Here is a 72,089-nt window from a genome sequence, read left to right as displayed (position 1 = left end):
TGTGTCTTTAAAATCTTTAAAATCATTGGATTCACTCTAGCTTTTCTCATTGTAAAGGTACCTGTGATGCAGCGACGACAGTTCACCCTTAATTGGGACAGTGGTATCTTGCTAAACTCTGTAGCTTTCTTTTTCTTTTGGGCCTCCTTATCTCGAGAGACAATGGATATGCGCCTGGAGGTGGTCAGTGGTTTGTGAAGCAGCGCCTGGAGTGGCTATAAAGGCCAATTCTGGAGTGACAGGCTCTTCCACAGGTGCTGCAGAGAAATTTGTTTGTTGGGGCTGTTGCACAGTTGGCTCTCCCCTTGCGCCTCTGTCTTTTTTCCTGCCAACTACTAAGTCTCTTCGACTCGTGGATTTAAGATAGATATTACTTTAAATGTTGATGGCTACCTTAAACATTTTACTGTAACAATATTTAGACTTAATAATTGGATTTTCTACGAGGAACAAGATTACACCTTCTTTCTTTTCCTAGATATATTAACGTTGCAATCGACTTTCCCACCAAATGTGAATTGAATGTTCAGTTCTTTAATAAGCTTCTATGAAGCTGGCCGAGCGCGTCTACCCTGAGGCACAGTGTGGCTTTCGTGCAGAGAGATCGACTATTGACATGCTGTTCTCCCTTCGTCAGATACAGGAGAAATGCCGTGAACAACAGATGCCCCTCTACATTGCTTTCATTGATCGCACCAAAGCCTTTGACCTCGTCAGCAGACGTGGTCTCTTCAGACTACTAGAAAAGATCGGATGTCCACCAAAGCTACTAAGTATCATCACCTCATTCCATGACAATATGAAAGGCACAATTCAACATGGTGGCTCCTCATCAGAGCCCTTTCCTATCCTGAGTGGTGTGAAACAGGGCTGTGTTCTCGCACCCACACTTTTTGGGATTTTCTTCTCCCTGCTGCTTTCACATGCGTTCAAATCCTCTGAAGAAGGAATTTTCCTCCACACAAGATCAGGGGGCAGGTTGTTCAACCTTGCCCGTCTAAGAGCGAAGTCCAAAGTACGGAAAGTCCTCATCAGAGAACTCCTCTTTGCTGACAATGCTGCTTTAACATCTCACACTGAAGAATGCCTGCAGAGTCTCATCGACAGGTTTGCGTCTGCCTGCAATGAATTTGGCCTAACCATCAGCCTCAAGAAAACGAACATCATGGGGCAGGATGTCAGAAATGCTCCATCCATCAATATTGGCGACCACGCTCTGGAAGTGGTTCAAGAGTTCACCTACCTAGGCTCAACTATCACCAGTAACCTGTCTCTAGATGCAGAAATCAACAAGCGCATGGGTAAGGCTTCCACTGCTATGTTCAGACTGGCCAAGAGAGTGTGGGAAAATGGCGCACTGACACGGAACACAAAAGTCCGAGTGTATCAGGGCTGTGTCCTCAGTACCTTGCTCTACGGCAGCGAGGCCTGGACAACGTATGCCAGCCAAGAGCGACGTCTCAATTCATTCCATCTTCGCTGCCTTCGGAGAATACTTGGCATCAGGTGGCAGGACTATATCTCCAACACAGAAGTCCTTGAAGCGGCCAACATCCCCAGCTTATACACACTACTGAGTCAGCGGCGCTTGAGATGGCTTGGCCATGTGAGCCGCATGGAAGATGGCAGGATCCCCAAAGACACATTGTACAGCGAGCTCGCCACTGGTATCAGACCTACCGGCCGTCCATGTCTCCGTTATAAAGACGTCTGCAAACGCGACATGAAATCGTGTGACATTGATCACAAGTCGTGGGAGTCAGTTGCCAGCGTTCGCCAGAGCTGGCGGGCAGCCATAAAGACAGGGCTAAATTGTGGCGAGTCGAAGAGACTTAGTAGTTGGCAGGAAAAAAGACAGAGGCGCAGGGGGAGAGCCAACTGTGCAACAGCCCCAACAAACAAATTTCTCTGCAGCACCTGTGGAAGAGCCTGTCACTCCAGAATTGGCCTTTATAGCCACTCCAGGCGCTGCTTCACAAACCACTGACCACCTCCAGGCGCGTATCCATTGTCTCTCGAGATAAGGAGGCCCAAAAAGAAAAGATGTAATTTAGAAATGATGGGGGGAATTTTACACTCTGCACCCCCGACGAGTTTGGAGGTGGAGAGAGCATAAATTAAGTCCAGGGCAGGAAGGCCTGTGATCGGCCTACCCGTCCCGCTGCCAATTGAGGCCTTTAACTGGGCAATTAGTACCCAATTAAGGGCCTCTTCCCACCACAGCCACAATTAGCTATGCGGCGGGCGGCCCTGTTGCCTCATGGGAAACACAGCACAGAAAACCGTGCGGGCTGCTTCCCGGCTCCGAGGAGGGGTGGGTGGGTCCCTTATAAAAACCTGAGCGAAGGGTGGGTGGGTCCCTTATAAAAACCTGAGCGAAGGACCTGGCATCAGGAAGTGGGGGGCTGGCTGAGGGCCACCCACTGCCCCTCCCCTGTGACCTCCCAACCTGCGAGACACCGCCCCTCCCATCCTAACCTACCTGAGGCCTGGTTCCAGCAATGCTCCTGGGCCTCCGGCAGGTGCACTTGCAGCAGTAGTCACCAGCTCCGCGGTGGCACTGCAGCTACTGACCTCTGATTGGCAAGCAGCTCTTCTAAAGGTGAGGCTTCCTACATGGGGTCCTTGATCCCGTGGAAGGCCCACTGCTGTCCAGTTAAGTGCCTAATTGGCACTAAATTCAGCGGGGCTTCAGCAGAGGAGGCAATGTGGAAATCTCGGCGTCGGTTCCTCCAGAGGTCGAGATCCCCATTGCCAGGATAAAATTCCCCCTAAATTGTCTCATATAGTTTTCTGTATCCCAAACTCGAGAACCTATGTCTGTACACTCTTTAGTGGGGAGGTACATTATTGAGGAGTGATGCCCGAACCCTTATAATATCTGGGTTGTTAATATCTGGCTAAAACTCATTAAAAAGGCTATCTGGAGGATGGTAATATTCTCAGTTGGTTCCTTTCCTTTAGGGAGAGTTAGATCAGTTCTTCAAATTCATTCAAATGTCTGTGAGATCTGTCTTTCTCAACCTCAAGTGAGAGTGATCATCTGAGGAGTACACCTGATCCGGGATAGCCCCAAAAGGGGCTAGAATTATACCCCATTTCATACCTTCAGCAAATAACTCAATAAGGTTTGGGGCGGCACAGTGGCGCAGTGGTTAGCACCGCAGCCTCACAGCTCCAGCGACCCGGGTTCAATTCTGGGTACTGCCTGTATGGAGTTTGCAAGTTCTCCCTGTGTCTGCGTGGGTTTCCTCCGGGTGCTCCGGTTTCCTCCCACATGCCAAAAGACTTGCAGGTTGATAGGTAAATTGGCCATTATAAATTGCCCCTAGTATAGGTAGGTGGTAGGGAAATATAGGGACAGGTGGGGATGAGGTAGGAATATGGAATTAGTGTAGGATTAGTATAAATGGGTGGTTGATGGTCGGCACAGACTCGGTGGGCCGAAGGGCCTGTTTCAGTGCTGTATCTCTAAACTAAACTAAGGTTAAGTCAGACACAATTTCCCTTCAATTGTCTGTCCTTTATTAACCATACTGCTCAAAGTGCGAATTAATTTGTCCTTGATGATGGTTTTCCCATCACTGAAGATAGACTGTAGTTACCAGGTTTATCCTCTTCCCTTTTTTAAATAGGGGAGTAACATTTGCAATTCTCCAGTCCTCCGACACCACTCCCATGTCCAAGGAGGATTGAAAGATTGTAGTCAGAGCCTCTGCTATATCCACCCCAGCCTCCCTCAGCAATCTAGGGTGTGAACTGGGTGACTTGTTAACTTTGAGTGATGCCAAACCTATTTAGCACCTCCCTTTCTATCTATTTTTATCCTATTTAATATCTCCGCTCTTTCTCCTCTACTGTAACATTAATTTTATCCTCTTGTTTTGTAAAGGCAGACGCAAAGTATCATTCAGTATCTCAGTCATGTTCACTGCCTCCCCAAAAGCCCACTGGAACCAGTCCTGTTCTGGTGCAACTCATCCAGCTTGTAGAGGTCCCTTCTGCCCCAGAACTGGTCCCAATGTTTAGAGAAGTGTCCAATCCACCCTTTAACATCAATTGGAGAGACATTGTCCTTTGTACCTGGGAAAGCAGAGAGCAGGACTGCTACTTGTCATTTTTGATATGCCAGCATCACAAGCTTGTAATGATACGTCACAGCACAATGAAGGTCTTATTATAATTTGGAACCTTGCACGCAGTGTTTGGCAACACTGGTTGGAAGGTTTCCAAAATGCTTTTCCAGATTTAATGTTTTCAGTTAACTAAAAGAGCATACTCACCCAACAGTCACTCCTGCTGTTATCTGTCTGAATGGAAGTGGTGATTGTGAAAACATCAGAATGTTGTAATAAGATCATGCAAAATTACAAGTAACATTTGTGGTGTGGAACTCGTTATCACAAGGAATAGTTGAGTTGAATAGCATAGATGCTTTTAAGGGGGAGCTGGATAAACTCTGGCAGCTCTAAGAAAACTGGCAAGCTACTATTTCAATAGCGGGGCGGCACAGTGGCGCAGTGGTTAGCACCGCAGCCTCACAGCTCCAGCGACCCGGGTTCAATTCTGGGTACTGCCTGTGTGGAGTTTGCAAGTTCTCCCTGTGTCTGCGTGGGTTTCCTCCGGGTGCTCCGGTTTCCTCCCACATGCCAAAGACTTGCAGGTTGATAGGTAAATTGGCCATTGTAAATTGCCCCTAGTATAGGTAGGCGGTAGGGAAATATAGGGACAGGTGTGGATGTGGTAGGAATATGGAATTAGTGTAGGATTAGTATAAATGGGTGGTTGATGGTCGGCACAGACTCGGTGGGCCGAAGGGCCTGTTTCAGTGCTGCATCTCTAAAACTAAAACTAGCCAGCAAGTAACAAGAGCAAACAAGCTAGAGTGGGTTCACTTTTACATCAAAGGAAGGTTACTCACTGCCTGCCTGTGGTATTCATTTATAAAAACAGAAACTGCTGGAAAAACTCAGCAGGTCTGGCAGCATCTGTGGAGAGGGAAGCAGAGTTAACGCTTCAGGTCAGTGACCCTTCTTCAGAACTAGTAGATATAAGAAATGTAAAAGATTTTAAGCAAGCAAAATGGGGATGGGGCAAAAGATAACAAAAGAGGTGTTGATAGGACAAGGTCACAGAATAACCGACCAGAAGGTCATGGAACAAAGGCAAACGGTATGTTAATGGGGTGTTGAAAGACAAAGCATTAGAACAGATAAGGTGTTAATGGACTGTGGTTTTCAGTTCACTCCTTTGCTCTACCTATACTATGTGAGGTGGATAAAACTCTTCTTTACACAGTTAATCTCCCAGAAAATGTCGTAAAGATTCAGTCAAAAGCTACTGAAAACAACAATAAGGATTTTGGACTGTTTTTTCCGGCAGACAGGAGAGCATGGTGGGCATCACACCTGGTCTCAGTTGTGATGTACCATATTTAATGGGTAATTGTACCATATGCCACTTACAGCAAGCTTAAGGGCAAAAGTTGCAGTTAAAAGGAAACTTGGTTTGTTTAAGGAACCTGTCTTTTTGTTGTGAACACAAATTAAAAGTGTTGTGAGAAGGTCTGAACCGTAACAATGTGCATCAAGAACATTGACACATTCACACCAGTAAATCTGTGTTTTCATTGAAAATAACTCTTGCCCTAAGTGGCTTAGCGAGTAAAAACACAACACCTAGGAATTTACAGAGCCAGAGAGGGCTGGATTTTCAATTGGCCATGGGGCAAGGTCATGTGCGGGCAGACTCTGAAAATATTGCACTCAGGTGGAAGGTCAGTCTTCTGACGGCTCCATGACACACTGGAATTTTTTAAAGGGAGGGCCGGAGGGATGGGGGTAGACGGTAACTGGCTGTTGAGTTCATTGATGAGCTTGTTAAAAGGCCGGAGAGAGCCAGAATCAAATTTTCAAAGTTAATAACGGGAAGAGTGAAGAGTCTGGGACACATTAATGCACAGCCGTCAGGAGCACAGCAGGGACCCATTATTGATTCTGCTTGCTTATGAACAATCTTGTATAAAAAAACTGAGGTTCTCCTGCATTGACATAAAGGTGCCATCGTTCCAGCAGAGCAGCTTGAGGATTTGAGGAGTGAGCATTTGGATACTTGTGTGGAATATGAAGTTGCTGGTCCTCTGCTCTCCTGCCTGTTCTGTTCCTCCAGGGAAAGGCAAGTCGAGTAATGGCTGCCGTTTGCCTTTGCAAAGCGCTCTCCAGATCTAGTTCCCACTCCTCCCCGCATTAGGGGCGCCGAATTCGCCTCAGGGCCAATTAGGACCTTTCCCTTTAAAAATCGCAATGCCTCACTGATACTGATGCAGTACGGAGTCTGGACCCGGAAATGATCCAGCCTGAAAATCCAGCTCTGACAATTCAGGAAGTTCCCAGGTTCCTGCTCCAGGTCTGTGCTGCACTAGCTGATCCCAGTCAGGTTGAAAAGTTGGGCATTTAAATTGAATTCAGTTAGGGTGAGACAAACAAGAAAATAATCAGTTACATTCCTTCCCCTGGTTGCTATCCAGTGAGCACTGCTGCTAAGTACAAGTAGGAGCAGGACTGTGCTCTGCTTTGACGCTATCCTCTGCTCACACTCAGGCCCACATTTTAATTGTCCCCTACAGGTGAAAACCAAAAGCGAGTAACTACATAAAAAATAGGAGCAGGAGTAGGCCATTCGGCCCTTCGAGGCTGCTTCCCCATTCAATAAGATTATGGCTGATCCTCTACCTCAACTCCACCTTCCTGCACCATCACCATATCTGTTAATTCCCTCAGTATCCAAAAATCTATCAACCTCTGCTGCCGTCTTGAATATAGTCAACCACTGAGCATCCACAGCTCTCTGAGGTAAAGAATACCAAAGGTTCATAACTCTTTACGGAAATTTCTCCTTATCTCAGTCCTAAATGGCTGATCCCTTATTGTGAGACTGTAAACCCCCAATTCTGGATTCCCCAGCCAGGGGAGGCATTTTCTGTCAAGCCCCTTAAGAATTTTATATGGTTCAATTAGATCACTTCTCTTTCTTCTAAACTAGTCAATTACCCCCTCCAATTCCACTTTCTTCCTGCCTTCTCACAAAAAACCCTGCTTTTTTTTTTATGGCTGTCAGGCAGAACTCAGTAGTGGATTATTAAAAAAAGATCAGGGCTTCCATGCTCCCGGTCCGACTAGGCTTTCCCCATGTTCTGTGCACCCTCCAAAACCCCCCCGCCTCCCCCTGACTCTCCAATAATATCGGAGCCAACCTGTCTATGCTCACACATGGAGAATCACCACTTTGAGTGAGGTATTGTAGAGCTGGTGGGACATGTGGAATCAGACCTCTAAAGCACGAGTGAACACCTTCAGGAGATGGAGAGAAGATGATGTGACTGGCTGTGCCAGTACACAGATTTCACCATGTCTCTGCTCTATTACTGTAGAGAAACTAGCTGTGGTATGAAAATGTGACACATTTATTACTGGCCCCATGTTTTGCAAAAACAAATAGAGTAATTTACCACTTTAAACAAAGCAGCTGTTATGTGGCTTATATGGAATATAATATGGCAAGCTCATCGAGGTCTGCAACAACATAAACAGAAGCCTGAATTGTGCCAGAAACATGGAAGATGAGAGTAGCCATTGCCTTTAATTCTGCTGGCAAACCTCGATTCATCCCTGAATCTGTTTATAAATCAGCAGAAAACAAATCCCAAAGTGTTGGATTTGGCAACTGAAATCATTGGAGACGATGGCTGTTTGTCAGACTAGAAATATATAATTGGGGTCTACGCACCCTCACAGAAAGATGCCTCGTCTTCTGCATTTATGCCAGTGGTTTCTCAGCATGTCATCTGTCTCACAATAAAACTTCTGTCATTTTTCTCTAAGTTATATGTATCAATATTCTCATTTAAACAACGCTATCCTTAATGGACCACAGTGATGCTCTGTCTTCTGTATGCACTCCAATCCTGGTGCATGTTGACGAGTTTACAGTTCATCAATACCCTATCCTATTTTGACATGTTTTTATCTGTCAATAACTGTTTTTTGGCTGTGCTCATAATGTAACAATGCCAATCCTCCTTCTTTTCATTTTCATTTGTCAGAAGATGCAACCTTTGGAGTTGCTGTTCAGGCAAACCAATTCCAATTTATTTGTAAGTTGCTTATACATTCAAAATGGACAATGGGAGCCAGGAAGAAGAGGAGACAAGGTAAGAAACAAAGAAAGAACTTGCATTTAAATAGTGCCTTTCATGGCCCCAGGATCTCCCAAAGCTTTACAGCCAATTAAGTACTTTTGAAGTGTAGTCACTGTTGTAATGTAGTAAACACAGCAGCCAATTTGTGCACAGCAATCTCCCACAAACAGCAACGATAACTAGATAATCTATTTTAGTGATCAGTGTTTGGAATATTTATATTAGGCAGGGGTTAAATGAAAAGAACACATTAAAGTAATAAAAAAAATTGGGAAAGATAATGGAGAAGTGAAAATGTGAAAAAGACAGCCGAACAGATTTTGGGCTGGGTTTTATGCCGGGCAGACAGGAGCTGGCCACCAACGTAAATATCAGTGGTGGACCCGCTCCCGCCAGCCCAGGGATTCATTCCGCATTTTATGGGTCCCCAGGCTTTAATTGGTCCGAGGCGGGACTTCCACTTGCTTGAGGGAGGAAATCCCGCCTCATTGAGCTGCTGACCAATCATCAGGCCAGCCACTGCTGGGACTGAATCCCAGCCGAAGACATGGAGCCAGGAGTGCAGGTAAGTTTGGTTTGCCTCGCCAGGGAGATCAGTTGCATCCCGGAGGGGCAAGGGTGGTCGTTTAGGGGGAAGGGGCGGCGTCTCGGGTCCTGGGGGTGGTTGGGGAAGAGGGGGCAGCCCTCAATCAGGCACCCTGTACCCATTTGTCAGGGCCCATCCCGAAGGCGCTGAAAGAACGCCAGCTTTCACTGGCCGGCCTTTCACGTCTCCCGGATGCCCACTTGCCACGGGTAAACTCCCCGTGGAGGCAGGCAAAGACCATTAAGTGGCCGTTAAGTTGCCACTTAAGGGCCTTGATTGGCCAGGGGTGGGCAGTCCGTTTCTCCACCCCCCCCGCCCCCACCCCCACAATCCCATGTAAAGTGGGTCGGAGGCCGGAGCTTGTCGGGAAGGCCTCCCGCTCAATGTTATGCCACCTGAACCACCCCCCACCCCCCCCCCCCTCCCCACCACCACCATCCGGCTCACTGGGGTGACGTAAAATTCTGGCCCAAGTGTGGCAAAATTCCAAACGCATTCAGAGAACAGGCTTCCATTTTATATGCACAGGAAACTCTCAGCAGGTGTCCCTTTTTCAATTAAATTAGTTCATTGTGTTTAATTTAGAGGCATATAATTAATTTTACTGTAATGAAGCTATATCAAATATTGAAACATATTTGGCATTTGTCTTTGTGTCACGTTGCAGGAGTTGAAAACCGAGAAACAACTAGTTCAGAAAGATGTGACTTTCCCAGGATCTGCGCACAATCTGAGGGCTAAAATCTGAATTCCTTGCTGATTAATGTTGCTGTCAAAGTACAGTGGAATAATCCATTATCTTTTACAAAGAATCCTGTAACACATTTCACCCATGGAGCTGCTCCTCAAGGCATAAGTTGCTAAAGTGAAGAAGATTCCCTTCCTATTGACTTTGCCTTTCAGTTCCTCTTTAACTTGGCATTCTCCTGCCTGCAACTCATTGCAGTGCTTGGCTATTTTTGTGAGGAGTTGTTTTTCTCCCCCCAGCCTTCTTACAATTATCAAGCTTAATGGTCTGGCAACAGTGTATGGTTGCAGAAAGCAGTTAAAGACTATCCAGGCAGTATCTGGAGTTGTGCACCTCAATAATGAACATATCACATTACAAAATAAAGTAAAACACATCTCATGCATGAATGAACATGCCAAGCATATTTTAATTTCTATCTCCACGTCTCAGTAATGCCCGTGGTGCTAATAAATCCTGGGTCTTTCATACTCATGAATGAACTCACTGTTCTTTAGCTGTGACTTACTGAATTATTCCTGATGCAACATGTGCTTTGATGTTTCCTATGTGATAAAGATCTGTTAGATACCAAATTTGTCACAGACGTGTTAACATCAAGTACAGCACTATATTTTGCATACATAGACCTAACAGTAACTGATGCCTGTGTTCCTATTTGTCTATGTATCTGGGAGCCTTTGCATTTTAAAGTTCTTTCCATTTCAGATACTGGCTGTTAGCACTGTTGCGTGTCGATCCTTTATTCACCAGGTTGCCACTTCAACTCCCTAATTTGCCCCCATTCCTCAAGGCCACTGCTTTAATTCTTTAAGCTCTCCCTCTTTACCTAGGCCACCATCCCTCTCTGCCACTGTTCTAATCCCCAGGCTACAATTATAATTTTCTGATCTATCACTTGTCTTTTTCAAAGTCAATTCCATTATCTAGATCACTGATTCTGTTCATAAAGCCACTTCTCTTTCCCTAGGCCTTCACCTTCAGAGACCTTCACTGTAGATCCCCCAGGTTCAAAAGTATATGCAAAAAGCAAAATAGCACAGATGCTAGAACTCCGAAAATAAAAAGGAAGGGTTCTGAGGGTCTTAAAACCTGCAATGTCAGCTGACTGACTTCTGTTTTTCCACAGATGCTGCCTAAGTGTTTGCAGCAATCTCTGGTTTTGATTTCAAAAGGACATGTTTCCCTTCAAGGTTAATGGCAACCTCACCACCACACCAATATGGTAACCTCATTCAAACCACTTAACTATTTAGTCCTCTGAAAGTTCATGAGTAATTACTTGTGACAATAAAAATAGAATTAAGTAAGCAATGCAATGAAACCTAGCAATTCTTGCTCAGCACAGTCCCCCTGATTGTCCCACCTGTACTCCATTGGAGGCAAGAGATTGTTAGAATTAAGTTTGCTTAAGTTTCGTAAGTAGAAAAACGTCAGACTGTGTCTCAGTTGGTAGCACTCTTGCATCTGGACGAGAAGATTGTGGGTTCAAGTTGCACTCCAGAGAATAGAGCATAAGAATCCAGGTTGATACTCCAGTGCAGTATTGAGGGAGTGTTGGAGGTGCTGTCTTTCGGTTGAGGCATTAAACCAAGGCCTGTTTGCTCCCTCGGATAGATACAAAAGATCCCATGGCACTATTTTAAATAAGGGCAGGGGTGCTTGCCCCTCAATCAATATTTACCACTCAATCAACATCAGGGTAAAACAGATTATTTGGTCATTATCACATTATTGCTTATTTGAAGTTGCTGTGTGCAAATTGGCTGCTGCGCTTCCTACATTACAATAGTGACTATACTTCAAAAAGTACGTCATTGGCTGTAAAGCACTTTGGGATATCTTGAGCTTGTGACAGGTGCTATATAAATGCAAGAATGGTTCCAGCGATGCGGTTAACTAATTTACAACAACTTGCATTTATATGGCACCTTTCATGTAGTTAAATGCTTCACAGTTGTGTAATCAGACAGAAAAATCGACACCAAGTCAAAGAAAGACTATATTCTTTCTAGATATGGACTATGGGATCAATGTAGCAATCTGTGGGTCCCATTGTTCTGCTGGTTTTGGGCATCTACATCGCATTGACTGCGGAGTGATGAGACCTGAGGCCTACTCAGCTCCTGATGAGCACGGTACATGGCAAAACTCCCTTGAAGCATGTGCAGTACATGTATTGCATAAGATTCATTATGCACTATGCTGTGGAACTCTCTCCCTAAATCTCTTCACCCCTCCTTTAACGCTCTCCTTAGAATTTATCTCTTCAACTAAGCTTTTGGCCACCTAATGTCTCTTTCTTTGACTTGGTGTCAATTTTTCTGTCCGATTACACAACTATGACTCAACTATCACCAGTAACCTGTCTCTTGATGCAGAAATCAACAAGCGCATGGGAAAGGCGTCTGTTGCTATGTCCAGACTGGCCAAGAGGGTGTGGGAAAATGGCGCACTGACACGCAACACAAAAGTCCGAGTGTTTCAAGCCTGTGTCCTTAGTACCTTGCTCAATGGCAGCGAGGCCTGGACAACGTATGTCAGCCAAGAGCGATGTCTCAATTCATTCCATCTTTGCTGCGTCCTGAGAATCCATGGTATCAGGTGGCAGGACCGTATCTCCAACGCAGAAGTCCTCAAGGCAGCCAACATCCCCAGCATATACACCCTACTGAGCCAGTGGCGCTTGAGACGGCTTGGCCATGTGAGCCGCATGGAAGATGGCAGGATCTCCCAGCACGCATTGTACAGCAAGCTCGTCACTGGTATCAGACCCACCGGCCGTCCATGCCTCTGCTTTAAAGACGTCTGCAAACGTGACATGAAGTCCTGTGACATTGACCACAAGTCATGGGAATCAGTTGCCAGTGATCGCCAGAGCTGGCAGGCAGCCATGAAGGCAGGGCTAAAGTGTGCCGAGTCGAAGAGACTTAGCATTTGGCAGGAAAAAAGACAGAAGGGCAAGGAGAGAGCCAACTGTGTAACAGCCCCGACAACCAATTTTATCTGCAGCACCTGTGGAAGAGTCTGTCACTCTAGAATTAGCCTTTATAGCCACTCCAGGCACTGCTCCACAAACCACAGACCACCTCTAGGCGCTTTCCCATTGTCTCTCGAGACAAGGAGGCCAAAGAAAGAGAGAAGAGAGACACAACTGCGAAGCTCTTGGAACATTTAACTATCTTAAAGGTGCCATACAAATGCAAGTTGTTGTAAATTAGTTGATCTCATGTTATCTAGAAAAGTCATTACTGGATTACTGGAGCATTCAGTGTCTGAGTTTCAATGACCCCTGTATGTTAAGTGAGGAACACACTTATGTTATACTGCAGAGTAAATGCCCATATCAACCATTATTTTGGATTACAATATAGCTATCAAGATGAAACAGAAATAATTCCTTCTTCATAATGCTTTCAAATTGGGTGCAAATGCAGCAATGAAGTTATCCCTCCTAATACACAAGCCTTAGATCACTTGTGTTGGAACATGGAGAATAGGCCATGGCAATTGGAATCATGGCCATAGGAACTGGGGCAGGAAAGAATTGTGGCAATGCCTGGCAAAATTCAGCTAAGTATTTAATTTACTATATACACACTTGTTTTGAAACTTAACTATACATGAATAGTAAATAAATATTCAGAGCAATTAATAACTAATTTAAAAAGACGTAATTTAAAAAGAGCAGAAAAATCTGAGAAATTAATGTCAAGGGGAACATGGAGGAAGAGCTCTGAGGGTGAATAAATCGGGTGAGTAAACTGTAAGGAATTCACAGAACTTGAGAATTGTTGAAAAAAAGAGGCATGCTGTCGAAGCTTTTCATCTTGCACTCATCAGGACAGACGCAAGAATGCCAAATTTCAAAGGGAGCAACAATTTATACTTCATGAGAAAAGGGTGCTGATTAGTTGGCAAGTCTCCTTTGGTCGAGGCATTGACATGGAGAATGCAACAGGGAACTATTGTCCCCCATGCTTTTGTTTAATTCAAAAAAGGCATAATGCCTGGACATGTTCCTTTGGCCTGCAGAGGACAGTTCCCTGTGTATGAATATATGTAACTTCTAGCAAACATAAGTGGGCCATATTGCGAGCCCAACCGATAATCTTAAATAGCTTGCTAGTTTCATTCTTAGCACACTCAGGATTGTTCAGTAAATGCTGTCATTGGATGTAAGTCCTAGGTCGGGGGTCCCCACACAGAAATGCTTAAAAAACACTGGTTTCTAAAATCTTGAACTTGGATTAAGAAGCTGCTTGCACAGAGCAGACAGCTAAGCTGCATTTACCTTAGATAATTCTTTGACAGTGATCAGTTTACTCTGATTAATATCCTGTTGTACAGAGAGCTGCTTAGCTTTGACTGGTGAACAGTCACCTGAGGCGTTTCATTAGGTTTGCCTGTTTCTCCATATAATTCACATGAAGTGAAAAACCACACATTCTATAACTTATACTGGTAAACATAATTCTTGTTTAAACATCTGTGTAGTAGGGCATTTACAACATTAAAATATTGGCTTGGATTCAAAACATACGTGAACCTTTTTAACTGATCCTTCCGTGTAGATGAACAAACCCAATCAAGTCTGTGAGTTAAGAAATGCAAAGGTTGAGCTGAAGGCTAAATGCTGCATTATGCTACTGCTTTTTTTGTTCGTCACTTTGTTTGCATATTTATTTTCCATCGAAGGGCATGGATCCTCACCATTTGCCATTATGGTTCCAGATCTTGCCAGGTTCTATACCACTTGGCACTAAGGGGGTAGTTCCAAATCTCCACAATGCCCTCATTGGTTGGCTGATGGAAGATGTGTTATCGTAATCCAGTGATGGTACACCCAACCAATTGTCCCCCTGCACCTCCCTTCACTGGGAGATGTGCTACTCTTTAGTTATGACCCCAAATTGGGAATTCTATAGACCAGGGCATAAATCTCCATCCTCCCAGTCCACAGCTCTACCCATTTTAATTCCAATGCATGACTTGCCTTGCATATTTTTCCTAATACTTTTAAAATGGAATTATCTTGTAATTGAACCCCTCCTATTGGAATATCTGTCACTATTCTGTGATTCAGAGTCAGAGGCAGGTCCAATCTCAGGTCGAGATCTAAGTAGAATCTCAGCCAGCTTGAAGTCAAGGTAGATTTGTCAGATTTGGGTTCTTTTGTATTCCACAAGGATAATGGATTCAGTAAAATCAGCAACTGAATCTGACATCTATTTGTAATTCTAAACAGGGTATTGATGGTTTCTGCTTGTACAAGTCTGACCTGCTCTGTAATTTACATTCCCAAATCCAACATTCATCCAAAAGGTGTGTGTGTAATTTGAAATATCCATGAATTATGAGAACAGATATGTTAATTTAGTCCCAACAAATACTTAGTTACCTTCCTTATTTGTATTTTTTTTCTTTGAAGATATAATAGCCATCATTTGTGATTCAATTCTGGATTAATGGAATACAGTCCTGCTGCTCCCAGAACATTCAGATTCTGCCCCCAAACTCTCAAACTCTCCTGAAAATTTACAGGGTATATTGCTTATCTATTAACTCAACTTAAGAAATTGCAAAAACCTATGGGTAGAAAATAGAATTGATGGAGCTCTCGGATGTTTCGAGTAACTCACCTCCTGACTTCCCAAAGTCTGTCCACCATCAACAAGGCACAATTCAGGAGTGTGATGGAATACTCCCCACTTGCCTGGATGGATGCAGCTGCAAAAACACTCAAGAAGCTTGGCACCATCCAGGACAAAGCAGCCCGCTTGATTGGCACCCCATTCACCATCTGAAATGTTCACTCCCTCCACTGATGCACAGTGGCAGCAGTGCGTACCATCTACAAGATGCGCTGCTACAACTCGCCAAGGTTCCTTCAACAGCACATTCCAAACCCGCAACCTCCACCACCTAGAAGAACAAGGACAGCAGACGCATCAGGTTCCCCTCCAAGTCACACACCATCCTGACTTGGAAATATAATGTCAGTCCTTCATTGTTGATAAGTCAAAATCCCTTCTAACAGCACTGTGGGTGTACCTACACCACATGGACTGCAGGGGTTCAGGAAAGCGGTTCACCACCACCTTCTCAAGGGTAATTAGGGATGGGCGATAACTGGTGGCCTTGCCAGTGATGTCCACATCCCATGAATGTATAAAAAAAGAATTGTTCTGTGTAATGCAGTACACAGCCAAGAAGATCTCTCAATCAGTACCTGGTCTGGGTTAAACTAGCGGGGACAGAAATCGGGCTAATTAGGATCGAGAAGCCAGGGAAATAGAAAAATTGGCTTCCCATTGTGACTGGTATTCAGTGACTCCAATCGGAATGCACACATTTGTGGACTTTGGATGAGGTCAGAAACAGAGTTGGCTGCCATACCCGCTATGGTAAGAAGTCTAACTCTCAGACTGCAAGCATCCACTTGAATTATGTCTCCTTGGCTGAGGTATCAGACAATCATTGGCAACAGTGGAACTGTATCACAATGCAAATCACTACCTACTGGAGGGGAGACAAATAATTCGGGTCCCAGTAATAGTCATGCATGAAGCATTATCTGCCTGCAATAGTTATATGTCTCCTTTTAATTGGAAAATCTAAGCTGTAAACAATTGCTTTTTAATAAATAGAACATTCCTCTAGCTGCCAGGTTCCTAGCACCAATTCATTTCTATACTTGCATCTATAACAGAAAACATAGTTTAATAGAGTTGTATTTCCCCACTATCTGAGAGCAGCTATTTATGATGCTGAAGGGAGAAATCAGATCTTGGTTACCAACTGATGATATCAAACCTTTTTCCTATTAAACTATGCATCTCAACACAGAGGGACTTTAATAATTCAGCGATTTTATACAGTGATCTGATAAAAATTAAACAGAATAAGGGACTGTTCCCTCCATGACACCTTCAGTCATCCCCAACAGCCCTTCCCTTCCCTACAGTACCTTTCCATGCAAGCGCAGGAGATCCAACACCTGCCCTCTTACTGCCTCCCTTCTCACCATCGAAGGTCCCAAACATTCCTTCCATGTGAAGGAGCAATTTACTTGTACCTCTTTTAATTTAATATACTGTATTTGCTGCTCACAATGTGGTCTACTCTATATCTGGGAGACCAAGCGCAGACTGGATGACTGCTTTGTGGAACACCTCCATTCAGTCCGCAAGCATGATCCTGAGCTTCCAGTTGCCCGTTATTTTAATTCTCCACCTTGCTCCCACTCTGACCTTTCTCTCCTTGGCCTGAGGCAGTGTTCCAATGAAGCTCGACGCAAACTCGAGGAACAGCACCTCATCTTGCGTCTAGGCACCTTACAGCCTTCTGAACTCAACAATGAGTTCGACAATTTTAGATCATAACCTCTGCTCCCATTTTGTTTTGTTTTTCTTTGCTTTTTTTCCCTTTCTTGTTCTCTTTTTCTTGCTTTTAGATGGCAGCTATTCAGGATCCTGCCATTCACACCTCCTCTGGACATATCTTTGGTTGCTTTGCTTGTCCCATTACTACTCCCTTTGGCATTGCACCATGAAAGCTTTTGTCATTTAATCTCTTCTGCCCTTCACCCTATCACAGACCTTCCCTTTTATTCTGTTTCTCACCCTCCCCCCTTTCACTTGCTCAAAACCTATTACATTTCTAACTTTACCCAGTTCTGATGAAAGATCACAGACATGAAATGCCAATAGTTTCTCTTTCCACAGATGCTGACAGACCTGCTGAGTATTTCCAGCATTTTCTGTTTTCATTTATTATAAACAGAACCAGGGCGGCTTAATGCATTTTTAAATCCATCATGTTTAAACTTTCACTCATGTACATTAACAGGACACAGCAAATTCTTAGATTTATTTGTAATATCAGCTAACTGTGCAACATCTACGGGGAAGACTTCCTGTGCGTGCTCTGGGAGGACGCCCTCTTATGAGCATGAGTTTTGCTGGGCAGTGAGGGAGAGGAAAAAGTAACATGGTGCTAAAATGATGGGATGAGTTTGAACACAGATTTTCTTGGGGGTAGAGGAAGGGGAGCAGAATGGGTATAAACCTTTGTTATATAGTTTGTTATGACTAAGGTAGAAGTAATGCACTGTTAATTCAGTCCCACTACTCTACAGGTCATAGCATGTCAAATAAAGTTACCCACCTACCAAATAGCCAAATTAAACACTGTATTTTTCCCCAGAATAAAGCACACCAAACTAGGTTTCTTTAAACAACAACATTAACTATTTATTAGAAAATAAATAATAGGTCTTAACTACTAAAGAGATAAATCTATATATGAAAAAACCCTTATTTCCTTAATCCTCATGCACACACACATACATACAAAAAGAAACCGGTTAACCGGGCAAAATAATTTTTGGTTTACATCTGTTTCTTAGGAATAGAGGGAATAATTTAAAAAAAATTGAGTTAATCATATTCTGGTAGGATGTTTATGGTACAGTGAGGTGTCCCAGAGTCAAATAGTCAGATAACACTCAAAGTCTCTCCAGGCGATGTTGATGAACAGTCTGTGATGGGTAGGCATTCACAGCAATTTAACTGCAGCAGGCATCACATAGTTCTTCCATCAGGGGTGTAGCAAAAGGTCTGCTTGGGTTTTGAAGCAGCAGTCTAGCAGTAGAAGAATTCTTCAGATTTCAGGATTTCTTTGTACACAGGAGACAGCAGGAATCTCACGGGATACAGGAATTCTTCAGAGACTGAAGGCCACCTTTCAAATGCAGGATTCCTTTTCAAGAGATGCAAGTCTCTTTTATAGAGAGAGGTAACACTTTTCTGGGTCTTTTCTCTCTTGCTCCAGGCAGGTCAAAGCAAAGATTTCAAAATGCCTGTTCTTTGTCCAATTCAGAGGCTTTTTAAAGGGTCCAAGGTAAAAAAAAAAAGAACCTTCCTGAACATGGTCACATGTCCAGACACAGTGTCTCCCCCTGTCACTCAAAAGCTGCTCTGAAGACAGGTCAAACCCCTGTGGTATTCTTGCAATTGCTGTCTTTCCTGTATTTGCACAAGTTCAACTTCCTTTCAAAGCACCCATAAAGTTCAACTTTTGTTATACCTTCCTTTCAAAACATTGCAGGAATTCCAAATATTTGCAGGTTAGTGTCCACTGAGCAAATAAAAATCCTTTTCTCAGTTTTTTTAAACACACAGAATTCTAAGTTTTCTTTTTAAAAACAAAACACTTGTAACAAGTTATACAAATGCATGTAGCCTTATTAAGAGTATTAATACATTGTAATGATTGGTTGTGATACCTTACCATTTAAGGAAAAGACTATTAACAGAAGATGTGTTTCCAAAACAAGGTAAAATATCTATTTTCACTGAGGAATCACATTCAGTTTGGATCAACTTAATGTGAGTTGTGTGTGTGTGTCCTCATATAAATACCACAATACTGCATTCAGGTCAGATTAACCTATCCTAAATTGAAAGTATTTTGCCATCAGTTTTTCACTCATCTTAACTACTTTGCTGTAATAATTCAAATCTTCTCCTTATGTAGTACAGAATATATTAACACTGTCTAGTCTCCATGGATTAAATTAACAGCCTGATAGATTGACCCCATTTCCCTTTGTAGCAGAAAACAGCAAGGGATTTGCATTGGAGCAGTTACACTTGAAGGGCCTGTTTCAGTGCTGTATCTCTAAATAAATAAATAAAGTAACTTTAATCTTGATTTACCGTATTTGTGCTCACTATTCAGAGGTTCCACCTTTTGCTTGTGAAAACCTCCATTTTATGCTGTGGAAAATTTTGCAAAGAACCCTAAAAATTATCATAGCCATAGAGGTTAAATATATATGTCCCTAGCCTGACTGCTTCATATCACCCCACTGTTGTTCCGCCTTGCCTCTTTTTCTGTGTTAGCTGTGGTTGAGTTGGTAGTACTCTTGCCTTTATAATCAGAAGATTATGGGTTCAAGTCCCACTCCAGAACAGGAGCATTTTTAGAAAAACAGGCCAGTACCAAGGGAGTGCTACACTGCCAGAGGTGCCATCATTCATTTGAGACATTAAACTGAGGCACTGTCTGCCCTCTCAGGTGGATGTAAAAAATACCACGATGTGATTTTGGAGCAGAGGAGTTATCCCTGGTGCCCTGGCCAATATTTATCCCTCAATTCACACCACAAAAACATTATCTGGTTATTATCACATTGCTGTTTGTGGGAGCTTGCTGTGCATGAATTGCCTGCTACATTTCCTACATTACAACAGTAACTACACTTCAAAAGTACTTCATTGGCTGTAAAGCAGTTTGAGATGTCATGTGGTTGTGAATGGTGCTACATAAAGGCAAGTCTTTTTTTTCTTAAAATGGATACAGTGTCAGAATGAGCACTGCCCTATTGGTGAAGCTGGCATTCAAACGCTCGACTCCTTAGCACATTGTCCCCTCGTCTCAATCACTTGCAAACCTCAGCATGGCCCACCTTCTCTATAAGTGACCTTAGGAAGTATTTTGCATTGAACTGCCTTTCCTGTCATAATAAAATAAGATTAATAAATCATTTTTTCAGATCAAAACTGCAAGTGTGGATTTGTTTTTTTGTTAAAAAAAATCTTTTTTTGGCTGTGTCTGATTCTCTCCATCTTATCCTTCCTACTATAATCTACAGTATTTTAAGCTGTGACCTTAGTGTCACCTAACTATCACTTCTAAATTATTCAGACCTTCCTTCTGACTTCATTTTACTTCATTGGCACTCTTCACTGTGAATCCTGGTCCTTCCCTTGCGTTCTCAATTTGTAAACTGGGGGGCAGCGAAATATAATGACAGGTGTTTCACATGCAGACAATTCAGACTTTTTCATGAATAAGTGAGACTCGAAATAAAAGGATCATTTTTCTTATTCTGAAAATACAAAGAGATGGTTCCACAATCAGCACTCCTGACAAGGTCTTTCATTCACGGGAAATTTGCAGCAAGTCGGAAATTTATAGCCTACTGCCTCTGATTTTCCACCTATTGATTTTAATAGATGCAAATCACTGTCTACAGGTGATGATTTTCCAGTCTGCCGTTACTGGAAGCACTCAAATGTAGGAACATTGGAGCAGGAGTAGGCCATTCAGCCCATCGAGTCTGCTGTGCCATTCAATTAGATCATGGCTGATCATCTACCTCTATGCCACTGTCCCGTGCTATCCCCATATCCCTTGATGTCATTAGTATCCTGATATCTATCAATGTCTGTCTTAAACATGCTCAATGATTGAGCTTCCACAGCCCTTGAGGACAGAGAATTCCAAAGATTCACCACCCTCTGAGTGAAGAAATTCCTCCTCATCTCAGTCGTAAATGGCTTATCCCTTATTCTGAGACTAAGTCCCCTGGTCCTAGACTCACCAGCCAGGGAAAACATCCGATCCACATCCACCCTGTCACGCCCTGTAAGAATTTTGTAAGTCTCAATGAGATCACCTTTCATTCTTCAAAATACTAGAGGATGTCAAGGGATATAGAGGATTGGATCAGAAAATTAAAGGAGGCTTACGGCAGATTCGGAGCGCTGAAAACAGCGGAGGCACCAGAGGAGTGTAGAAAGTGTAGGGGGGTACTAAAAAAAAATAATTAGTAGAGCGAAGAGGGGACATAAAAAAACACTGGCAGGCAAGATAAAGGAAAATCCTAAGGCATTTTATAAGTATATTAAGGGCAAGAGGATAACCAAGGAAAGAATGGGGCCCATTAGGGACCAAAGTGGCAATCTGTGTGTGGAGCCAGAGGACATAGGTGAGGTTTTAAATGATTACTTTGCATCTGTGTTCACTATGGAGAAGGACGATGCAGGTGAAGAGATCAGGCAGAGGGTGATGGTCGAGGATTGTTTTTGCGAGTGGAAGCCTGTGACCAGTGGCATACCGCAGGGATTGCTGGGACCCTTGCTGCTTGTAGTGCTTTAGACATGAATATAGGAGGTATGATCAGTAAGTTCGCAGATGACACAAAAATTGGTGGTGTCATAAATAGTGAGGAGGAAAGGCTCAGATTACAGGATGATATAGATGGGCTGGTAAGATGGGCAGAGCTGTGGCAAATGGAATTTAATCGTGAGAAGTGTGAGGTGATGCATTTTGGGAGGACTAACAAGGCAAGGGAATATACAATGGATGGTAGGACCCTAGGGAGTACAGAGGGTCAGAGGGACCTTGCTGTACTTGTCCATAGATCACTGAAGGCAGCAGCACAGGTAGATAAGGTGGTTAGGAAAGCATATGGGATACTTGCCTTTATCAGCCGAGGCATAGAATATAAGAGCAGGGAGGTGATGATGGAGCTGTATAAAACGCTAGTTAGGCCACAGCTGGAGTACTGTGTACAGTTCTGGGCACCACACTATAGGAAGGATGTGACTGCACTGGAGACGGTGCAGAGGAGATTCAATGAACAAAGAACAAAGAAAATTACAGCACAGGAACAGGCCCTTCGGCCCTCCAAGCCTGCGCCAATCCAGATCCTCTACCTAAACATGTCGCCTATTTTCTAAGGGTCTGTATCTCTTTGCTTCCTGCCCATTCATGTATCTGTCTAGATACATCTTAAAAGACGCTATCGTGTTCGCATATACCACCTCCGCTGGCAACGCGTTCCAGGCACCCACCACCCTCTGCGTAAAGAACTTTCCACGCATATCCCCCCTAAACTTTTCCCCTCTCACTTTGAACTCGTGACCCCTAGTATTTGAATCTCCCACTCTGGGAAAAAGCTTCTTGCTATCCACCCTGTCTATACCTCTCATGATTTTGTACACCTCAATCAGGTCCCCCCTCAACCTCCGTCTTTCTAATGAAAATAATCCTAATCTACTCAACCTCTCTTCATAGCTAGCGCCCTCCATACCAGGCAACATCCTGGTGAACCTCCTCTGCACCCTCTCCAAAGCATCCACATCCTTTTGGTAATGTGGCGACCAGAACTGCACGCAGTATTCCAAATGTGGCCGAACCAAAGTCCTATACAACTGTAACATGACATGTCAACTCTTGTACTCAATACCCCGTCCGATGAAGGAAAGCATGCCGTATGCCTTCTTGACCACTCTATTTACCTGCGTTGCCACCTTCAGGGAACAATGGACCTGAACACCCAAATCTCTCTGTACATCAATTTTCCCCAGGACTTTTCCATTTACTGTATAGTTCACTCTTGAATTGTATCTTCCAAAATGCATCACCTCGCATTTACCCTGATTGAACTCCATCTACCATTTCTCTGCCCAATTCTCCAATCTATCTATATTCTGCTGTATTCTCTGACAATCCCCTTCACTATCTGCTACTCCACCAATCTTAGTGTCGTCTGCAAACTTGCTAATCAGACCACCTATACTTTCCTCCAAATCATTTATGTATATCACAAACAACAGTGGTCCCAGCACGGATCCCTGTGGAACACCACTGGTCACACGTCTCCATTTTGAGAAACTCCCTTCCACTGCTACTCTCTGTCTCCTGTTGCCCAGCCAGTTCTTTATCCATCTAGCTAGTACACCCTGGACCCCATGCGACTTCACTTTCTCCATCAGCCTACCATGGGGAACCTTATCAAACGCCTTACTGAAGTCCATGTATATGACATCGACAGACTTTCCCTCATCAATCAACTTTGTCACTTCCTCAAAGAATCTATTAAGTTGGTAAGACATGACCTTCCCTGCACAAAACCATGTTGCCTATCACTGATAAGCCCATTTTCTTCCAAATGGGAATAGATCCTATCCCTCAGTATCTTCTCCAGCAGCTTCCCTACCACTGACGTCAGGCTCACCGGTCTATAATTACCTGGATTATCCCTACTACCCTTCTTAAACAAGGGGACAACATTAGCAATTCTCCAGTCCTCCGGGACCTCACCCATGTTTAAGGATGCTGCAAAGATATCTGTTAAGGCCCCAGCTATTTCCTCGCTCGCTTCCCACAGTAACCTGGGATAGATCCCATCCGGACCTGGGGACTTGTCCACCTTAATGCCTTTTAGAATACCCAACACTTCCTCCCTCCTTATGCCGACTTGACCTAGAGTAATCAAACATCTGTCCCTAACCTCAACATCCGTCATGTCCCTCTCCTCGGTGAATACCGATGCAAAGTACTCGTTTAGAATTTCACCCATTTTCTCTGACTCCACGCATAACTTTCCTCCTTTGGCCTTGAGTGGGCCAATCCTTTCTCTAGTTACCCTCTTGCTCCTTATATATGAATAAAAGGCTTTGGGATTTTCCTTAACCCTGTTTGCTAAAGATATTTCATGACCCCTTTTAGCCCTCTTAATTCCTCGTTTCAGATTAGTCCTACATTCCCGATATTCTTCCAAAGCTTCGTCTTTCTTCAGCCGCCTAGACCTTATATATGCTTCCTTTTTCCTCTTAGCTAGTCTCACAATTTCACCTGTCATCCATGGTTCCCTAATCTTGCCATTTCTATCCCTCATTTTCACAGGAACATGTCTCTCCTGCACGCTAATCAACCTCTCTTTAAAAGCCTCCCACATATCAAATGTGGATTTACCTTCAAACAGCTGCTCCCAATCTACATTCCCCAGCTCCTGCCGGGATGTTGCCTGGGCTGGAGCATTTCAGCTATGAAGAGAGACTGAAAAGGCTCAGTTGTTTTCCTTATAGCAGAGAAGGCTGAGGGGAGACATGATTGAGGTATACAAAATTATGAGGGGTATTGATAGGTTAGATATGAAGAAACTTTTTCCCTTAGCGGGGGGGGGGTCAATAACCAGGGGGCATAGATTTAAGGTAAGGGGCAGGAGGTTTAGAGGCGATTTGAGGAAAAAAAATTTCACCCAGAGGGTGGTTGGAATCTGGAACACACTGCCTGAAGAGGTGGTAGAGGCAGGAACCCTCACAACATTTAAGAAGTATTTAGATGAGCACTTGAAATGCCATAGCATACAAGGCTACAGGCCTAGTGCTGGAAAATGGGATTAGAATAGTTAGGTGCTTGATGGCCAGCACGGACACGATGGGCCAATGGTCCTGTTTCTGAGCTGTATAACTCTATGACTCATACAGGCCCAGTTTTCTCAATCTATCATGTAGATTCAGCCCTCACACTTTCAAGGGTCATAGTCACAAACTGAAACTACATTTCAGCAAGAAAATGATTTGTCTCCTGCTTGCATCTATATACAGGGCACAACATAGAGTAGAATAGAATAGCATCATAGAAAGTTTACGGCACAGAAAGAGGCCACTTGGCCCATTGTGTCTGTGCCGGCCGAAAAGCTATCCACCCATTCTAATCCCGCCTTCCAGCATTTGGTCCGTAGCCCTGCAGATTACGGCATTTAAGGTGCATAATCAGACTCCTTTTGAGTGAGTTGAGGGTTTCTGCCTCAACTGCCCTTTCAGGTAGTGAGTTCCAGACCCCCACATTCAGAACAATTCAGTAGATACAAGATTAAGAGAGGAATATCCCTGCTCCAATCCCTTTAATTAATTATGCTAGTAAAGTGAGTGGCTTAATTCCCAACAAATACAACATTACAGTATGAATGGGGGAGAATGTCAAAAGCCCAGACCACTTCCAAGACAATTCATTTTTTAAATGTCCGTAAATGATAAACTAGCTGTTTTGTTTGCAACACTTATTTGGACACATTACAAGGAAGTACCTTCGGGGTAAAAAGAGATTAAAAAACCATGAAAAATAGTTGCTTTTGTTCTCAATGGATCTACTGAGCTATTAAAATTGATTGATTGTCCAACACTCCAGCGCGGGAGAAGGTTGAGATTCCTGATACTTGCTGTTTGCTATTGACAGATTGTATCCATCAATGTGAATTGTGCGGGGTTAATTCCAGGATATTGACACAGTGATGACAAAGGAATGGCAATTATGTCCAAGTCAGGTTGGTGTATGATTTGAATGGGGAACTTGGAGGTGACGTATTGAATTGATCAATCTATTTCACTCTTCTTCAGACAGATTGCATTTTTAGGACAATCATCCAAGACAGGCAGACCAGAATATTTTATTTTACATCTTTCATGGGATGTGGCTGTCGCTGGCAAGGCCAGCATTTGTTGTCCTTGACAACTGAGTGGCTTGCTAGGCTATTTCAGAGAGCAGTTAAGAGTCAACCACATTGCTGTGGGTCTAGAATCACATGTAGGCCAGACCAGGTAAGGACAGCAGATTTCCTTCCCAAAAGGACATCAGGATCTTTAAGAACGTAAGAACATAAGAAATAGGAGCAGGAATAGGCAATTCAGCCCCTCGAGCCTGCTCTGCCATTCAATACGATCATTGCTGATCTCATCTCGGCCTCGACTCCACTTTCCTGCCCGTTCTCCACAACCCTTCAACCAATTTCTAATTAAAAATCTGTCTATCTCCTCCTTAAATTTACTCAATGTCCCAGCATCCACCGCACTCTGGGGTAATGAATTCCACAGACTCACGACCCTTTGAGAGAAGTAATTTCTCCTCATCTCTGTTTTAAATCTGCTACCCCTTATCCTAAAACTATGACCTCTTGTTCTAGATTGCCCCACCAGAGGAAACATCCTCTCTTCGTCTACTTTGTCAATCCCCTTAATCATCTTATATACCTCAATTAGATCTCCTCTCATTCTTCTAAACTCTAGACAGTAAAGGCCTCAACTGCTCAATCTCTCTTCATAAGACAAACCCCTCATCTCTGGAACCAATCTAATGAAACTCCTCTGAACTGTCTCCAATGCAACTACATTCCTCCTCAAGTAAGGGGACCAAAACTGTACGCAATACTGCAGATGCGGTCTCACTAATGCCTTGTACAGTTGCAGCAACACTTCTCTACTTTTATACTCTATTCCTTTAGCAATAAATGCCAATCAGTGATGGTTTCAGGGCACCATTACTGAGAATAGCTTTCAATTCCAGAATTTAATTATAACTCACTAAAATAACTAATTGAATTTCAATTCCACCAGTTGTTGTGACAGGATTTGAACCCATGGCCGCAGGGCATTAGCATGGGCCTCTGGATTCCTAATTCAGTGACGTTGCCACAACACCACCATCTCCCCCATGCAAACTGAACTCAGTCCTTTGTTATATGGCATATTTTGGAAAGAATGTGAATGGAAACATAGGAAATAGGTGCAGGAGTAGGCCATTTGCCCATTCCACCATTCAACTAGATCATGGCTGATCATCTACCTCAACACCATCGTCCCGCGCAATCCCCCTATCCCTTAATATCTAGAAATCTATCGATCGCTGTCTTGAACATACTCAATGACGGAGCCTCCACAGCCCTCTGGGGTAGAGAATTCCAAAGATTCACCACCCTCTGAGTGAATAAATTCCTCCTCATCTCAGTTCTAAATGGCCTACCTCTTATTCCGAGACTGTGTCCCCTGGTTTTCGACCCCCCAGCCAAGGGAAACATCCTTCCAGCTTCTACCCTGTCAAACCCTGTAAGAATGTTGCAGACGTCGATGAGATCACCTCTCATTCTTCTAAACTCTGGAGAATATAGGCCCAGCCTCCTTAATCTCTCCTCATAGAACAATCCCACCATCCCAGGGATCAGTCTGGTGAATCACTGTTGCACTCTCTCTATGGCAAATATATCCTTCCTTAGGTAAGGAGACCAAAACTGTACACAATAGTCCAGGTGTGGTCTCACCAAGGTTCTATACAATTGCAGCAAGACTTCCTTACTCCTGTACTCATCCTCTTGCAATAAAAGCAACATACTATTTGCCTTCTTAATTGCTTGCTGTACCTGCATGTCAGCTTTCAGTGACTTATGAACAAGGACACCCAAGTCCCTTTGGACATCAACATTTCCCAGTCTCTCACCATTTAAGAAATACTCTGCATTTCTGTTTTTCCTACCAAAGTGGATAACTTGACATTTTTCCATATTATATTCAATCTGCCATGTTTTTGCCCACTCACTTAGTCTGTCTATATCCCCTTGAAGCTTCTTTGCATCCTCCTTATAACTCACATTCCAACCTAGTTTAATGTCATCAGCAAACTTGGAAATAATACATTTGGTCCCCACATCCAAAGCATTGATATAGATTGTGAAGAGCTGGGGCCCAAGCACTGATTGATCCTTGTGATACCCCATTAGTCACTGTAATTAGTTCTTTATGTTGTCTGATGCAACATAAATGAGATGCATGGAGTCCAGTTATGCTGACGATCTCTAACAGGTTTATTAACAGCAAACTATTATATACAGTACAGAGCAAACTATTTACAGAACCTTCACCTGGGTGTTACAATCCAGAGTGACTATGGCTTGTAATCACATGACTGCATCCTGGTATTTAGCTCGTTAGCATACTGAGATCTTAAGGGACATCACTCTTAAGGTGATCATACAGCAGTCACAGCCTGCCAACCTGAGAATGACCCATTTATTCCTATTCTTTCTTTGCTGTCTGTTAACCAATTCTCAATCCATGCTAGTATATTCCCCCAATCCCATGTGCTCTAATTTTGCTTACTAATCTCCTGTGTGGGACCTTATTGAAAGCCTCCCGAAAATCCAAATACGCCACATCCACTGGTTCCCTTTTATCTATTCTGCTAGTTACATGCTCAAACAACTCTAACAGTTTTGTCAAACATGATTTCCCTTTCAGAAATCCATGTTAACTCTGCCCAATCCTACCATTATATCTAAGTATCCAGTTATCAGATCCTTTATAATAGATTCTTGCATTTTCCCTACTACTGATCTCAGGCTAACAGAATAGGTAAAGAATAGGTTGAATTTCCACCAGTGTGAAAGTGACCATAAGTCTTCTGGTGGAAGCCGAAGTGTAAGGTCAGTTCGCTTTGCAATGCAAGTTTTTTCTGAAAGTGACTGGCAATCTTTTTGGTGTTCTTTTAGCCATGCAGCTTGATCATTTACCATCTATCATTTCTTTTGTTATGGGATGAAATCAAAACCATTCTCTCTCTCTCTCTCTGAGTCCTGAGCTCCCATCCAACCTGCACTGATGGGATAAAAGTCTCCTTTTTCTGGCAGCTTCTGATGGGTCTGCAGTGAAATGAGCTCTGGCAGCCTCAGCCTAGTTCCCAATGGCCGCGAGTTCACAGCACAGAACTGCTCACGCAATTCACAATTAAAAGAGGGGAAAAAAAGTAATAAAGTAAAACAGGCACTGGAGGATTGAAACCAAGATAAAGGCACACTTTTAAATCTATTATTGTCAATAGATTACAGCGGTTGTGTGCTTGCGATGGCTTTCCCATTTAGGTTTGAATTTTGCAGTCAATAAATCACAATATCCTGAAACTAAGCCAAGCAGTGCATTACTGTAGTGTGTTGTAACGCAGCTGAGCTAGATGTCGTGACTACTGGTAATCTATTATGCTTTTATTGTTGGAATACAAAGAATAGTGAGCCATAAATGGCCAAGAGCTGCTACTGATTCTTGTGAAGAGAAAACACCTTGAAAATGACACTTTTACTGAAAATGCATTTCTTGTGCAAAATGATAGTCTGATGGTGGACTGAGTTTATGAACATATTTTAGCTATAACCTTAAGCTTGACTGGTCACTTGCTCTGCTCAAGGGGCGATATATATATATATATATATATATAGATAATATATATGTATATATTTGCATGGGTCTAGAATTATGGGCATATTATTGTGGGGTTAAGGCAGGCTGTGCTGGAAGTGGAAATGCCACATGCAGGTTCTGTGCTGCTGATAGTTCTGGCAATGAAGGGTAAAACTGTCTCAAAGGAGCTCATTCATGCCAATCATTTTTTTAAAAATCCTGAACAGCTCTGAGCTCTTTGTGAAACCCAGATCTATCCAAAATTTTACTGCTCCTCTGATACCTTTGAAGTCTCTTTCAGCATATCCTTTGCAGTCCCAGCAGTCCAACTTTTCAGTCCAGTTTCGCATATAAAGCACATTGCAAAAACCTCTATAGGTATGTAAAAAGAAAGAGACTAGTGACAGTAAATATGGGTGCCTTAGAGGCAGAGACAGGAGAAATTATAATGGGGAATGAGGAAATGGCAGAGACATTAAACAAATATTTTGGGCTAGATTTTACCAGCCCTCTGGAGACAGGCTGGGAGGTGGGTGGCCTCATAACATGGCAGCAGAAGGTGTCAGGAGGAGCTACTGACAAGTAATGAGACCTCCAGAAAATCCCTGGTGGCCTCCAAACGGTTTCCTGGGTGGGGGCCCTCCTTTAAGGAGCACTTCATGGCCCAGGGAGCGGCACTCCAGTGGCAACCCCCATGGATACAGCCCGCCACTGGAGGGTGCATGCCCCCCAGTCGCCGGGGTCTGCCTGCCTGGCCCTAGCATGTTAAATAAAAGAAATGAATTGGCCTTCAAGGGCACCTCAACGTGGAGGCACCCTCTTCTTCTTCCTGCAGCCTCAGCAGCAGCCTCTTAGTTGCCTGCCGCTGATAAAATGCCACTCATTGTCCTGCCACCATCCCGCACCGGGTTAGGGTCCTGCTTTCGGGTCCTGGCAGCAGAACGACATAACTTGTGGAAAAATTCTGATACTTGTATCTATTTTCACAGTAGAAGACACAAAAAGATTTCTGGAAATTGTAGGGAACCAAGGGTCAAATGAGAATGAGGAACTTAATGAAAGTACAAAGAACAAAGAACAAAGAACAAAGAAAATTACAGCACAGGAACAGGCCCTTCGGCCCTCCAAGCCTGCGCCGATCCAGATCCTCTATCTAAACATGTCGCCTATTTTCTCAGGGTCTGTATCTCTTTACTTCCTGCCCATTCATGTATCTGTCTAGATAAATCTTATAAGACGCTATTGTGCCCGCGTCTACCACCTCTGCTGGCAACGCGTTCCAGGCACCCACCACCCTCTGCGTAAAGAACTTTCCACGCATATCCCCCCTAAACTTTTCCCCTTTCACTTTGAACTCGTGTCCCCTAGTAATTGAATCCCCCACTCTGGGAAAAAGTTTCTTGCTATCCACCCTGTCTATACCTCTCATGATTTTGTACACCTCAATCAGGTCCCCCCTCAACCTCCGTCTTTCTAATGAAAATAATCCTAATCTACTCAACCTCTCTTCATAGCTAGCGCCCTTCATACCAGGCAACATCCTGGTGAACCTCCTCTGCATCCTCTCCAAAGCATCTACATCCTTTTGGTAATGTGGCGACCAGAACTGCACGCAGTATTCCAAACGTGGCCGAACCAAAGTCCTATACAACTGTAACATGACCTGCCAACTCTTGTACTCAATACCCCGTCCGATGAAGGAAAGCATGCCGTATGCCTTCTTGACCACTCTATTTACCTGCGTTGCCACCTTCAGGGAACAATGGACCTAAACACCCAAATCTCTCTGTACATCAATTTTCCCCAGGACTTTTCCATTTACTGTATAGTTCACTCTTGAATTGGATCTTCCAAAATGCATCACCTCGCATTTACCCTGATTGAACTCCATCTGCCATTTCTCTGCCCAACTCTCCAATCTATCTATATTCTGCTGTATTCTCTGACAGTCCCCTTCACTATCTGCTACTCCACCAATCTTAGTGTCGTCTGCAAACTTGCTAATCAGACCACCTATACTTTCCTCCAAATCATTTATGTATACCACAAACAACAGTGGTCCCAGCACGGATCCCTGTGGAACACCACTGTTCACACGTCTCCATTTTGAGAAACTCCCTTCCACTGCTACTCTCTGTCTCCTGTTGCCCAGCCAGTTCTTTATCCATCTAGCTAGTACACCTTGGACCCCATGCGCCTTCACTTTCTCCAACAGCCTACCATGGGGAACCTTATCAAACGTCTTACTGAAGTCCATGTATATGACATCTACAGCTCTTCCCTCATCAATCAACTTTGTCACTTCCTCAAAGAATTCTATTAAGTTGGTAAGACATGACCTTCCCTGCACAAAACCATGTTGCCTATCACTGATAAGCCCATTTTCTTCCAAATGGGAATAGATCCTATCCCTCAGTATCTTCTCCAGCAGCTTCCCTACCACTGACGTCAGGCTCACCGGTCTATAATTACCTGGATTATCCCTGCTACCCTTCTTAAACAAGGGGACAACATTAGCAATTCTCCAGTCCTCCGGGACCTCACCCATATTTAAGGATGCTGCAAAGATATCTGTTAAGGCCCCAGCTATTTCCTCTCTCGCTTCCCTCAGTAACCTGGGATAGATCCCATCCGGACCTGGGGACTTGTCCACCTTAATGCCTTTTAGAATACCGAACACTTCCTCCCTCCTTATGCCGACTTGACCTAGAGTAATCAAACATCTGTTCCTAACCTCAACATCCGTCATGTCCCTCTCCTCGGTGAATACCGATGCAAAATACTCGTTTAGAATCTCACCCATTTTCTCTGACTCCACGCATAACTTTCCTCCTTTGTCCTTGAGTGGGCCAATCCTTTCTCCAGTTACCCTCTTGCTCCTTATATATGAATAAAAGGCTTTGGGATTTTCCGTAACCCTGTTTGCTAAAGATATTTCATGACCCCTTTTAGCCCTCTTAATTCCTCGTTTCAGATTGGTCCTGCATTCCCGATATTCTTTCAAAGCTTCGTCTTTCTTCAGCCGCCTAGACCTTATGTATGCTTCCTTTTTCCTCTTAGCTAGTCTCACAATTTCACCTGTCATCCATGGTTCCCTAATCTTGCCATTTCTATTCCTCATTTTCACAGGAACATGTCTCTCCTGCACGCTAATCAACCTCTCTTTAAAAGCCTCCCACATATCACATGTGGATTTACCTTCAAACAGCTGCTCCCAATCTACATTCCCCAGCTCCTGCCGAATTTTGGTATAGTTGGCCTTCCCCCAATTTAGCACTCTTCCTTTAGGACCACTCTCGTCTTTGTCCATGAGTATTTTAAAGCTTACGGAATTGTGATCACTATTCCCAAAGTAGTCCCCTACTGAAACTTCAACCACCTGGCCGGGCTTATTCCCTAACACCAGGTCCAGTATGGCCCCTTCCCGAGTTGGACTATTTACATACTGCTCTCGAAAACCCTCCTGGATGCTCCTTACAAATTCTGCTCCATCTGGACCTCTAACACTAAGTGAATCCCAGTCAATGTTGGGAAAATTAAAATCTCCTATCACCACCACCCTGTTGCTCCTACATCTTTCCATAATCTGTTTACATATTTGTACCTCTATCTCACATTGCTGTTGGGAGGCCTGTAGTACAGCCCCAACATTGTTACCGCACCCTTCCTATTTCTGAGTTCTGTATGGGAAAAATTAATGGGATTAAAAGTCGACAAATCCCCTACATGACCTACATCCTAGGATTTTAAGAGAGATAGTTACAAAGATAGTGGATGCCTCGGGTTTGATCTTCCAGAATTCCCTAGATTCTAGAATGATCCCCATGGATTGAGAGGTAGCAAGCATAGCCCTGCTATTCGCGAAAGGAGGGAGAAAGAAAATGGGGAACTATAGGCCAGTTAGCCTGACATCAGTCGTCAGGAAAATGCTAGTATCTATTATTAGGGACGTGATAACAGAACACTTAGAAAATCATATGATTAGGCACAGTCAACACGGATTTATGGAAAGGAAATCGCGTTTGATGAATCTGTTCGAGTTTTTTGAGGTTGTATCTAGCTAGGTAGATATGGGGGAACCAGTGGATGGAGTGTACTTGAATTTTCAAAAGGCAATCTATATAGTGTCACACAAGAAGTTATTGCACAAAATTATGGCTCATGTGATTGGGGGTAATATATTAGCTTGGATTAAGCATTGGTTAACAGACAGAAAACAGAGAGTAGGAATAGATAGTTCATCTTTGGGTTGGCAGGCTGTAATGAGCAGGGTGCCTCAAGTATCAGTGCTTGGTCCTCAACTATTTACAAACTATGGGCAGGATTTTCTCTTGGGGCTTCTGAACCCCACTGTCACGGTCTGAAGCCCGCACTGTGTGGGAAACAGTCACTCATTGTGATTTTCCCCGGACCTTACAATTTAGGAGGGTGGGCAGGCTCTTGAAGTTGGAGAGCCAATCAGAGACCTTCTAGGGTGAAAGAAGCAGCAGGATGCAATGGAAGGCAAGTGAGGGAAAGGGCACTTCAAAATGGAGGCACCCTCTCTCCAACCTTTTTAAACTTTAAATAAAAAATGACTTTTGCAGCCTGGCCACCAGTGTGCGGGGGTGGGGGGGATCCCCTTTACAGGGTGGCCTGTGGTGGCTGCTGCATTCAGGCAGGCATGGAGGGCCTCTAAGCCTACCTGGAACTCTGACTCCACAACCCCCCACCCCCAAGCCCCAACACAATCTTTCTCCCACAATCATCAGGATTGGAAAAAACAATCACTGTAAAGTCATGACTTGTTGCACACAAGGGCTGATTCTTTGAATGGGTCTCTTGCCTAGGATTGGTGCTTCTTGCTGGGAGTTAGGAAATTGCAGACCAGCAACCCTGAATTTCCATCCACTGAAATTAATGGATGTAAACTCAGGCCCTGTGGCCTAGCGATTTCCTGATCAGGCTCCCGGTGAGCACTGCTCCTTGCCAGGGACACCCAATGGAAGAACCAGCCCCAGTCCGCAACATTAATTCATTTTCTCCCTGGTCCTAAAATCATGTAAACCATGAGCTTCCTCTGTCTCCCATAATCTTCAAACTTAATCAATGTGTCCTGATTTACCTCCTGTTCTATTTATTTTTAACCTTCGTGGGCCTTCACCTTGAACTTAGAAAACATACAGGGGTGGGGGGGCGGTTTTATGTAGGCAACAGGGGTCTCGGCCACCAGCTGAAGAGCCAGTGAGAGCCCCACGTCATCTCTTTTTTGGGAAGGCTGCCGCATTACGTACCAATCAGGCAATTAAGTGGACAGTGGCGGGCCTTCCCGGGATTAAGGACCCCGTAGACGGAAGTCCCACGTGCTGAGAGCTGCCGGCCAATCACAGGCCAGCAGCACCGGGGAGGCAGTAGCTGCTGCCGGTAATGCACCCACCCGAGGCCGAGGATCATCGAGGGACCCAGGCCACAGGTAAGTCATGGAGGGAGAGGTTTCGTGGGGAGGTGGTTGTAGGGGAGTCATCAGCAAGGGCGGGGGGTGGCTCTCAGCGGGCCTCCCTTCCCGATTCCAGGTCCCTCAATCAAGCACTAAGTGCCCTTGAACGAGGGACCCGTCCCCAACCCCCCCACAAGGTTCCGGGAGCTGGCAAACAAGCACAGGTTTGCTCATCGTGCTCCCCATGTGGCGACAGGCCCGCCCACCACTGGGCTAATACCGGCGGAGGCGGGATGAGGCCCTTAATTGGGCATTTATTTCCCACTTAAGGGCCTCAATTAGTGGCGGGGCGGGAATGCCATCCACAGGCCTTACCGCTCCGGACTTAATTGGGATAGAAGCAGGAAGGTGGCGGGATCCCCACCTGCCACCATCCCACAAAATTAAATGCTCTCCCAGCCTCCAAACTCACCACGGGGGGAGAGCATAAAATCCCCCCCACTGTCTTGTCAATTGTAAACATGCCCTTAATCTGCAGTGGATCATTATCTATTGAATCCTTTGTGCTTTTATCCAGTGACTCATAATACTGCAATAAGAAATAGACAAAGGCCTGGCAGATATAGCATTAAATGAATGATGGTCATCAAATCAGAACTGCTAATAATGGCCAGAATGGAATTTTATTTCTGAATAAATATTGGCACTTTTTCATGGTCAATCTTTTTGAGTTTCAAGGTCAGTGTAGATTTGTTAAACTAGGAAAATTGCCATAGAGGGAATGCAACGAAGGTTCACCAGACTTGTTCCCAGGATGGCGGGACTGTCCTATGATGAGAGATTGGGGAAACTGGGCCTGTATTCTCTTGAGTTTCGAAGAATGAGAGATGATGGCATTGAAACCTACAAAATACTTAAAGGCATAGACATGGCAGATGCAGGTAAGATGTTTCCCCTGATTAGGGAGACTAAGACCAGGGGACACAATTTCAAAAAAAAGGGGGAAGCCACTTAGGACAGAGATGAGGAGCAATTTCTCTACCCCAGAGGGCTGTGGAAGCTCAGTCATTGAGTATGTTTAAAGCAGAGATTAACAGATTTCTAAATACCAATGACATAAAGGGATACAAGGATAGTGTGGGGAAAAAGGCATCGAAGTGGATGATCAGCCATGATCGCACTGAATGGCAGAGCAGGCTCGATGGGCTGAATGGCCTACTCCTGCTCCTATGTTCCTATGTTTCCAACAGAGCAGTCCCATTCTCCTATTTTCACAGTTAAACACCATCAAAACTACATGTATTGTCCTGATTAACACAAACTACAAAGAAGGCAGCAAATAATTAATCGGACACTAACTTGGGATCTTTGAATCGGGATTGCCAATTACAGGAATGCAGAAGCTTCAAACTCCATTCTCCATTTTAACAAGATGATACCACCATAACTGAAGCTTCAACTGTTTGACAACATGCAGGACATGCCATCTAACATCTATTGACTTGTTCTTTTCTTTTATTTGTTTCATGGGATGCCAGCATTTATTGCCCATCCCTAATTGCCTTTGAGAAGGTGATGGTGAGCTGTCTTCTTGAACTGCTGCAGTCCATTTGGGGTAGGTACACCCACAGTGCTGTTAGGGAGGGAGTTGTAGGATTTTGACCCAGAGACAGTGAAGGAACAGCAATATAGTTCCAAGTCAGGATGGTGTGTGACTTGGAGGGGAACTTGCAGGCAGTGGTGCTCCCATGTGCCTGCTTCCCTTGTTCTTCTAGGTGGAAGAGTTCGCAGGTTTGGAAGGTGCTGTCGAAGGAGGCATGGTGAGTTGCTGCAGTGCATCTTGTAGATGGTACACACTGCTGCCGCTGTGCGTGGGTGGAGGGAGTGATCGTTTAAGGTAGTGGATGGGGTGCCGATTAAGTGCGCTGCTTTGTCCTGGATGGTGTTGAGCTTCCCGAGTGTTGTTAGAGATGCACTCCTCCAGGCAAGTGGTAAGTATTCCATCATACTCCTGACTTGTGCCTTGTAGATGGTGGGCAGGCATTGGGGAGTTAGGAGGTGGGTTACTCACTGCAGAGGTCGGACTTTGGAGAGGGCATTTCTGTCATTGAAAAAGCCATTGCCTATGAGGAGCAGGCATTGAAGGTGCTGGAAAGGCACACAGTTGTTGTCATGGGAGGTGGTGAAATCCATGGGATAGTGGCAGCACAACTAGACAGTCATGTGGCAACCTTGTGAAATGGCAGAGAGCCATAACCTTCCATGTACTTCTCGCCTCCCTAATCCCAAACAAATTGATTGGGATTTTGCATGCCTGACCCCAACCAAGATACTCTGTCTATTAAAATTAATGGACAGAAAATCACAATGGGATGCATATTTTTCCCACATGCTTGCAGCAGGAGTGCATATTTGGAAAATTGTATATAATAGTCATACATTCATTTTAAACAAATGTGAACATTATTTTCTCACTTCTTGCAGTGATGCACTTGGTTTCCCCATGGTATGAAATACAGTTAGCTTTCTTGTAGTTTTCTTACATTGTACTCTACTATTATTCTGTGATCACACCCTGGGTGGTAACAGAGGGCATTTGAAGCAGTTATAGTGAGCTCCATTTCATTTTACATTCCTGGCTTCGTAGCATGTGATGTTACTCTATGATTACAAAATCACACAAGTGGTAGCTGCCAACATTTAAGTTGCCACACAGTTTGAGCTAGAGAAAAGAGTGGAAAATAATATTTCTTGTCAACAAACATGAGTTCAAGGTGTATAACTCAAATCGTCAGCGATCATAGAAGCAGGACCTAGATGGACAACAAAATATTACAGAATCTAAAAAGTAAAGCAGAACATACATATAAAGCTAAATACAGAAATGTAGACTTAGCATCAAATGGGCTTCTGTTGCAATATTTAGCTTTCTTCTTCCACTGTCCTTCCCTTAATTTTCAAAAGAGAAATGAAACAAAAATGAGAGTCACTTTGGACTGCATTTTATCTGACCCTTGGAGATGGACTGGGAGGCGGAGGGGGGTGGGGGGGGGGGGGTGTGGGAGCGGTGGTGGGTGGTGGCAGAAAATATGGTGTGTGGTGGCACGGGCGGCGTGCCCAGCTTTGTCCTGCCCCCGTGCCGCTTAGTCTGTGGCGGGCACTGTGGCTGCCTCCCGCCTCCACTGGCATTAAGCAACGTTGGAGGGGCCTGCTGCCGTGTGGAGACACCGCCAGGTCTTACCTGGCGGCCTCCTAGTGTGCCTGGGTGGGGGGGAAGGGGAGGGGGGGTCCCTCCTCTATGGGAAATCTATGACCCACAGAGGGCCCTCCCCCAAGAGCGATGACCGCCCCCACAGCAAAACAACCCTGCCCTCACTAACCACCCCCCACCCCATCTCCAGGGCCTGCCTGTCTGGCTCCAGTGATCCCCAACATCACTTACCTTGGTCCCGGAGCCTCCTCCATCTTTGCTGCTCTGGTGCTCCTGCAATACCAGTAGTGGCCACCACTCCCAGTGGCACTGCTGGTACTGCCGAGCTGCTGGCTCTCTGACTGGCTGGCATCTCTTGGGGTGGGAACTTGTCCCTTAAAGGGGGACAGCATCCCCACTGGTGGGCAGTTAATTTTCTGCCCAATGTTGAATTCGGCTGGGTGTCCGATAAAGGGCCAAGGTCGGGTTGCCCCCCCTTCCCCACCGCCCTTCCCCCACCTTCTGATCCATTGCTGGGACCACTGTTGCTGAAATAAAATCCAGCCCACTAAGTGAATCTGGATATGGTTTCAAGATAGTTTTCTTTTAATTTTTGGATCCGATTCTAATTCCCAAATATTATGATTTTTTTTCTGGCTTGTTGCTAACATGAAACATGTGCTCAGACCACAGCCATCATGTGTCACCCAAAATCCACACTGTTCTAAACCGAGGAAGATTGGAAGAATCTTCACTCTAAATTTAATTTGAATTGACGATCAGCTTATCATCTAAACCTTAATTATTACAATGAATGAATTGGAAGTTTACTCAGTTTATACCACTTTTAATCAGAGAAGGAGAGGATTATTCATGACTATTGGCTGTTGCATGACCCTGGCCTCAATCACCAGCAGTATTTTTGATTGTGTCGGCAGAAGCCTGGACACAACATACTTACCCATCCCTTTGTTTGAAGTACTGAGTATGACCCAAGGAGACCTAGTAGAGAGGAAACAGACAGAAAATAGTTACAAAAACAGTGTTTTCTAGTCCTAATAAATGTACAACGATCTAGCCAATAAATGGTGTGCTTCCGTTATTCTTCCTACAAATTACAAGTTGCCAAATATTTGTGGCAGAGCTACTCAGCAGTTCATTCATCAATTCAGTCAAATCAAAAACAAATGGCAAGCTGAACAAAAAAAAATGCTTTTAAAGTATGCTGCTATGCTTAATTGCAATTGGCCATTACAAAGTAGATACATCAGAGCCATTCTTAGCTCGGGTCAGGATTTTCTATTTAAGGATGTAAATACTGAGATTCAATCCTTACATCAGACATCAGGCATCTGGTATTCATTCAATGTCTTTTTTTTTGCATTTCATTACAGGTCTTTATGCACTAGAGAGGTCCCAAAATTCATGCAAATATGCATTAAGAATGTTACAACCCGGTGAGAAAGAGGTCCTTTCCTTTCCGCCTTCACCTGGTCTTACTGTAACAAGGTTTTATTTTAAACACATCGTGTTTTTAGCTCCCCCTTGGTAAATCCTTGTTCACTGCTTTCCAATTATAAGGCAAAGAAACCAGCACAAACAGGCTTTCTTAGGTTTAAAGAAGAAAAGTTGACATTTTTTAAAACTTAAACTCTAATTCGGTTAACGCCTACGGATACACAACGCACCCACGCTAGCATGCACATGCGATACAAACATGCAGGTAGAGACAGAAAGAAAACAGAAGAAATAAAGTGGAAAAGTTTGAGACAATATCTGAAGAGTTGTTGTTAAAGTTCTTCGCGTTCACTGTAGAGTCCTTGATTGCAGGTAGATCTTGCTTTTTGTCGGGACCCAGTATTCTTCTTAAGTCTTGTTCGCTGTAGGAGACTTCTCTCTCTTGGGGTTCATGTGTCTTCAATGGATTCTGAAGCAAGAAAGAGATGGAGCAGACAGGAGAGGAGAGGGTCTTTTCAATCCAGGAGCAAACAGTTTTCTGAATTCAAATTCTCTGTGGCGAGTTCAAAAATACCTGCAACAGCCAGATAGTCATGTGACCAGCTCACCTAACCAGTCCTGACCCTTGTGGATTGTCTTATCCTAGCAGACCTTGGAATGTCTCCTCCACACACAATACCTGGTGATCACAGGTCAGTTGTGGGTTAAATTGGAGCAGGGAATAGCCCCTTTGTCCTTTCTAGTACTGTCTGTCAATATGCATAAATGAATTTCCAGCCAGGCTGGCAGCCCTTGTAACAGGCCTTCTCTTCTTCCCAGCAACAATTTGAAGTTTTAATGTCCATGTGGTAAAATTAATGTGCCTCATTCTTTGCAGGTGGGGGCCTGCATGACAAGAACTTTAACGAACATCGCTTTGTGCACATCCAAGCACATGCAAATGTTGAGAAATAAATGAGATGAAGGTCTCCTAGAATCATAGAAATGTACAGAAGGAGGCCATTCAGACCATCATGCCTGCACAGTCTCTTTAAAAGAGCTAGACCATTTGTCCCACTTCCCTGCACTTTCCCCATAGCCCTGCAAACTTTTCCTTTTCAAGTGTATATCCAACTCCCTTTTGAAAGTTGGTATTGAATCTGCTTCCACCCCCCTTTCAGGCAATGCATTCTAGATCATAACAACTCACTGTGTACATGGGAACATAGGACTTAGAAGCAGGAGTAGGCCATTCAGCCCTTCGAGCCTGCTGTGTCATTCAATAAGATCATGGCTGATCTGGTTGTGGTCTCAACTCCACTTTCCTGTCTGCCCCCACAGAAAATGTTTGCATATCTCTTCACTGGTTATTTTGCCAATTACTTTAAAATTTGTGTCCTTTGGTTAACAACATTCCTGCCAGTGGAAACAGTTTGTCTCTCTGTACTCTATCGAAACTTGTAATTTTGAACACCTCTATTAATCTCCCCTTAACCTTTTCTGCTCTAAGGAGCACAATCCCAACTTCTCAAGTCTGTTTCCTCTGTCAGTAAGAGTCTTGTGCAGTAAGTTTGGGCAGACGCTTTATAATGGACCAGCACAACCAGGGTCCCCAAGTATAGGTCTTGTGCATCTGGCAGCAAGCTAAATGTCAAACCATTGCGACTCATTAAAAATGGGTTTTCCAGGTGGCCAGTCTTAGCAAGTCCCAGCAGCTCTACATTTGGCTTGTAGCCAGCTATCCGAGACCCATGCTCAGGGAACTCAGCAACACTCACCATGTGAAAGCATCTTCAATCCGGCTCTTAGTGGAAGAACACAATTCTGCTCCTGACTTGATGCTCATATTGGTGGCCTCAATCAAGTCACATAGGTGAGGGAGCTTGACAATTGGAATTGTTGCTCTAGTAAAGTAGGGATGTTTTTCTGATGACAAAAACACATATTGGGACTAAGCAGAGGGAGCTTTACTTTGTGGTTAACCTCTGCTGTATCTGACGGCAGAATAATTGTCATACATGCTGGATGTTTAAAAAAGAAAAAATATTTCATTTCCCAACACTAACAAATCTTAAGTCTTGAGAAGCATAAACTTCTTCATCCTTCCCTGCAAAAATGCCCCTTTATTATAAAACAGCTTCAGAAATACTACAAATCAGTGCAAGGTCTATTTAAGAATTGTTTTATGGTCCCTTTCTCCTTGTAATGCTTAGTTTACTTGGTAGCAAGAGGTTCCAGGCATGTACAGAAATCATTTTTTCCAGATTCTTATTGTGTAGATTCCACAGCTGCAAAGGGTTTTATGTGAACAAATAGACATTCATTTGCACAATGCCTTATCACATCTTTCAGAAATATCTTGAAGTGTCTCACATACAATTAGTTATTTTGGCGTGCAGGCACTCTTGTTATGTCGGCTGTTCTGTAGAGTTAGAAGATGCATTCATTAAGAAAATGCAATTTATTTCTTTTATCACAAGATGTCTAATTGTCAGCAGATGCAAGAAAAATGAGAACAAACAAATTGATCTTGTCCCAGTAGAAGTACTTCTCTGTTATCAGTGCACCTGCGGTCTTAATAATTAAAATGAAGAAGTAATGTTTTGTCTAGCAGCTGACTGGTTGCTGTCGCGAGTACTGAGGCTAAATAATAACTCTTACAAAGCTACAGAACTTCAGTAGGTAAAAATTCATTAACATCCTATGCTATTTTAGAAACTTCTTAATAAAGAGGAGGTATTAGAAAGGCTAAGTTGATAGTTAAATTTGATCAGTCACCAGAACTGGATGAGATACATCCAATGATACTGAGGGAGATCAGGGTATAAATTTTGGAGGCACTGGCCATAATCTTCCAATCCTCTTTAGATAACGGAGTGGTACCAGATGACTGGAGAATTGCAAATGTTACACCCTTGTTCAAAAAAGTGTGTTAGGATAAGCTCAGCAACTACAGGCCAGTCAGTTTAACTTCGGTGGTGGGGAAACTTTAGAAACAATAATCCAGGACAAAATTAACAGTCACTTGGACAAATGTGCATTAATTAGGGAAAGCCAGCATGGATTTGTTATAGGCAAATTATATTTAACTAACTAGATTGAGCTTTTTTGATGAAGTAACAGAAAAGGTTGCTGAGGGTAATGTGGTTGTACATAGACTTGCAAAAGGCATTTGATAAAGTGCCACATAACAGAATTGTCAGCAAAGTTAAAGCCCATGGAATAAAAGGAATGGTGGCAGCATGGACATGAAGTTGGCTGAGTGACAGAAAACAATGGGGAACATTTTGTTTTGGATTGGATGAAGGTATACAGTGGATTTCCCCAGGGGTCAGTACTAGGACTACTGCTTTCCCTGATATAACACAAAAGTCCGAGTGTATCAAGCCTGTGTCCTCAGTACCTTGCTCTATGGCAGCGAGGTCTGGACAACATATGTCAGCCAAGAGCGAAGTCTCAATTCATTCCATCTTCGCTGCCTCCGGAGAATACTTGGCATCAGGTGGCAGGACCGTATCTCCAACACAGAAGTCCTCGAGGCTGCCAACATCCCCAGCTTATACACACTACTGAGTCAGTGGCGCTTGAGATGGCTTGGCCATGTGAGCCGCATGGAAGATGGCAGGATTCCCAAAGACACGTTGTACAGCGAGCTCGCCACTGGTATCAGACCCACCGGCCGTCCATGTTTCCGCTTTAAAGACGTCTGCAAACACGACATGAAGTCCTGTGATATTGATCACAAGTCGTGGGAGTCAGTTGCCAGCGTTCGCCAGAGCTGGCGTGCAGCCATAAAGGCTGGGCTAAAGTGCGGCGAGTTGAAGAGACTTAACGATTGGCAGGGAAAAAGACAGAGGCGCAAGGGGAGAGCCAACTGTGTAACAGCCCCGACAAACAAATTTTTCTGCAGCACCTGTGGAAGAGCCTGTCACTCTAGAATTGGCCTTTATAGCCACTCCAGGCGCTGCTCCACACACCACTGACCACCTCCAGGTGCTTACCCATTGTCTCTCGAGATAAGGAGGCCAAAGAAGTCATTATTTGGGTGGGCAGGGAACAATTTCAAAACTTGCAGATGGCACAAAACTTGGAAGATTTGTGAACTGTGAGGAGGACAGTGATAGACTTCAAGAGCCATTGACAGGTTGGTGGAATGGGTGGACATGTAGAAGATGAAATTTAATGCGGAGAAATGTGAAGTGATATATTTTGGTAGGAAGAATGAGGAGAGGCAATATAAAATAAAAGGTTCAATTCTAAAAGGGATGCAGGAACAGAGAGACATGAGGGTATATGTACGCAAATCATTGAGGGTGGCAGGGCAGGTTGAGATCCTGAATTTTATAAATTGAGGCACGCAAGGAAGTTATGGTGAGCATTTATATAAAACACTGGTTTGACCTTACCTGGGGTATTGTGTTCAATTCTGGGCACCTTAATTTAGGAAGGATTGAAGGCATTAGAGAGGGTGCAGAAAAGATTCACGAGAATGTTTCCAGGAATGAGGGACTTCAGTTACGCGGATAGATTGGAAAAGCTGATGTTATTCTCCTTAGAGAATAGAGGTTGTGAGGTGGTTTGATACATGTGCTCAAAATCATAAGCTGTCTAGGCAGAGTAAATAGTGAGAAACCATTCCCATTGGTAGAAGGGTTGAGAACCAGAGAACACCGATTTAAGGTGGTTGGCAAAAGAATCAAAGGCGAGTTGCGGAAGAAATTTTTTTACGCAGTGTGTGGTCAGGATCTGGAATGCACTGTCTGAGAGTGTGGTGGAGGCAGATTAATTCATAACTTTCAAAAGGGAATTGGATAAGCTCCTAAAAATAAAATATTTGCAGGGCTATGAGGAAAGGGCTGGCGAGAGGGACTAACTGAGCTGCTCTTGCAGGGAGCTAACACAGGCACAACAGGCCAAATGGCCTCTTTGTGCACTGTAACCATTCTATGATTCTATGATTTTCTACATACACATGGGAATTACAAAAGTATAATATGTAGTAACATTGGGCAAGTTTGGACCCGGGTTCGATTCCGGGTACTGTCTGTGTGGAGTTTGCAAGTTCTCCCTGTGTCTGCGTGGGTTTTCTCCGGGTGCTCCGGTTTCCTCCCACAAGCCAAAAGACTTGCAGGTTGATAGGTAAATTGGCCATTATAAATTGTCACTAGTATAGGTAGGTGGTAGGGAAATATAGGGACAGGTGGGGATGTTTGGTAGGAATATGGGATTAGTGTAGGATTAGTATAAGTGGGTGGTTGATGGTCGGCACAGACTCGGTGGGCCGAAGGGCCTGTTTCAGTGCTGTATCTCTAATCTAATCTAATTAAATGATTACGTATTAATTTTTAACTGTGTTGATTTTGACATAACTTTACCCCTAACAAAAACCCCTCTAGGATCACGACAGTGAATTTCAGCTTTCTGTGTATAAACGTATGGATGGGGACAAACATGTGTCCACTAGAAGACCCATAAAGCCAAATTCTCAATGGAAGCTGCAGAGATATTAGTATTCACTACAAAATACAATACAGGAGCAGATGGATAAGCATCCTCACAAGAAGAAATGTCGGCAGTTTCTTCAATCATTTGTGTCGGCCTTAGGAGCAGAAGAACAGGAGTAGATCACTCATTCTCTTGAGTCTGTTCCTCCATTCAGTTAGACCATGGCTGATCTATATCTTAAATCCATTTACCCACCTTAGTTCCATATCCCTTAATACCCTTATCTAACAAATCTCCATCTGGTTTAACAATGACTGTAGTGCAATGTGAATTGATACTCAACATTGAATATCAAGTTTTAATGAGGACTGACATCTGTATTGACAAAAGGCATTGGACTGTTTTACTGAAAGATCTTAACTACAATGCATCGTGTAAAGGCTGTATCCAAGGACATAGACCAGGTCCTTGGCCAGACTTGGTTTATGTTAATGTCTGGTATGGAAGGGTCATTCTTTCATTATTTTCCCTCTCACTTTAGCTCCTCTGCGCTGCATGGTATTCCCTATGGCTGGAAGAGAACCTTCTCTCAAACTTGTTTCCACTGTTACTCTATAAATGGCAAAAAAGCCCTTGTTAGAAATAGTTCAGCAATCTAGCCCAAGGCACATTTAGATGCAGAACTGCGTGAGTCTGTTGTATTTATGTACAGCACCACGTGGGATCTACCGCATTAAAATATAACACAGGAGCAATAGCTAAGCAACTATGCAGATGTAAATTTTTGAAAGCGATTTTATTTGTAATTTTATTTCTGACCACTGGACTTTCCCTGATGGTCTGCACAGGCCCAAAAGTTAAAAAGAATATTGGTTACCTGTACAGGAGTGCTCAGCAGGTATGCCCACCCATCATCAGAATAGAGGACGACCTTTCCCTCAGGCAGCAGTAGTTATATTTGTTGTGAGGGATTGTCACTGTATCTATGGATGAGAGCAAAAACAGCAACCGCTTGCATTTATATAGCACCTTTAACATACCAAAATATCTAAAGGTGCTTCACAGGACTGTTATCAGACAAAATTTGACACTGGACCACATAAGGAGATATTACAGCAGCGACCTAAACCTTGGCCAAAGAGGTAGGTTTTAAGGAGCATCTTAAAGGAGGATGGAGAGGTAGAGAAGCGGAAAGGTTTAGGGGGAGAGAATTCCAGAAACCATCTCTTCTGGTGTGTCTTAGCACCTTTGGAGGGAGCAGCATCAATTATCGCACTGACCCCCACTGAGACCTAGAAGCTTTGTTAGGTAAAAAGGGCAATAGATGGCTGCTTGGAGATACTGAAGACAGGTTGGGGTAACTCACATAGTGAAGGACATGAAACAGTTAACCTCGATGCACAGAAGGAATACGTTAACTGAAACTCTGACTCATGATCAGCTTTGGGAACATTAACAACTGGCCATGAGCTAAGCGCCCATCGTCGTGAGGGAAATCACATGCTGTGTAGACAACAGGGGAGGAGATGAGGAGTTGTCTCTGACCTTGCAGTTCTGCATAGCTCAGGAGATTGAAAGACCAAGATAGAGGTGTGAAAGACCAAGTGGATCAACAGGCTGATAACTGAAACCGTGGCTGAGGCCCAGGTGTGGGACAGCGTGACTCAAACACTATAAGAAAGGACAACATTGAAATGTGGGAACAGCAGTCGGGTGAAGAAGATCGGGGACCAGTTATCTCCAGATCCAGGCCTACAATCAAAATCATTAACAACCAGCCGCATGGGTGATTGCAAATTTCAGTCAAATCATCGAGGGGTTTGTACTGTGGTTTTGTTGGCCTAATAAACTGACAAATTTAGGTTGAACCAAAACCTGTTTGTCAGATATATTTTGTTCTTGTAATTCTGGGGTCCAAGAACCATTATAAGGAGGAAGGGAAGTGAAACCTCGATAATAGCAATCGACCCTTCCTCCACGTGCAGCATCATTTCATCTCCACTTAACACCTCCCACAACGGCATAACAGATAAGTCACTGCAACAGCATGTCTCATGTTACATTATTATTTATAAGGCTGCATGTCAAGATATACAAATGCTCCATAACAGCCGCCAGTACATTTCAAGGGTAATTCATTCTGTGAAGAAATCTGCAAAGTTCTGTTGTCATAGTCATTACAATGCAAGTACTGTTATGATATAAGGAAGTCTTAATTTTTGCTTCTCTGCCAACAAAAAGTCTAAAGCTCAGGAATCTTTCACTTTCTCTGACAATATTTATTTCATTATAAATATTACTTTTCTGTAAATACCTAAATTATTAGATCCTGCGAACTTGAGTTATGAAATGCAGTACTGCACTAAGGTGCTTGCTAAACCAATGATATCATCAGGGATACCATTGACTGTTGCTATTGAATGAGGTTCCAGTTGGTAAATTTTGTGTACCTGAGCAAATAATGTCACAGAATGTCATGCCAGTTGCTAAGCAAATTCATTTATAATAGCTTAGTCTTCACATTTGTGTTTGTTTTCACACAGCAGATATTACAATAAAACCGAATGTAATTGTACAACAGCAGTATTTTTTTTAATTTAGAGATACAGCACTGAAACAGGCCCTTCGGCCCACCGAGTCTGTGCCGACCAACAACCACCCATTTATACAAACCCTACAGTAATCCCATATTCCCTACCACCTGCCTACACTACGGGCAATTTACAATGGCCAATTTACCTATCACCTGCAAGTCTTTGGCTGCAAATATTGATTGCAAATACTGGAATTCCTTTTATTCATTCATGGGATGTGGGCATCACTGGCAAGGCCAGCATTTATTGCCCATCCCTAATTGCCCTTGAGAAGGTGGCAGTGAACTGTCTTCTTCAATACAACTGAATAGCATGCTTGGCTATTTCAGATATCGAGTTAAGAGTCAATCGCATTGCTGTGTGTCTAGAGCCACATAGAGGCCAGACCAGGTAAAGACGGCAGATTTCCATTGCTAAAGGACATTTGTGAACCAGATGGGTTTTCACAACAATCCAGTGGTTTCATGGTCATCATCTTTGATACTAGTTTTTTTTAAATTTCAGATTTATTTAATGAATTGGATTTAAATTCCCCAGCTGCCATGGTGGGATTTGAACCTTTGTCCCCAGGGTATTAGCCTGGGCCTCTAGATGTATAAACTAAAGGGTACAATTCTAAAGGGGATGCAGGAACAGAGAAACCATGGGGCTATATGTGCACAAATCACTGAAGGTGGCTGGACAGGTTGAGAAAGTGGTTAACAAAAGCCTATGGGATCCTCAGCTTTATAAATCGAGGCATAGAGTACAAAAGTACGGAAGTTACGATGAAACAAAAACAGAAAATGCTGGAAATACTCAGCAGGTCAGGCAGCATCTGTGGAGAGAAAAACAGTTAACGTTTCATAAAACATTTCATTAACATAAAATTTGGCAGACAGAGTATAATGTGGGGAAATGTGAGGTTGTCCACTTTGGCAGGAAGAATAGAAAAGTCAGAGTATTATTTAAATGAAGAGAGACTACAGAATGCTACGGTACAGAGGGATCTGGGTGTCCTTGTACAGGAATCAGAAAAATTCAGCATGCAGGTACAGCAGGTAATTAGGAAGACAAATGGAATGTTGGCCTTTATTGCAAGGGGGATTGAGTATAAAAGTAGGGTAGTCTTGCTACAACTCTATAGGGCATTGGTGAGACCATATCTAGAATACTGGGTACAGTTTTGGTCTCCTTACTTAAGGAGGGATATACTTGCATTGGAAGCAGTTTAGAGAAGGTTCACTAGGCTGATTTCTGGGATGAAGGGGTTGTTTTATGAGGAAAGATTGAGCAGCTGGGACCAATACTCATTGGAGTTTAGCAGAATGAGAGGTGATCTTATTGAAACATATAAGATTCTGAGGGGGCTTGACAGGGTAGCTGCTGAGAGGATGTTTTGCCTCATGGGGAATCTAAGACTAGAGGGCACAGTTTAAAAATAAGAGGGGCTGAAACTTATACTCCCAACGCCATTTTTAAAGGGCTTCAAGCCCTACCATTCAATTTAAATATTTAAAGAGACAGTTAATGAAAAAAATTAAATATGTTTATTTTGCCCCTCTCCCACTACCAAATAACTATAGAATTAATTATCTTCCTTCTCCCCACCAAATCACTTACCTCGACCTTCCACCCCCCAAAGTGCATAAAATTTAACCTAAAACCCTTCCCACCATCCCCCCACACCATTGATGTTTCTTTGACCCTGTTCCCCCCACTCCCACACTGAGAAACTTACCTCCTCCCCCCCCTCCCCACAAGTGTTCCGCCTCATTTCCCCAGACAGGGATCCGAAGGCAGGGGAGTGCCGGCCACCAGCACGAAGATCGCACCAGGACAGACAGGGGGGAGCATAAGTCTAATTAATTCATTAATTTCAATTTATTTAAATATTTAAATGGGAGTCCCATTGTCGAGCGGCAGGGGGCTGCCACGAGGCCTTGCTGCCGCCGGCGATATCGGGTTGGGCCCTCCTGACGTTGGGGTGTGTGGCGGCTTTCTCCCGGAGGCATTTTCTGGGCGCCCCCGTCACGACCTCTGATGTCAGTGGGTCTGCAAAATTCAGCCCGGGGTCTCCCATTTAAGATGGAGATGAGGAGGAATTTCTTCTCTAAGAGGGTCGTTAATTTTTGGAATTCTCTTCCCCAGAGAGCAGTGGAGGCTGGGTCATTGAATATATTCAAGGCTAAGTTAGATTTTTGATCGACAAGGGAGTCAAGGGTTATGGGGGGGGTGGTGGAGTGGGGCGGCAGAAAAGTGGAGTTAAGGCTACAATCAGATCAGCCATGATCTTATTAAATGACGGATCAGGCTCGAGGGGCTGAATGGCCTACTTCTGCTTCTATTTCTCATCATCTCATGACCTTATGAAACTGCTCCCTTTGGTGAAAGGGTCTAGAACCAGCCGACACTGATTTAAGGTGACTGGCAGTGAGTGGTTGGAATCTGAAATTCACTGCCTGAGAGTGTGGTAGATGCAGATTTCAAAAAGGAATTGGATAAGCACCTGAAGATAAAAAAAAATGTGCAGCGTTACGTAGAAAAATAGGGGAGTGGGATGAGCTGAATTGCTCTTGCAGAGAGCTGGTACAGACCCAATGGGCCGAATGGCCTCCAGCACCGTATCCATTCTATAATTCCATGATTCTATGAATTACTAGGCCAGTAATATAACTATTATACTACCATACCCAAAATCTGAGCACAGAAACAGAAAATGTTGGAAACACACAGCAGACCCATCAGCTTCCGAGATGAGAAATAAGCAGGCTAACATCTTGTGTAAATCGAGACTCTGATTACTCTCTACTTTTCAAAATCTCTGGATACACACAACAGGTCTGTCAGTATTCGAAAGGTCAATAGTTTTGGCAAAGATCAAGGGATCTGCTGTGTATTTCTCGCATTTTCCGCCTTATTAGCATAACACTAATCGAGTTATGTTCCGACAGTTTATTAAAGGGAAATAATCTTGTTGTTTCCTTTCCTCTAACACTTCACTGGATTTAATTGATGCTGGTGAAATATTATAGCCGTGATCGATTCCTATTACCAACTTGGAGACAGAATGTCAAATGGACCAAGGTAGAGTAGCGCTGAGTTCTGACAAAATACAAAGAAAACTCATTAGCAGTTTACGTTTATTTGATGTAAGCTCCCTATCTCTGAGCACCTCATCACAGTGTCACTTACACAGTGCACTAGAAACTCTCTCATTTAATCCTCTCAAACCTTTTACATTTTTACAACAGCCAAATCACCTTCCAAGAAAAAAACATGACTTGCTTAAAATTGCAATCGGAGTTTTTCCCCAAACAAGTTGTTTTACAGGATTTGTTATTACCTGTATATCCATTCCATCAGTTTTCATTGATTCAATGATATATTTTTAAATGCACCATAAGCAACAATTACATAGCTTCCATAAAGACTTAAAACAAATCAAAAACCACAACTCCTTTGTATTTGTAAGGTCAATTAAAATATATATATCCTCTTCATTCCTAATATTCTACATGGTCTTCAAGGACAATTCAGTGAAGTTAAGAGAGATTTTCATTCACCTACACTCATAGCTGAAGAAAAATGAAAGCCATCGATGTGAACACCCTGATTGTTGTCTCCCGAATATACAGAACACTTCTGAGATTGAATTAACCATTCAAGCTTTAATCTCTTTAATTCTTTTCCCCAATTATCTCCTTCCACCCCACCCCACCCCACTTTTTCTGAAGGTAATTCTGGGGTTTGGTTCTGTAACTTCTACCAGCTCTCTAGTACTTCACCTAAATTACATTTTCTCATCGGCAAGTCGGGCCGGAGAATGTCAACAGAGCTATTTGACTCTGAAGGATGACACACTTCTGCTTTTATGAATTTATTCTAGGGTTATTGGCACAACCCACACTTATTGGCCATACCTAGTTGCCCTGAAGAAGTTTGATACAATTGAGTGCCAGGCCACTTCATAGGACAGTTAAGGGGAAGCCATGTTGGTGTGGGACTGGAGTCACATATAGGCCGATTAATAGTCCAGGTCATTAGGTTGCTAGTCCAGTAACGTAACCATTACATCACTATACCCTGATTTCAATTCTCTCCTTATTCAATTCCTTTAAATATATATTTCTCAGCAGGATAATGAGGAGAAGCAGCAACACTGGCTGACTATCTGTTCCTTTCCTTAGCCAGATACACTAAAATCAAGGAGCCGAATGCAAACCTGATCTCGACCAGGTAGTTCTTTGTAGAACTGGGATTGAACCTGCTCCTCTTCCAAATGGCTTAGCAAGTCCAAACCTGGACAGAAAGCATGGCTTCAGTCATTCGCTGCTCATGATACACTCTCCTCTTCATTGGGGGAGATCAAACTCAGATTAGGTGATTTTTTTGCAGAACACCTCTGTTCAGCCTCACATGTGTGAGCATGAGGTTCCAGTTGCTTGCCATTTTAATTCTCTGACGTATTCCAACTCTGATCTCTCTGTCCTCGACCTCCTACAATTGTTCCAATGAAACTCAATGGAAGCTCGAGTTACAGAAACTCATCTTTAATCAGGCACTTTACAGTCTTCCAGATTCAACATCAAGTTCAACAATTTCATAACCTCTGCTTCCTTTTCATCAGACAGCAGAAGCTGGCATTGATTCTGCTATTGCCATTAACACCTCTTCCAGACCCATTTTTGTTTCATTACTTGTCCCATTACCATCTCCTTTTGTCTTGCACCATCATCCCTTTTATCTATCCTGCCTTCCACCCTATCACAGATCTTCTCGTTTGTTCTTTCCTCCTCTCTCCACTTTCCCTGACTCTGTACTTGTTGAAAACCTGTTACATCTCGGACAGTTCTGACAAAAGGTCATAACCTGAAAGTTGAATTCTGTTTCTCTCTCCAAGGATGCTCCCTGACCTGCTTGGTTTTTCCAGAATTTTCTGTTCATATTTATTCTTAAGTTTTCATGTTTGAATGAGAGTCCTCTGCTCCATATTTCGACAAAAGTGGCATTTATATTTAACATTAATCTGTTCAAATGCTACAATCACACAGCATGACTTCACCACATTGGTGTCACCTTTACATTTCAAAAAGTTCCTAAGCCTGTCTGTTCAAACCAACTCTAGCGTTGCTCAATACCATACTAGGCAATGCATCTATCTACTGAATCATGGAGCTCCAGTACCACATTTCGATGACCCTTCCTCTATCTTTTATTTTGCCCTGGTGCAAAATATCCCTGAGATTGTATTTGCTTTCATTGCTATTCAAACTTCATTTATAGTTTCCTTTATCACCCGTTTGCAATGTTTATATAACAACACATAAAGTTAGGATCTGCTTAATATCAAAGTGTTTCTTGTATCAGTTCTGAGAAGTACTGAATACAGTTTCTTCTGTTCAATAGTAACTTTATAAGCTATCTGCTCACAGTTGAAATGATCAATGCAGCATATTTTACACTGGATTATGGCCATGGCCTGTTAAACACATTGTGCTCTGATGCATTCTCTACCCTCCATTGCAGTGTCAGTGCAAAATACTAGGACATTCATCATGACCATTTTAGCAGAGTCAAGTGTCGAAGTGTGGTAGTTGAGCCCTTGGGTATTTTACATCCCATTTCTGCTGCAAAGTTGCCATAGAAACCGCTTGAGGATTCTCTCTCCTGTTAGGGAACTGGTCCCATTTACACTGTAAGGCACTTTCGTCAGCAAGCAATAGAAAATCATAGTGCCAGCAGCAAAAAGATGCCAGCTCCTGCAAATCTCTGCACCTCCTGTCCTGTCACCTCCGCCATTCCCACTATCAATCAGGTTTTGAAGGATTAACTAATAAATTCCTAGACGTTTACAGCACAGTAGGAGCTAATTCAGTCCATCGTGTCTGCACTGGCTCTTTATTAGAGCAATCCAGAACTGCTTCCACTTCCCTTCTCTCCCTGAATAATCCCTTGCTCTGCGTTAAATATTTATCCATTTTCTCCTGAAAAGATGGAATTGGCCCTGCCTTAAAAATTCCACATGGAAAAGCATTTCATGCTCCAACAATAAGGAATACACTCTTTAAAGATATTTTATAATGTTACGGCCACGTGGAGTGATGTGGGCGGTTCTCACTGTTCAACTGCTCACCTGACCGCAGAAAGTGTATTTGTATTGGAGTTTAGCCCCTTGATGTTTTATTTTTCAAACAAACAGACGCCAACAGGATTCTTTGTAGATTTTAAAAACAGCAAGTCAATTGTTTATTGATCAATACGCCTTATCCTGAAATTGTCGCAACTGCATCCACTCATGCATTTGCTCGCTCGCACGCGCGCACGAGAGACAGATAGAGAAGGGAAAAAGGAAGGTGGTTTTCAGTGGGGGGATAGGTTATGATAAACCTGTTGAATTCTCTTGAAACCCATGTTCTAGATCAAGGTTGTCCAAAATACGGCCCGCAGGCCAGGATCCGGCCCGCGGATGTAAACTGTACCTGGGGCCTTTCCTCATCCTCCCCGGGGGTCCGTGACTGGAGATGGGAAATTATGCATTGTCAGACTGGCTTTTTAAAAAGATCGCAAGTCAGTTTCACAGCTGACAGACCCTGACATCGGGAACAGCAGTTTCTGAACTTCGGACAAGTTTTTTTTCAAAGGCCGCCGGATATCCCCAAATCTGTCCGAAGATCAGAAACTGCTATTCCTGATTCACGATCTGTCAGTTGTGAAACTGACTTGAGACTTTTTTAAAAACTGATCAGCCATCTGTTGGGTGTTTCCACTCTCTGCAACAGTCAGAGAGAGAGAGAGAAAGGGGACAGAGAGAAAGGGGGACAGAGAGAGGTGGTGGTGAAGGGGAAGGGGGACAGAGAGAGAAAGATGGAAACGGGGACAGAGAAAGCAGGGGACAGAGAGAGGGGGAAAGGGTGACAGAGAGAGAGGGGGCAAAGAGAGAGGGAAAGTGGGAATCGAGAGAGAGAGAGGGACCAGAGAGAGGGAGGGGGACAGAGAGGGAGAGAGAGTGATCAAGATCACTCCTGACAGATGGACATCGATCCAGAATACTCCGCATTACTACAACAAGTGTGCAGGCAAACATTGACTACTCATGCAAGCAGAAAAATGCCAGGTGTCTCACTAAATCAGTGTCTAATATAGTGACCAGTGAGTATGTCAATAAATTAGTTGTCTCATTTAAAGTTTCTTCATAAAAATGCACTTTGTTGTTGTTTTTATTAGTAAGATAACATTTTAATGCCTTTATCTTTTGAAATTTGCTCACCCGCCCCCTGGGCCGAGCAAAAATGGTAATGTGGCCCTCCACCCAAAAAGGTTGGACAACCCTGTTCTAGATAGATGTAGGCCTGAGATGATTGTGGATTTCTCTCTTGATTTAAGGTTCTGTTGAAGATGATGGGTTACTTCTAGCTCTCACTGCTATATACTGTAGATGTCAGATTTTTTCAGTAGGGCACTGTGCTTCCTGGCTTGGCTGAAACTCAAAATGTTGCGAGTAGCTTCACCTTCTGGGTCAGTCTCTCTCTCTTTCTCTCTGGCTGTCTCTTTTTTAAGGAAAAGCTGTTATCTCTCACCCCCTGTTAGGAGACATTCTCCTCTCTTCCCCATGGTGATTGCACGATGGCCCAGGACGTGGCCACTTCACACTCCTCCGTTTCAGAAGAAGACATTTAATTCTGGAATGTTTTTAGGATAGGTGTAAGATAAGTTTCATTAACACCTTTTGGCTTTGAAGATTTGTCCTTTGTCTTTGTCAGACAGTTTGAATACACAAAAGGCCAATCCCCTTTATTCTTCAGCAGCCATTTTGATCATTGTTCACTTTTTAAATTAAAGGTTTCATTTTTAAAGACAAATTCCATTTTTGTAACTCTTCAGAATTAGTCCGTGATTGTTGTATCATCGGATTTCCAGTGCGCATGACAATAACTTTAAGTTTGAAAGTGACATTTTGTTTGCTTTACCTCTACTTTTGTCATTGCATTAGTGGTTGTTTAAGTCTTTTTTTTTTACCTTTTTTCACCCATCTGTGTTTGGACTGATATTTTGCATTAAGTAATCCGTAACGGTCATGGTAGGAATTCCTTTGGGGTTCCAATGTTCATCTTAGATTTGGAACAGGAACAGGGGTTATTGAGGAGACAGGAAGGTAGATACAATTCTACCTTATGGACCATCTTTGTTTTTAATTTGTTCATTGGATGTGGGTGTCACTGACTAGGCCAGCATTTGTTACCCATCCCTAATTGCCCTCGAGAAGGTGGTAGTAAGCTGCCTTCTTGAACCGCTGCAGTCCTTGGGGTGTAGATACACCAACAGTGCTGTTAGGAAGGGAGTTCCAGGATTTTGACCCAGCAACAGTGAAGGAATGGCGATGTAGTTCCAAATCAGGATGGTGTGTGGATTGGAGGGGAATTTGCAGGTGGTGGTGTTCCCATGCATCTGCTCCCCTTGTCCTTCTTGGTGTTAGAGGTCACGGGTTTGGAAGGTGCTGTCTAAAGAGCCTTGGTGCGTTGCTGCTGTGTATCTTGTAGATGGTACACACTGCTACCACTGTGCGTCGGTGGTGGAGGGAGTGAACGTTTGTGGATGGGGTGCCAATCAAGCAGGCTGCTTTGTCCTGGATGGTGTCAAGCTTCTTGAGTGTTGTTGAAGCTGCACCCATCCAGGCAAGTGGAGAGTATTCCTTCACACTCCTGACTTGGGCCTTGTAGATGGTGGACAGGCTTTGGGGAGTCAGGAGGTGAGTTACTCGCTGCAGGATTCCTAATCTCTGACCTGCTCTTGTAGCCATGGTATTTATATGGCTACTCCATATTTCTGATCAATGGTAATCCCCAGGATGTTGAAAGTGGGGGATTCAGCGATGGTAATGTCATTGAATGTCAAGGGGAGATGGTTAGATTCTCTCTTGTTTGAGATAGTCGTTGCCTGGCACTTGAGTGGCGTGAATGTTACTTGCCACTTATCAGCCCAAGCCTGGATATTGTCCAGGTCTTGCTGCATTTCTACACGGACTGCTTCAGTATGTGAGGAGTCGCGAATGATGCTGAACATTGTGCAATCATCAGCGACCATCCCAACTTCTGACCTTATGATTGGAGGAAGGTCATTGATGAAGCACCTGAAGATGGTTGGGCCTAGGACGTTACCCTGAGGAACTCCTGCAGTGATGTCCTGGAGCCGAGATGATTGACCTCCAACAACCACAACCATCTTCCTTTGCGCTAGATATGACTCCAACCAGCGGAAAATTTTCCCCCTGTTTCCCATTGACTCCAGTTTTGCTTGGGCTCCTTGATGCCATACTCGGTCAACTGCTGCCTTGATGTCAAGGGCAGTCACTCTCACCTCACCTCTTAAGTTCAGCTCTTTTGTCCATGTTTGAACCAAGGCTGTAATGAGGTCAGGGGCTGATTGGCCTTGGCATCTATGCACCTGTTATTACCTAAAAGCTCACAGATCCTAATCTGCATAGTCTTTGTGGTATACGTCTTTCATACCTTCGCTTCACAGCTCTTCCTGTGGAAATTTTTGCACCATCACATCCAAGTCAACACCCAATGACTAATGCCGGACCAGTCAGTTGATTGCCATCAGATACATCAAGCAAGCAACAGAGGCCTTTGTAAACCGTGGAGCGGAGTCAACTCCCCCTTGGCCCCTTTCTTCCCTGCACCCACTTGATTCTGGCCGTCACGTGGGACTAAGTCCTCTTAATTCAGGCTCAGGCTGGGTGTTTGGGATATCGGGTTACAGGAGAGCCACCCTCCACTTAATCCACCGGCTACAGTTAATGGCTTAGTGCAAAGAGGAGGAAACTCAGTCCTTTCTTTAACTATCAATTTACTTTATTCACATTGTTGTACAATGTAAGAATAAGGCTTATACACTTGGTTAGACAAAAGCATGCAACTCAAACTGGGTTATACAGTTAATAACAAAGCTAGCTAGAATCGATAAGCACACCCATTAGGTTCCTCTGACCTTTCCCTGACATAGTCACAGAAAACAAAGGATAATACCCGAAAAAGGGGAGAGCTGACGCTGGCCAGGCGTTCCGTTCTCTCTCTCTTTTACATCGTCGCCGCATTGCTCACGTAGGGTCTTCCACTTGCGCGATGGTTGATCTCCAGAGTTTCTCGATGGCTCTATGCCCGAGATTCTCTATTCTTATTCTCCTTCTTACCTCTCCAAAACTGAGCTGTCTCTTTCCAGTTGGTTTAAGCCTGCTCACATCGTTTGTATCTTCTCCTTATTGGCCCAGGCCCAAAGACCCCGGTATCACACCGTGTCCAAATAAGGCTCTTTTCCTGTGATCTCTCCTTTGTCTTGTCAAATAAATTAATTAGTTCAAACTGGTTTTTACCAGCACAGGCCAGTGTCTGAGCTCCAGGTTACTGTAGTTCACAAACAATCCAGCAGTTTGTAACAGACTCTGTATTTCTCGCAGTCCCTGGCCAACACCTTATTGGCAGAAGGCAGCACATTTGTCACTTTCCAACAGGGCCTTGTGCAGATGCTCATAGCTCCTCATTTATAAGCCTGAACAGTGAGTGGCAGCAGCCCATTTAATCATTGGGCCACTATCTGAATCTGTTCAGGAAAGACTGGAAAGCAATTCCAGAGCAGGAAAGAATTTTCTCCTTTCTAAAGCAGAGGCACTGAGATCAACTGGAGCTGCCCCTGGCTCTGATGAATCAACTTAGCACAGGTCAGACAGAAAAACTAGGAACATTAGTCTGTGTGACTCAGTAACTAGGAACATTAGTCTGTGTGACTCAGTACCACTCCAGAACAGGCGTTTACTCAGGGAATTTACTCCCTGAATTCAAAATTTATCCCTCACTCCACATCAAAAAAATAGGTTGGCTGGTCATTTATTTAATTGCTGATTGTGGGAGCTTGCTGTGCACGAGTTAACTGCTGTGTTTCCTACTTTACAACAGCGACTACACATCAAAAGTGCTTAATTGGCTGTAAAGCACTTTGGGACATCTTGAGGTCATGAACGGTGCTATACAAATGCAAGTTCTTTTAGTAAGAGGTTCCATGTGCCAGTAGAGCCTGATTAAATCAGAACTTAAATATTATTTTGAAGAAATAAAACATAGAGAATAAAGCTTGATATTTAATTTCAGGGTTTCAATACTTTTTTAAAAATCAGTCAAGCTTCATCCTATTGACTTATGATGTCGTCCGAAGACCTTTGCTTACAACAACAACTTGCATTTATATAAAACATTATATGCCATTTAAATGTTATTCCTCACTGCCATAACTCCACATGTAAATAATACTGTCTGTCTCAGCTTCACAGGACTGGAGACAGACATATCCCTCAGTTTTTTGGCTCAGTTTTGGTCATTGTCCTTTTTTCCTCAGAAATATTTAGTGTCGAGCAGAGCTATTGAAATGCACAGAGACACAGAGCAGTTGTGATGGATGGCATCTTATGAATATTAAAATGAGTTGGAAATTAGGTTTGAATGCTTGTATTTGGTTCCGAAATACAGGTGCTGTCCTTCAGACTGCATGGCCTCAACATTAATCACCCCCACCCCTGCCCCACGATGAGATGGAGAGGGTTAAGGGTGGTAAAAATGAAAAAAGGGGAGTTTTAGAAACAAGTAACTTGAGCAGAAACTCAGTAAAGTTTATAAAACATTAAATGCTACTCCGACAGCAAACTCATATTATGACTTTAAAGTAATGAAAAGAAAATGGGCTGGAGGACATGGATGGAAATGAATAAAAACTAAATTTAGGGCAGATATCAGGAAAGCTTTCTTTATCCAGCTGTGTAAATGTTTGGGATAATCTGCCAAAGAAATGGAGGTGACTGGTTATCCAAAATACAATTAAATGCCAAAATTGATGAAAAAGGTAATATAATGGTGAGATGGGCATAGATCAACCAAATATCCTCTGCTTAGTCCTGAGACTTCTTACGTTCTTGTCATAACTTGGCACAACCATTATGGCAAGTAAACATTAAATGACCCTCTGCAAGAATCTTAAATCTCAAGTCTGATTACCTAAAATACCATTAACTACTTGGCTGAATTATGCATAGGTGCTTGGGGAAAGCTGTGTATTCAATACATTTCACTGTTCTAATTGATTAAAGAGAATTAAGACCTATTGTATATTATCTTGATTCATCTTCCTGCTATAATGATATCTTAGCTATGTCAGATCAAAGCTTAATACTTGTGCATCTTCTCAGGTTTGATAAAAGATACCACAGGGTCCAAATTTAACAACTAGGCATCTGTTTTATGAGTCTAAGATGGCCACAAAAAAAATAAACATTTTAGCAGTGCACAGGACCACCCTGGATCTGCACAGTAGTTTGGCCCACTGCCAGAATGGAATATTGAAGTGAAGCTCCTCCTTCAAATCGGGACTCCTAAATGTATTTGCCTTCATCAGGCCTTGTGATATGCAAGCTGTGACTGGAATTTAAGGATGTTGAGCAGCCTAACTAGCAGTTCTTAAAGAGAGCACTGGAAGCGGCTGAAAACGACTCAAAATGTCCCACTCTCACCCCCCCCCCCTCCCCCTTCCTGATCTCTTTTTTACTTTATGCCACCCCCAGAATTACCTCTTCTTAATGCTGCTACAGTGCCCTCAGCTTGCCAATTTTATCTTGAAGAGATATTGTTCCACATTGTTCTTGTAGGTCACTGCTTTGTGTCACTGGAATCAAGCCTAACTGAGGGCACAAATTTGGGCCCTGGTGTATTTTGCTGGCCCAACAGAGATGATTGATAAAGACTCTAGAATAGCCAGTGAAAGATAAAGTCCCCTTGGGTACAGTTTGTAGGAACTTGAAGCCCTGAAATAAACAGTGAAGAAATATCATCACCTCAATATTTCTAGAAGCTGCAATTTTTAAAACAAAAAAGAACTCAGGTCAATAACTTCAACTTAAAATTTCCTTGCTGATTTTTGCCTGTGTGATTTTAATTCTTAATCTGTCATCACATAATTCTGTGTCTTGGTAAAACCGGACACTTTTGTCAGTCAGTTGAATGCTCGAGTAATATTTGAAAATAAATTATTCATGTAATGAATTATGCAAACTGCAATGACGTTTCTAGCAGGCAAATAAACCACCATTGCTTAAACCACCATTGTTAAATAACAGACAAAGCTGGAATTTATACAACACGTCCATCATTATGTGTTGACTGTACACAGTTGGTAGCACCCTTGCCTTTGGGTCAGGAGATTGTGGGTTTAAGTCCCACTCCAGTAATTTCAGCACAAGAATCTAAATTGATACTCTGGTGCAGTACTGAGGGAGTGCTGCACTGTCAGAGGTGCTGTCCTTGTCATTGAGTGAAGCATTAAAAAACAAGGCTCAGTCTGCCCTCTCAGGTGGATGTAAAAAAATCCTACGGTACTATTTTGAACAAGAGCAGGGGAGTTATCCCCAGTGTCCTGGCCAATGTTTATCCCTCAATCAACATCAGGGTAGTAATTATGGGGGATTTCAACTTCCCAAATATTGATTGGCAACTCTTTAGATCGAATAGTTTGGATGGGGTAGTGTTTGTGCAGTATGTCCAGGAAGCTTTTCTGACTCAGTATGTAGACTGCCCGACCAGAGGGGAGGCAATATTGGATTTGGTACTAGGTAATGAACCAGGGCAAGTGATAGAGCTGTTGGTGGGCGAGCACTTTGGAGATAGTGATCACAATTCTGTAGCATTCACTGTGGTAATGGAGAGGGATAGGTATGTGCAACAGGGCAAGGTTTACAATTGGGGGAAGGGTAGATATGATGCTGTCAGGCAGGAACTGAGGAGCATAAGTTGGGAGCATATGCTGGCAGGGAAGGGCACGGTCGAAATGTGGAACTTTTTCAAGGAGCAGATAGTAGGGGCCATTGATAAGCATGTCCCTGTCAGACAGGGAAGGGATGGTCATGTGAGGGAACCGTGGTTGACAAGAGAGGTTGAGAGTCTTGTTAGGAAGAAGAAGGATGCGTATATAAAGTTGAGGAAAAAGGGCACAGGCATAGCTCTGGAGGGATACAAGATGGCCAGGAAGGATCTGAAGAAAGGGATTAGGAGAGCTAAGAGAGGGCATGAAAAATGCTTGGCGGGTAGGATAAAAGAAAACCCCAAGGCCTTTTACGCGTATGTCAGAAATATGAGGATGACTAGGGGGACCGTAGGTCCGGTCAAGGACAATAGCGGGAGACTGTGTGTTGAGCCGGAAGAGATAAGTGAGGTTTTGAATGAGTACTTCTCTTCGGTATTTACGAATGAGAAGGGGTGTATTACTGAAGAGGACGGTGTGAAACAGACTGGTAAGCTCGAGGAAGTGCTCGTTAGGAGGGAAGATGTGTTGGGGTTTTTGAATAACTTGAAGATAGACAAGTCTCCCGGGCCTGACGGGGTATATCCAAGGATGTTATGGGAAGCAAGGGATGAAATTGCAGAGCCGCTGGCAATGATCTTTTCATCTTCTCTGCTGACGGGGGTGGTACCAGGTGATTGGAGGGTGGCAAATGTTGTGCCCCTGTTCAAGAAAGGGAATAGGAACAACCCTGGGAATTACAGGCCAGTTAGTCTTACTTCGGTGGTAGGCAAGTTGATGGAAAAGGTGCTGAGGGATAGGATTTCTGAGCATCTGGAAAGACACTGCTTGATTCGGGACAGTCAGCACGGTTTTGTGAGGGGTAGGTCTTGCCTCACAAGCCTGATTGAATTCTTTGAGCAGGTGACCAAGCAAGTGGATGAGGGTAAACCAGTGGATGTGGTGTACATGGATTTTAGTAAGGCATTTGATAAGGTCCCCCATGGTAGACTTATGGAGAAAGTCAGGAGGCATGGGATAGTGGGGAATGTGGCCAGTTGGATTAAGAATTGGCTAACTGATAGAAGGCAGAGAGTGGTCTTAGATGGTAAATACTCAGCCTGGAGCCCAGTTACCAGTGGCGTGCCGCAGGGATCAGTTCTGGGTCCTCTCCTGTTTGTGATTTTTATTAACGACTTGGATGAGGAAGTCGAAGGGTGGGTCAGTAAATTTGCAGATGATACAAAGGTTGGTGGAGTTGTGGATACCGAGGAGGGCTATTGTCGTCTGCAAAGGGACTTGGATAGGTTGCAGTGCTGGGCTGAAAAGTGGCAGATGGAGTTTAACCCTGAAAAGTGTGAGGTCGTCCATTTTGGAAGGACAAACACGAATGCAAAATACTGGGTTAACGGTAGGGTTCTTGGGCATGTGGAGGAGCAGAGAGACCTTGGGGTCTATGTGCATAGATCGTTGAAAGTTGCAACTCAAGTGGATAGGGCTGTGAAGAAGGCATATGGGGTGTTAGCGTTCATTAGCAGAGGGATTGAATTTAAGAGCCGTGAGGTGATGATGCAGCTGTACAGGACCTTGGTAAGGCCTCATTTGGAGTACTGTGTGCAGTTCTGGTCGCCTCATTTTAGGAAGGATGTGGAAGCCTTGGAGAGGGTGCAGAGGAGATTTACCAGGATGTTGCCTGGAATGGAGAATAAGTCTTACGAGGAAAGGCTGAACATTCTAGGCCTCTTCTCATTAGAACGGAGAAGGATGAGGGGTGACATGATAGAGGTTTATAAGATGATCAGGGGAATAGATAGGGTAGACAGTCAGAAACTTTTTCCCCGGGTGGAGCAAAGCGTTACAAGGGGTCATAAATTTAAGGTGAAGGGTGGGAGATATAAGGGGGATGTCAGGGGAAGGTTCTTTACCCAGAGAGTGGTCGGGGCATGGAATGCCTTGCCTGGGGAAGTTGTTGAGTCAGAAACTTTAGGGACTTTCAAACGGCTTTTAGATAGGTATATGGATAAAGGAGAATGATGGGGTATAGATTAAATTGTCCTTGACAGAGGACAAAGGATCGGCACAACGTCGTGGGCCGAAGGGCCTGTTCTGTGCTGTATTTTTCTATGTTCTATGTTCTATCACAAAAAACAGATTAGCTGGTCACTATCACTTTGCTGTTTTTGGGAGCTGTGCACAAATTGGTTGCTGTGCTTCCTACATTAAAACAGTGACTACACTTCAAAAGTACTTCATCAGCTGTAAAGCACATTGGGATGTCATGCGATTGTAAAAGGCGCCATAGAAATATAAGCCTTTCAATTCTTTTAATCATCAGAAAAGAATGAAGACAGGTTCATATTTTGGATTCAAACCCTTCGTCAGAACTGGGGAAAGATCTTAGCCCAAAAATGTTAGTCTGTCTTTTTCTGTTTCTGGATGTTACCCATTTCTGGATAGTCCAAATCCGACAATCTGACTCCAAGGGATGGACGCTGGTTTTTATGTAGGAGGCAGGGCTCCCGGCGCCAGGCCAAAAAGGCGGTCTGCATTTTTGCGCACTACCACCCCACCCCCCAGGTCGATCCTCCGGTCTTTTTAAATCATAGTTTCAGGAGCCGGGATCCCTGTCCCTTTAAAGACAGGGGTCCCGCCTCCATGAGCTGCTGGCCAATTAGAGGGCCAGAAGCTCAGCAGTATTGGCAGCGCCAGCGGGAGCGGTGGCCACTGCCGGTACTGCAGAGGCCTCGGACCCAGGCCCGGCACTGGAACCTTGGACGAGAGGTAGGTGAGGTGGGGTCGCTGGGACCAGACTGGAAGGCTCCAGTGAGGGGGGGGGAGTGAGTGGGGTTTGGTTGTAAAGTCCAGGGGGAGGGGATCCCGGAGAGTGAATTCTTAGCCAGTGAGGTTCCTCCGTGGGGCACAAATTGTCCACGGAGGAGGGACTCCTCCCCCAAGCCCACAGGGAGGGTGCTTCATGTTGCAAGACATCCTCCCCGCGCAGCAGAGGCACCCCCCCTCCTCCACTAGTAAGATCCCAGTGAAGGTGAGACAGGCCATTGATAGGCCAGTTAAGGGCCTCAATTGGCCTCTGGCCAGAAGGCCATTGTTGGCCGATCCTGTCCCCAGTAAGGTCACTTGGTGACGGGGAAATGAAGGGTTCCCTGCCCTACCACCCACCCCGCTACCTGTTGTGATACTCCGTGCCACCCCGCCTCAGGGGGGCCCATAAAATTCCAGCCCAAAAATGGTTGCAACAAAAATAATCCATTTATTGTGTTTCACAAGTCCAGACACATGCAATGCCTTTGAACAGTAGGCGTAGCGAGAAATGAACACCATTACCCTTTATACCATAGGTAGACAGGTAACCTTCATTGATTCTCTCAATCCTGACTCTCTACACAAATGGTAAGGAAAGCTGAAGACCTTTATAAAAGTCACTTCAAGAATACTGTCATTGCTGATTCATTATGGCTTGACAAGTGTTATTGTGAACAAAACCCTTAGAAATTAGATAACTTCTTCATTACACCAGATGCAAACATGCTTACCATCGAGGATGTACATAATTATACTTTGCTCCATACCAAACGAAGTTAATATTCCCTTATTTATGATTTCCAGTTTTCCCATTTTTTCTTATTACCCACACTTGTGTTACTATTGCACTGCAGGAAAAAAAAGGTTGGAGAACAAATTTTCTGACAGTCTTCTCCCCGTTACCTCCAAGTGCTAGGCAAGTGCAGTGCACCCAAATGAACTGCGCTCATCCAGACCCAGAATCTTTGGCATTTCCTGCCCCATGAATTTGCATGTCCTAGGAGCCTGGAGATCTCGCATTGATGGTATGATCAGGAAAGTCAGGAGCAACTGCAGTTTTTTAAAGTCTTTTAAGATTATGGAAGAGTTTGACAGGGTACATGCAGAGAAGATGTTTCCACTTTTGGTGGGGGGGGGGGATACCAAAACCTGGGGACAGAAGTTTTATACAGTCACTAATAAATCCAATATAGAATTCAGGAGAAACTTCTTAACACAGAAAATATGAGAATGTAGAACTTACTACCACAAGGAGAAGATGAGGTGAATAGCAAAGATGTATTTTAAGAAGAAGTTAGAAAAACTCATGGGGGAGAATGGAGTTGAAGGATATGCTGATAGGTTGAGAAGAAGGGTGGGAGGAGTCTCGTGTGGAGCATAGAAACATTGGCACAGGCCAGTTGGGCTGAGTGGCCTTTTTCTGTGTGGAAATTCTATGTAAATGTAGCAATCAATCCCCATCGGAAGCCAGCAAGTCCCAATTCCATCTGTATATTCTGGGGGAGGGAGTTTTGAAATATAGAAGATTTTACTACTTTCCAGTATAGGGAGCCACCCCGCCCCCCCCCCCCCCACCCCCCCCCATGGGAAGATCAGGCCATGTCACAGTGTCATAGACATTTACATATAGAAGGAGGCCATTCGGCCCCTCAAGTTCACGCTGGCTCTCCATGGAACAATCCAGTAAATCCCACTCCCCAGTTTGATCCCCAAAGCCCTGCAATTTTATTTCCTTCAAGTACCCATCCAATTTATTTCTGAAATCATTGATTGTACCCACATCCACCACCCTCGTGGGCTGAGATTTCCAGGTCATTATCAGTCGCTGCGTAAAACAATTCTTCCTCACATTCCCCCTGCATCTTTTTTTTATTCATTCATGGGAGGTGGGTGTCGCTGGCCAGGCCAGCATTTATTGCCCATCCCTAATTGCCCTTGAGAAGGTGGTGGTGAGCTGCCTTCTTGAACCTCTGCAGTCCATGCAGGGTAGGTACACCCACAGTGCTGTGAGGAAGGGAGTTCCAGGATTTTGACCCAGCGACAGTGAAGGAACGGCGATATAGTTCCAAGTCAGGATGGTGTGTGAGTTGGAGTGGAACTTGCAGGTGGTGGTGTTCCCATGCATTTTCTGCCCCCTGTCCTTCTAGTTGGTAGAGGTTGCGGGTTTGGAAGGTGCTGTCTAAGGAGCCTTGGTGCGTTGCTGCAGTGCATCTTGCAGATGGTACACACTGCTGCCACTGTGCGTCGGTGGTGGAGGGAGTGAATGGTTGTAGATGGGGTGCCAATCAATTGGGATGCTTTGTCCTGGATGGTGTCGAGCTTCTTGAGTATTGTTGGAGCTGCACCCATCCAGGCAAGTGGAGAGTGTTCCATCACACTCCTGACTTGTGCCTTGTAGATGGTGGACAGGCTTTGGGGAGTCAGGTGGTGAGTTACAGGATTCCTAGCCTCTGACCTGCTCTTGTAGCCACGGTATTTATATGGCTACTCCAGTTCAGTTTCTGGTCAATGGGAGCCCCTAGGACATTGATAGTGGGGGATTCAGTGATGGTAATGCCATTGAATGTCAAGGGGAGATGGTTAGATTCTCTCTTGTTGGAGATGGTCATTGCCTGGCACTTGTGTGGTACGAATGGTGCTTGCCACTTTTCAGCCCAAGCCTGGATATTGTCTCTTGCCCAAACCTTTCAATCCATGTCCCTTAGTCCCGTTAGTTAATGGGATCAGTTTTTCCTTGTCTAATTTATCTAAGTCTGTCATAATCTTGTACACATCTATTAAATCTCCCCTCAATCTCCTTTGCTCCAAGGAAAACAACCCTAGCTTTTCCAGCCTAACCGTGTATCTAAAATCCCTCATCCTGGAATCATTCTGGTAAATCTCCTCTGCACCCTTTCAAGGACCCGCACACCCTTCCTAAAGTGTGGTGACCAGAACTGGACGCAATCATGTGCTTTGGGCATCCCTAATCTGGAATATCTAGCCAGACAATGAATTGGAAGATGAGGTGGAGGCCAAAAATGCCACTGTCCCAATCCCCGCACCCACTAACCCTCCCCCCCTACCCCTCGCCACCTCTTAAATACTTCAGCCAGGCCAGGCACAAGCTCCATTCGTTCCCCCAGCAGAAAGCTCCAGAAATCCTCAGGCTATGCAATAGGGCCAAAGGCCCAGTAGTCTGAGTCTCTGCCTCTTTTCCCCTGACCTTTGCCCCTGTAAACTGGGTGTTCCTGGGAGAAGGGTAAAGGTCAGAAAAAAGAATTCTATGGAGTCAATCTCATTCCTCATTGCAGACCAGCCTCAGACCAGCCTCCTCATATAACGGAATAATTTTTATTGTATATTAAAGAACCCACTGAGATGATAAAATAATGTTAGGTTTTCTGTCACTGATATCAGCGCAGCTATTTATATCTAGAGTTTAATTATTTTAGTCACTGCTCTGCTGTGCCTTTTCAGCATGTTTTTCACAAAGTTTATTATAACTACAATCTCAAATGCGGGAAGACAAGAAAGGGATTAATGAAGGGGTCAAATTCAGAAATTCTTAATTTAAATAAAAATCATCCTGGTTTCTTTGTAGAGTGAGAAAATAATTAAAGGCTGTAAATGCAATAGTCCAGAATAGATGCAAATAACACCAATCTGTGCTAGTAGCTATTATATGTCTCACTGTCGACATGTGAAGATTTTCATTAAATATTGCTGAGTTTTAGATCATCGTAAAACAGAATTAAAAAGATAAGTCTTCATTACTGAGTAACGCAATGCAACAGTCAGGAGCTACCATGAAAGCTCCTTTGGATAAAGTTTCATTTTGCCAGCAGAATCAATCTTTGCAGATCTTTACAATAATAATGAAAATATAGAAAGAGTCAACAATCTATTTGTCATTAGATATTTGCTGCTCACTTAGTAAGCACCGTACTGTATTCATTTCCAAACTGTCCCCAAGACATTTAGCAGCAGCAAATATTGCACTATATCAAATCAAATCACTGTGCAAAAAAAGGCACTGGTGGCTAGACATTAAAGGTCATTCCTTTATAATATTTACCAGGCACGTCTGCCAATACACAGCAGACCCTTCAGAATGGGATAAGAGAAAGGATCGGTTAATATTTTGCATGTGGACATTCACCATCCTCCCCATAACTGCTGTACAAGTCTGAAGCTGCTGAGACTGGGGCTGTCTGATACTGATACAGCTGCACAGATGGAAGTCCAGGATTCAAATCATCCTGAGGCAGGTTTTCCTCTAGGAAAAAAAGCTTATCTGGATCATTTTGAGCCAACCTCAGGATCTCCACAGACCTTTCAGTCTGTGGGGAACTGGCTAAGCCATAGGACAAAGCAGCTAGCTTAATTGGCTCCCCATCAAACATTCATTCCCTCCACCACTGGTGCATAGCGGCTGCAGTGTGTACCATCTACAAGATGCACTGCAACAATTTGCCAAGCCTCTTTCGACAGCACCTTCTAAATCTGCGATCTCTACCACCTAGGACAAGGTCATCAGGCACATGGGAACACCACCACCTGCAAGTTCCCCTCCAAGTCACACACCATCCTGACTTGGAACAATATCGCTGTTCCTTCACCGTCACTGGGTCAAAATCCTACAACTCACTCCCTAATGGCACTGTGGGTGCACCTACGCCACATGGACTGCAGTGGTTCAAGAAGGCGGCTCACCACCACCTTCTCAATTAGGGATGGGCAATAAATGCTGGCCTAGCCTGTGACGCTCACATCCTATGAATAAATTTTTTTAAATAGTACCAGCTTTTCATAGGTGCCCCAGGGCTAGGTTGTCCAATGGAGTGGATTCACAGCAAAATGAGGCAGAAGGCCAAGACTGCCCCCTCCTCCGCCTTATTAAATAGCTACGCTGGGTCCAAGAGTGCTCCAAGAACAAGCTGGTCTCATGGTGGAAGCCACAGGATAGTGCAATGGGGCTGTTGTTCCTTTATCTTCTGTCCTAAGCCTTGGAAGATTCCCCTGGTGCCGAGTGGAGGAAAATCAAAGAAAAAAAATTAGCCAAAGCAAAATAAATGTTATTATTTAGGTCCTGTCCAAAACAGCTCATGAAGAACTATACACACAATGAACGAAAAGGCTTTGAAGTATTATTGTAAAATTGAAATGTTGAGACTTAACTGGAGCTCTAAAACAGCGAGAAGGAACAGCAAAGAAACAAAGACCTCCAGGACTTTTCTTAACTTCAGTGTCCATATTCATGCAAAACGCCGCTTAAGTTCTGCAGGTTAGTCGGTGCATGAGTGGAGGATTTTGCCAGGAAAAATGCACTTGTCTTGTGAAAGACTTCCCAAAGTAAGTACTAACAGTCTTTAAATAAATGCTTCTTATTTATCCCTGTCCTACACAATTCCTCAGTGCACCCATTCAATCAATTTAAGTTACTCGGGTTGAATCCGGCTCCTGTCAGGTTATTGTTTCCTAACGATGATCCTTCCACTGCTACATGGTGCCAGCTTCAGTCAAGATTTGGAAAGGACATCCCCAGAGGTCAAATGAATTTATATGTCAGCTTGCGTTGGGATTTGAATCCATAACCTTCTGGCTGGGTTTGAAGGACCTGGCACCTATCAACTGGCATAACACCTCACCTAATCCAACTACGATCCAGTAGGAAAATGACAGAAAAAAAAACTTTATCAAGATACTATTGGCATTTGACTCTTACAAAGGAGTGCAGGATATTGTAAGTTCCTGTACAAGGAGATGCATGAACAGCTAGAGCACTCTTCCCACTGCCCAATTGTAGCTTCTCAGTAGCAGAAACTTACCCAGCCTCTGTTGATGTATGGAATGTGCAAGACCAAAATAAATGGAGAAAAATAATCTTTAAAAAATCGAGAAAGTAAAGAAAGCTCCACATTTCACTTAGTACAGAGAGGGTTAAAAATCCATGAAGCAAATATAGATTTGGCACATTCAAAAAGCATCAATGTGGAACAAAACACCCAATGCACAAGTCAGAAGAGTGTGACAACCACATTTCTAACATATGGGTCATGCAATAATGCTTCAATCTGCAATAACTCTCTGGAAGTGCCCAATATATTACTGATCTCATTTTGTACGCTGACCAGTTTGAAGAGTAGCGTGAGATGTCCAGTGAAGGATTCATTCATCCTTCACACAGCCAGGTCAAATCATTCCATTTTACTAGTGCAGAATAGATTTTATTGGAGCTACATTCTTTTGGCAGAACATCCGTTTGTTAAACTCTGAGGCAGCTATATGTGACTCAAATGATTGAATTCTTTATTAAGTTTTGAATCAGCATAAATCAACTCTTTATTAGCATGCTGCAGCTAAGTGCTATAGTCCTCCCCCATCTTATGTAAGTGGTCAACCGTTGTTCATCTTAGATTTAGATACATTAGCTGGGACTGAGAATTTGATTTGCTCTGGGTTTGTATCTAAATTTGGCTTGAAGGTTTCGTGTTTACAATGTCAAATGAACATTCAGTCAAAATTTAGAGAACACACCTTCCACAACCAGTGCTTAATACAGGATTATCAAAAAGAATTGCCAGTGCTTCATCTTATGTTCTTGGTTCAAACAGGCTAGTAAAAAGCCAGATGTTCTGCTCCTTCTTAAACCGGCATGGATCGTACAGACATACTTCATTGCTTGAGGTAAACTCCCACTCAGTCACTTGGCTGCCAATGAATGTATGTACTGTTGCCATAAGCTAATTTGTCATCTTGCTCACTAGGCTACCAGGGAATTAGATAGACACACTGTTGTCATAAGTCTGCCTGCCACCATCTCTGCTAGTACAAGAGGGACTGTGCAATTTAACCAACTTACAATTATATATGCAATTATTCTAAAAGGAAGCAAGAAAGACTTTCACAACCTCATGACAACCCAAAGCGCATTACAGTCAATGAAGTACTAGTAAAATAAAATTGTAATCATGGTTGCAATATAGGAAATGCGATAATCTGCGCACAGTAAGATCCCATAAGCAGCAGAGAAGCAAGTGACCGGATCATCTGTTTTAGGTGTCAGTTGAGGAATAAATGTTGGCCAGGATAATAGGAGCACTCTCCTGCTCTTCTAAGGCATTTACAGAGGGGAACACCAAGCAAAAGTGGGATGATTAGGACAGGTGATCAAAAATAACAGTTGAACGTGTAGGATTTCACAATGTATTTAAGGGTTGGGTGAAAAGCAATGAGATGGAAGAATTTAGGGAGGCAAGTCCAGAGATTACGACCAAATTCTTCCACTGATGGTGGAATTGAAGTGAGGGGGTGGGGTCTGGGGTCTGGGGGGAGGTTTGGACAGGAAAGAACAGTTGGTGGAATCATGGGCTCAAAGCAGGATATAATTGTGTAAGAGGTCACGGAGATAGTATATGGTAAGGGTACTGTGGGATTTATGAGAATTTGAAAATCTTGGCTTTTGGGACTAAGGAGCCAGTGTAGGTTGGCGAGGATTTAAGTGATGGGCAAGTGGGACTGAGTGTGGGACTGGAACTTTGGACAAGTTGGAGTTGTTGGAATTGGAAGAGGGTGGAGTATGGGAGACTGGAGAGGACAAAAATGTGAGGATAAGTGTTTTTGGAATGAGTTGGGACATAAGCAAGCAATGTTGCTGAAGTGCATGTAAACAGTCTTGGTCCACATGTAATGGGATTTGAAGTGTATTTCTGCATTGAGCAGAACATTGAGGTTACACATCAAAGAGCAAATTGACCAATCAGGAAGGCAAATGAAATCAGTTGCAAGAGTACCTGGTTTAGGGCAGGGACCAAAAAATTGGCTTCAATTCTTTCTAATATTCAACTGAATGAAGTTGTGAGCTTGCCACAATGTCTGTCCGAGGTTTTGCCCCCATATGTGGGCAAGCACTTAGGCAGGCGGATGCGAAAAATCATGCTGCCGGCCAGCATGCCAGTTTGCCAACACCATCCCACCCACGGGCCATTTTTCTGGAGGCAGGATGGGAATCAGAAGAGCTACCTGCCCACAAGTGATGAGTACCCAACTGAGGTAAGTAAATGAACACAAGGCCAATTGGCAGAGGCTTCCTGGAATTTTCCAGTAGGCATCAGGAACCCCTGTGGTGCCAGGGACTAGGCCCTGCCCGTCTGCTTGGCCATAGCTGAGACCAGTGGTTCCCCTCCATGATGGTGGCTCAGCTGCTGTGGCTATTTCCTAATTTAAAAGTTTTCTAAGTTGTAGAGAAGGCACCTCAAAATGGAGGCACCCTGTCTCGCTGTCTTACCTGAAACAAC

This window comes from Heterodontus francisci, chromosome 31, assembly GCF_036365525.1.
Source record: "Heterodontus francisci isolate sHetFra1 chromosome 31, sHetFra1.hap1, whole genome shotgun sequence".
Classification (NCBI taxonomy): domain Eukaryota; kingdom Metazoa; phylum Chordata; class Chondrichthyes; order Heterodontiformes; family Heterodontidae; genus Heterodontus; species Heterodontus francisci.
This window is presented reverse-complemented; position numbering follows the sequence as displayed.